At 38.1% G+C, this 60,948-nt stretch overlaps 2 protein-coding genes across 9 annotated transcripts; one reads left to right on the forward strand and one right to left on the reverse strand.

The window, feature by feature from the left end:
* Nucleotides 1-15,299: 15,299 nt before the first annotated feature.
* On the reverse strand, nt 15,300-37,592 carry METTL4 (methyltransferase like 4). Of its 6 annotated transcripts, XM_027675803.1 has the most exons (10): nt 37,318-37,550; nt 36,419-36,857; nt 35,613-35,675; nt 34,141-34,501; nt 31,992-32,061; nt 29,886-30,060; nt 29,565-29,671; nt 28,864-28,952; nt 22,501-22,694; nt 15,300-15,311 (listed from the first exon to the last, which is right to left on the reverse strand). In XM_027675803.1, the coding sequence occupies exons 1-9, from the start codon at nt 37,323-37,325 to the stop codon at nt 22,549-22,551; spliced, it is 1,458 nt and encodes a 485-aa protein (XP_027531604.1). In that variant the 5' UTR covers nt 37,326-37,550; the 3' UTR covers nt 15,300-15,311; nt 22,501-22,548. The 6 variants fall into 6 exon arrangements, with proteins under 6 accessions (XP_027531604.1, XP_027531613.1, XP_027531600.1 ...); XM_027675812.1 differs by lacking the exon at nt 15,300-15,311 and having other exon boundaries at nt 22,422-22,691; nt 37,318-37,551; XM_027675799.1 differs by lacking the exon at nt 15,300-15,311 and having other exon boundaries at nt 22,422-22,694.
* A 10-nt stretch (nt 37,593-37,602) lies between these two features.
* Nucleotides 37,603-55,654, forward strand: NDC80 (NDC80, kinetochore complex component). Of its 3 annotated transcripts, none has more exons than XM_027675759.1 (18): nt 37,603-37,708; nt 39,712-39,969; nt 40,434-40,520; nt 41,265-41,388; nt 41,510-41,682; nt 42,862-42,964; nt 43,799-43,888; nt 45,103-45,196; nt 46,335-46,441; nt 47,264-47,408; nt 47,679-47,884; nt 48,922-49,074; nt 49,350-49,439; nt 50,339-50,431; nt 51,810-51,940; nt 52,425-52,527; nt 52,882-53,623; nt 53,824-55,654. In XM_027675759.1, exons 2-17 carry the CDS (start codon nt 39,869-39,871, stop codon nt 53,002-53,004), a joined length of 1,923 nt encoding a protein of 640 aa, XP_027531560.1. In that variant the 5' UTR covers nt 37,603-37,708; nt 39,712-39,868; the 3' UTR covers nt 53,005-53,623; nt 53,824-55,654. The 3 variants fall into 3 exon arrangements, with proteins under 3 accessions (XP_027531560.1, XP_027531580.1, XP_027531571.1); XM_027675779.1 differs by having other exon boundaries at nt 37,622-37,708; nt 39,859-39,969; XM_027675770.1 differs by lacking the exon at nt 37,603-37,708 and adding an exon at nt 37,786-37,849.
* Nucleotides 55,655-60,948: the final 5,294 nt, after the last annotated feature.

Below are 60,948 nucleotides of genomic sequence, written 5' to 3' on the forward strand. Positions count from 1 at the left end.
AGGGTGAATGGTGCACTTTACTAGCTGAGCAGTTTTGGAAGAGATTCCAAGAACTCCTTCATATACTTGAGAGTGCTGCTGGCACCAAAATTGTCTTGTTTTATTGTGATGTTGCTTTCACCTAGGTGGGTAAACCTTCAGCTTCCAGCTTTGGGGCAAATATCATCTCACTTGTGAGGTTCTTTGTCTTCCAAACAAAGCTTTGAATTGTTTCCTAAAGAATTTCAGCCTGATGGATATTGGCAGTGGAAGGTGTGTTAAATAATTCATGAAGAGAAGGATGGACACAAGAAGTGTCAGCTTTCCTTTTTATATCCTTTTCCCCTGCAGCCTTTGAAACATATTTTATGCAGTTTCTTTATAATTCATACAAATACATAAAGGCTAACCCTTCACATTGGGCTCTCATGAATATACTGTGCAAATTCATATGCAAAGCAGATGTAACCCTCAGGCCATTGGTACATGAACAGCTGCAGAAGAGGTACCACTGCATCAGGCAGCATTTTGTTGTTTCTGGCCATCCCCTGAATTTAAGTAGGAATGAAATAAAATGGAACAGACAAAGGCAGTATATTTTACACTCCTCTACACCAAAAGTACAAGCACAGATCAACATACTCTTTCTAACCTTTTGGGATTTTCAACTATCTCCAGGGTAAATAAATAGGCTGTTACTTTTGTTCCTTCTCTTAGAAAATATCCTCAGTTCTGTCAATGATGTGAAAGTACTGGTGTAGTAAATACTTTTATATCAAAAAACTGATTCCATATGTACAACAAACATCCTTTATTTCAAACACACATATATTTGTATTGCTTGCTCAGAGCTGGACTATGACTAAAACAAATGGATTATCTCCTTCAGGAAAATCTTCTTTCTAATCATACATCTTGGCATTTATATATTTTGGTAAATACCTTAGCTTACTAGGAACCTGCTATAACACTATTGTCAATATGGAACTGAGGAGAAGCATCTTAAAATGTTTGCTCCAGCATGATCCAAAGTTGACTGAAACTTCTGGAAAGACTTTCACAATCTTTCCTGAACTTAGTCCTTTAATTCCTTCCAGAATCACAGTTTACCATGTATTGATACTCCCACCTAAATAAAGTTGAGATATTTGTGCATCAAAGAACCATTAGTCTGAGAAAAGCAAGAATAAAAAATACTTTCAAAGAGTTTCCACTACAATTTTAATATTAATATTTTACCACTAGGCTAAAACATCAGAGAAAACAGCATATTATAACCCTGAATGGTGACCTAAGACATGCATTAAAATCTTAATTAAAGTGCATTCTGCATAACAGCAAGTCTTGGCAGTGCAAGTCATCTACCAAACCCTATGAAATACATTTGAGATTTGAAAAGAGCAGATACAATTTTTTAAAGTTTATATATATATATGTATAATTTATCTCAAGAGATAAGAAGGAAATTTAATAGTATTCAAATTGCCCAACATTTTAAGTTTGCCTGAAATTACACACACATCATATAATCTAGTCCTTATAAACATTATTATTTATCCCACCCAAAGCTATCAGGCTATCTAGAGGGAGGCCCCAGTAAACTGCTACTGTTACAGAAGTAGACAAGCCACAGCTTTTTCCAGAAGGGCTTAACACTTGTAGCTCTGATCCAACAAATGCTCTCCACCATAATCTCTTTGGCATTAATAATTCATTATACTTAATGAGACTTCTAACATGCAGAAAATTAGACAAGTCGTTATGTCTTCAAAGGCTCATTTCCCGCCAGGCAAAAGTAAGAAAGCAGCAGACACACGGTAGAGGAATGATCGTTCTGGCCTAGACAAACAGCTCACTAATTCTTCTTTCAAAGGTATGAATTAATCATCTCCAGTTCCCTCTTATGAAGCCATTGCTACTTAGTTTTTATATATAACTGTGTGTCTTAAATCTCTATTATCAAGTGTTGCACACCTGTCAACTAGCATTAATGTGATTGCAGGCTCTGTTAAGGTCTGTTTGTCTGATAGGCTTTTTAAAAGCTTAAAGGAGTTAATTTCCTTTCAGGTTGTTTCTCAGCACTGAGCCTAACTTCAAAACAGTAAAATCACTCTTTTCTCTCTTAAAACATCCTTCATTGGTTTCTTTGTCAGCAGAAATTCTATTTCCTTTATACAAATATTTTTGTTTATCGTCACCATGACAGCCAGTTCCAGCAGCAGTAAAAATATGGTCCTTTTCCTCTTCCACTGCTTCTTCCCTTCCTTTGGATCTCATGTGCACCAGACTGGAGCTAGATTTAAAGGGTCTTTACCAAAAGAGACTACCCCAGACAACTTTCCTGGGTAAGGCTGACTGATTCAGATTAAAACCTCAGATTCAGACACACTTGGAAAATTCTCTTGCTTGAGCCAACTCATCTCAGTCACACATAGGCAGAAGAGGAAGTTGTCCTTGCCATATAAGAAGAGCTATTGCACCCTTGTGAAGAAATTTTAAGAACGGGAAAATATTCTACCAGAGTCAACACCTGTTCCTAAACCTTGAGACTATGTGGATACAATTAGGAACATAAATTTTCTTCTGGGTCCAAAAGCAGATGCTGCTAAAAGCTGGCAAAGCAGGAAGTATAGGTGCTGCAGAGTGCTCTCTTGACTTCAGATCTCTCTTCCTCTGTTAAAACAGCAAACTGGAGTCATTCAAAATACTGACAAAGCTGAGATGCAAAAGCTTCCAGAACATGTCTGAAAGCAGCAAATTACTCTTCCAGGAGAGATGTCAAAAAAATGTCAGCAAAGGACACTGCGGGTGCTAACTTGGTTTTGTACATATTATTCCCATATTCATCTGCATAGATGCTAAATCAGGCTGTGCATCATTGTATTGTCTGTGTTTGGTTACACTTTCATTTTTGAGTGAAGCATACTCAATAAACCAGATAAAAGGAAGTAATGAGAAAAATGGGAAGATGCTAAACCAGGGTTGAGGTCAGCAAAGAACAGATGCCAATGTAAGAAGGTAGGCCAGATTTAGAAATAATAGGATATGGATTTACATTGGAGAAACTGAGTATGGTATACCGGATTAAATAATGCAGATGGATGTAACACTCTAGTGTGTGGATCTTCAATTTTCAGTCCTTTCTTATCTCTGAAAGACATTAATTTCCAGGGTCTGATCTAGTTTCCACGTTTCCATTCAAATATGAAAGATCCAGGTCTCACTTCCTTAGGCTGTGGGACCAGTCAATATGAAAGGAGAAAAGCAGGAGATGAAAACAGTCTTCACCTACTGTAGAGGCTAAATATTTGCTCAGAACTGGACCCTCTTTCCTTTGGAGGAAGAGACTGCAACCAAGATACAAGATTCATCTTATTTGTTTAGCCTCTTACACTGCTCCAAGACAGTACAAGTGCGAGTATAATTAGGAAAGACCTGTTGAGTCACCAACTTTTGTGACCAGCATGGAATCAGTGATAGATTTCTCTTTCCTTTTCCTTTGAAAGTAAGGGAGGGGATTAAGCACCTGGGATTATTTTCTTGTGCTCTCATTTTTTTAACTACTGCCTTTGCAAGGTACCAAAAAGAATACGAGTGCCAATGCTTCTTGAGGTTTCTTCTGCATTTACCTTTTCTCATTAGAATTTATCCTAATAATCACACATTACTCCAGAGCAGCAAAAACGTGTCCTTGCTTCTGTCAGAAATATTGCACTTAGTATGCAAAGTTGTTTTTAATCTTCAGATTGGTCTGCATACATATAGATGGCGCCTTACAGCATTGTTTTTGCAGCCTTAATGGGGAAAATGAAAGCGCTGGGGCAAAGTAATTGGATTTCAGCTGAGAAGCAGCATTTGAATGAAATCAATAAAGATTCTGTCATCTAATATTTTAAGTTTGGTACAATGTGTATACTACAGGTCAGTGTAAATTCATTAAAAAGATCAATGCGATGAAATTTGTCTTGGGTGCCTTGAAATATCCTAGGGTGACTTGAAAGGAAGTTGCCAAGGAAACAAGAGATGCAACTCAGAGAAACATTTAGGTGTTTTAAGTTAATGTCTGAATTCTATTGAGTTTCTAAGATAGCATAATATAGGAAGTTGTCATGGAGACAAAATTAAACAAATGGTTAATGAATAACCAAGCTGGGCAATTACTGCAGGTGGCTGTGTCAAACAGTTTGGACTAGAACACCCCTAAAAATGAGAACTCTCCACACGTTCTTAATTGTTGTTTTTTACACCAGATAAAAAAAGGAAATGGTGCTTAGGCACCAAAATGGCAGATGCATTAGCAAAACCGCTAACAGATAGACATCTTTATAGCTGGGTTGATTTTGGATAATATAAATCATAACTCCTTAACTAGCATCTAGAAGCTCTGCTATAAATAGTTAACTTGCTTTGAATTTCAGATATACTTCTCCTGTATTATTGTTCATATCAAATGAAGCATTTTAATTAGCAATACTTTTAAAACTCGATTTGTGTCTTGATTGGTGTCTTCTCTCTGCCAAAGGCTTTTGTTTGTGGTGATGTTTTGGTTTTGCTTTTTTACCCTGGGTTTAGTCCCATGTCCACTTTTCTTCAATAATAAATCCTCGCCAAAGTTAAATACCTGTAGCAGTACATAACAGTAATTTTCCAGGATCATGCAAGCATCAGTGTTTTCCTTCCTTTATTATTCTTTTTCAGCTCCTCAATTTCCTCTTTCATTATGTTGGAGGCATTTCTTAGCATGTGTTACATTTCTTACAGTGCTTTAGGATCTCAGCACTAATGGCAAAACTCATAACTTTCTATCAAATTCAAAGGAGAAATCTAAGAACATATACAGTGCTATGCAATCCATATTCTTTTTTAATGCATTGAGGAAACCATGGCATTGGCATTCTCAGGGAAATTAGCTGATACAGGCACCATAACTGAGCATGCAGAAGGCATTTAATTCTGTTATATACAGACATATATATACATACACATATATATATACACACACACATACATACACATTTAATACACATAAATACACACCTATATACACAGACATATATATATATATACACACGTATATATACAGACATATATATAGACATATATATACACATTTCATTCTGTTATATACAGACTACATCTAATGTATAGATAAGATAGATGATGTAACACTTCTGCATGAAAATTCCTTTCACAAAGCTACTCAAAATTCACAATAATTTTACTTCCGCAATGAAATCCTGGGTTTAGCCCTCAAATACTAGTTCCTGGGAAGTATTTCCTATCTAATACTCATACTAAGAACATCATGCTATTTAATTTGCTAAAAGCTTCTGGCCATTATGTTCTAGAATCAGTCTGTCACTTGTTAAAAATAACAGCTTTTTGAGATGTTTCACAAACAGTTTTGTCTGCCTTAAATAGCAAGGAATTCAGATGCCAAATACTGGATGACAAAATTTGTAGCTACCTCACCATTTTAAGTTACAGCTATAGTTATAAAATTTATATATTTATAAATTTATATACATTATGTCATTTCTCCCAGCTACACACACACAAATTGTACATTTTGAAGTTCATCTGTGCTTGCACAGGAATGAAGCTACAGAAAGCTTGTGTCATTTTTTTGGCCACTAAAAGTGCTTTGCACTTTAATGGGGTTTAGCTTTTTCATGAACATACAAAAATCTTTCCTTTGACCCTTTCATGCCCTCCTCACCATGTACCCCAAGGGTGACATAGGTTGGTGGAGTATTCATTCACTCTGTGGTCCTATTTGCCCTCTGCCTGCTGCCCCAGGTTGCTCCTCATTCAGTGCACCAGTACTGATGGTGGACAGGAAAAAAATAGGAAATCCAAACCAAAAATACAAAATTTCTAGCCCAGCAAGACCTCTCCGATTTGTTGTGGGGTAGGTTGTGGGAGTTTTTTGACCTAAAGAGAGGGAATATAAGATAGAGTGTTACTGTCATATTTGTCTTCACATCAGCTTCACAGGGTCCAGATGGATGATTGGATAGAAGAAAAAGGAGAATCCAACTCTCACAATCTCATTAAAAGTTTTGAAATTTCAGCACTTCTCCAGAACTCTGAATAATGATTTCCAGGAGAATCTCAGCTTTTGTGTAAGCTTCTAGACTTTGTGGTCATATAGAAAAGGTGCTTAAAAGGTTTAGAAAGAGAGGACAAAGAGATTAAGACCTGTATAGGATTTTTGTATGCTTTTTTAACATCTACATATTTTTGAGAGGCTTAAGTTATAATACAGGAATGATTGGGACTAGTCAAGAATCAGGACTCTAAATCTGAATCATATTTAACATGAATGCATGCCCTTGGAAACAACACACAATTTTTCTGTTAATCCTCCTAGCAGAAAAACTAAATAGAACTAGGATTTCACCAAGCACCAGATGCTGTCCCTGAGCTATGAAGGGTACAGTAAGATAAAGAGAAGAAAAATAATTCATTGTCATTCACAACTTTGTATTTAAGACTACCTTGCCCTTAAATGCATTTTGCAACCTGTATGATTTTGCAATTGTACAGCTTTGTGCTAAAGATAATAAAATAACCTTGAGTTGTGCTTCATAGCAACACAATCAATTAACTACTTACATATGGACAAACACTTGAATATATTGTATTGCTTCTGGATGCCATGCTATATTTCTCTCATAGACTGCATTCAATTAACTCAAGGCTGTTGCTAGTTCCTGAGCACGCTGCAGAACAGAGTCCTTCACAGAAAGGGCATTTGCCTCTTGTGCGTCAAGATATGAAAACTTTAAACTTGAACGAATCCTCTGAAAGTTTAATTTCAACACTATTTGTGCTAGAAAGTATCTTTTTAAGGTCTGTTGTAGTTTAAGGCACCTGAGGAAGTAAATCAGACTCCAGCTTATTGCTCACTGTCCAAGGATGGTGTAGTCAGCTGGATAAAGGCAAAAACGTGTCTTTGTTTTCCAGGTTTGCTATGCAGTTAAATGTCAGATGTTCTCCGGATTTTTTTTTATAGCATTTATTAGAAGTTATTAACTTTCTGAGATCGTGAGTAAAGGGGCATGGCAAACCTTTAAGTTAGTTTTTCTTTGTCTTCTCTACTATTTGTATGAGCCAGCAAGAAAAAACAAAGTGTTCTGTTTTAACAGCAGTATTTGCCCAATAACTGATTTTGCTTGATGTTCTGCAAACAGCAGCTGAAGAGATACTGAAGCTATGGGAATTCTGAGATACACAGTTATGTTGTGTATCCCCAAATTATTAATTGTCTGTCCTTCCTAAATGCTCATATGGGTTAGCATTTATGCAAGAATCAGTGGTATCACTGGGTTTTCTTGCATACTTTGTAATGACCAGTGCTACTAGATTCACTCAGGGGTGACAAATTGTGCTTTACCTAACTAATACAATGATCATTTAAGACTTTGACTATTTACAAAAGGCTATTTGCATCCCTCAAAAAATATTCATGCTGAAATATGTACAGAAATGTAATGCTTGTACCTGTGAAATTTGCAGCAGCTCTATGAAGAAAAAGGCAAAACTCCTCAAATGATTCTTTATGAATGATCTTTTCAACTGTAAATGTGAAAATGGGACCTTAAAAAATTCAACAGTCCTTTTTTGATTAACATAACTTTCAAAATAAACAGGTTTGTGCACTTTTTATTCTTGAAAAACGCAGCTGAACCAAGAAGAGAGGCCAGAGCTGTCTTCCCAGGAGAAGTCTGTTAAATAATTAATATAAACCCCAATAACTTTCAGACACTTCAAACCAGGCACAAAATATAGAAAACTCACAGTAGTTAGTCAGTACATCAGAACCAGGGATTCAAGCCATTTTTATTCACTTGTGCAACTCAGGGCAGTTTGTTTCTCACTGAAGTGCTGTTTACACAAAGCATCCATAGCTGAGAAACACTTTAAATATCTTGTGTATGGAAATTCCCATTAGGAAACACAGATTGTGATATGGCAATTTAACAAAAATAAATTAAATCTAGACATGACCCTCTCAAAGAGAGAGTAAAGGAAGGTCTTCCAGTGCTTTGGGGAAAATCCTTCCACTGCTTACATCCTCTTTCAGAGGTTTTCAAGTCTCTTCTAATCTGCAGACCTCCCCACATCTTCACAGTATGGACTCACGGATAAATTTAAGCCTATGGCCAAAAGAACTAGCAGGGATCTGTGGGGTAAAGTTGCAGTCCCACAATTGAAGTTTGAAAGGTTTGAGGTATTGCAAAAGTTAGGCCGTGTTCCACGGGAGCAGTGGAGCTAATTAGACAGTTTCCATGGACACAGCCTTGAGTTGCAAAGAGTACAAGGCCAAAGCTGTTTGGTAATGTGCAGGTGTTAAATTCCTGGGTATTTTTGTGAGAATATGTTTATGTTGTGTGTGTGGGAAAGTAGAGGTTAGCGATCTCAATAAAGGCTGCTTGCTGCGCTGAGCAGGCAGACATGTCTCTGTTTCATCACCCTACTGTGTCTCATCACCTTATTGTGTGTCGTGCATCTTTCTTTCCCCCACGGACCAAGACCTGACGACAGGTACCCTACGACAGGGATTGAGCAAGAAAAGACTCATAAAATGGTGAAGGTTGGTCACTTGTTTAGCACCAAGACAACAGTTGTGCACTGCAGGTTGTGAGGGTGCACACCCCTGAGCCAAGTCTGGCAAAGTTGGCATAGTCTGGTCTTGGTAAGCTCTGGAAGGAGCACAGAGGCAAGGCTGTTAAATGCTGGTTGTCACTTGCTGGGTGCTGCAACATCTGGGGTGGACATCTCCAGCAGTGGCACCAGTTTCTCCTCCAGCTGAGAAACCAGGCCAACTGGTCTCAAACCCATCTGGTGCAGGGTCTGCTAACCCCAACTGTGGCATCCTTCATTCCAGGTGGAGAAATCCTGACGTGAGCCATTCCCTGGGTCAGATTGGGCACAGCAGGCTGTATTGCTGAGTCAGATCACCTTTCAGCAGAGACACTGGCTTTAGACTATGCCCTTCGCTGGGCCAGCAGTTATCTGTTCAGAGCTAAGATAAGCCAAGGTGAAAAGTTTAAGTGCGCTGTTGACAGAGAGATTTGTACTAAAATGTGAAGCCTATGGTGAAGGCATGCTCTTAGTCTAGATATTCCATCACAAGACTGGCAGATACAACATGCATCAATGTGCATTTACTGTCCTAAATCACACTGTTGGTAGTGTCAGGAAAGAAAAATAAATAAAGCAGAGACGTAAAGACAAAGTATGATGAGTGAAAATACATATGTGCATCCATAAGCACATGTGCCCACCCCACACATACACTGCATGGTGTAATTGCATTGCCTGTGATAACACCTTCAGGGACATAGTTCAATTTTATCCATGAAATATAGAACCAGTTTTTTGAGTATGTAAAACATTTCAACTGGTCGGTCACCAGTTGATAGTTTGGGGCTGAAGGAAACACTTTCATTCATTTCACTAAGGGTAATCATGGCGTGCAAAGCCGCTGATTAAAATGATAACCTGAAAGAGGGTCAGAAGTGAGAGAAAACCTCTCCGCTCCCTCCTGCTTCTACTTACTTCCCACTCCTCGGCGCTGGATTCCTTAACCTTTGCCACAACTTGCTGATAAATAGTCTGGGCTAAAATTAGATATATAGCAAAGGGTAGGTGTTACCATCTGCTGCATGTTGTTAATTCTTGATGGCCTGATAACATCTATTTTTGATGTTCTTTATTAGCTTTCTGGGGAGGAGACTAGAGGGATAGGGCTCTAGTGCCACCATCAGTGGTTTTCAGTATTTGCTGCTTTTCTTCAGTTTACAACAACCTTTGCCACAACAGAGGGGTTTTAGAAGAACGTGCTAGGTAAGACAGGAGACTATGGGTACACGCACAATAAATGAACTGTCAGTGACTTCTGGATTTGTTCAGTCCATTCATCAGCCAGCATGTCTTCTTTCATGCAACTGTGGACTCTTTTCTCCTCTGTGATCTTTTTGTTGTTGTTGCAAGCAATAGTCAGAGCAGAATTGAGCAATATTAAATTGTCCATCCACCTTGATTCTCTGGCAAGACCAAACCTCTCCCAAATACTAAGGATGTTTAAAAACCTATGCACACTGCAAACATAAGCTTAGACGGGCAATGAGTGACTGATGTCTATGTTACCTGTTCAGTAAAATAAGGTTCCCAAGCAAAATAAGTATTATTCTGTTCTATTAATTGGCTGGGAAAGTACCACCTGAACCTACTAAGCATTTTTACTGCTTAGAGCTAAAGAAATACAATACTCTCATTTCAGCTGGATTCTCAAGATTACTATATTTTGTGACACTCAAAATCATGTGAGAGTATAAATAAATCTCAAGCAAATGTAAGTGTGGCATGACCTGAGATCAATTGCTGTGAATACCACAATGTACCGCAGCATTGTCTAATAGAACATTGTTAAATTACATTATTTTAGACATTATCCTTCATTGCAATGCTTCTCCTTTTTCTCATCTGGTTCTGAACCCTCCATTTTTATTCTCCACCTACAACCTTGCTCCCAAAGGTGGAGTAAACAAGGCAGAAAAGCATACATGACTCTCAGCCTCTTATCTTCATCACAGGTCAAATTCTCAAGAAATATTTTAAAGGTTAGTGGTGGAGGTTATCTTTTTTAACACAAGCTTGGCATGCATTACAAGTTTTCACCAGGAATCCTAACCTTTATACAGACCCCTTTTTTTTAATTCAGACTTCATGTAGACTTCTTACTTTTATCGTGAAGATCCTCATAAAAGCTCCTTCATTGCATGCTACCAGTCATCTCTTCCTAGAGTCCATGCTGGTCATACTCAACAATTCTCTTTCTTCTCCTAGGTGCCAGAGATTCGGCCTGACACTAGCCACAACAATTAAGTGCTTCCTCCTCTAATGAACCAGATGATGCAGCAGTCCAGCTCTCACTCCCGTTGAGCTGCTGTCCTGGCTGCGTGCCTCTGCTACCCTGGCCCATCTGCCCAAAGTGCTTCCTGAGAAGGCTTAGTTGTGTTCTTCCATATGCATGAAACAGACAACCAACCAAGCACTGCTATCAGGACTGGCAACTATATTTGTTTTCAGCATCTCTGCGGTAAGTCAGTGAGACAGATGCACTGTTGAGGGCTAGAAAAGTCACATTGCCTTTTTATGAATAGCTGAGATATTCAAAACTGCAAAACAGCTTCCCAGAGGAGGTGAATGCATCCCAACCCGAGACGACTCAGGCCCTCCTGGAAGGCCCACTGTCTAGAAACCTTAGGAGGTAAGAAATATCAACAGCAACTGTAAATGTCAAAGAAGAGAGTTACTACTCAAAAGTGATACATTAAAGATCCCTATCCAGGGGAAAACTGTATCTGATATTAAGCCCAGACACAGAGCTCTCCTAAGTAGAGATGGAATACTTGTAACTGGAGTAGATACATGCTTTCGTTGCTTTTAGAAAGCCTCCTGAATTATTTGCCTTTTTCAATCTAAAGAGATTTATATCTCAACATAAGCAAGCTATACTAAGACAAGTAGAAAAAAGGGAATGTCTGCAGGTGAAAGTGTTACCATAAAAGAGAAAGCATAGCTCCAACACACCATGTGACCTGGAAGCAAGAATTGCTACTTAGCTCAATATTTCTAAAACCGTGGTCTGTGATGTTTCTAAGGGTCAATAAAAGATATAAAAGATGTTAAAAAAGTTAAGATTCCAGGAGAAGCTGTAGTTCATTTCTACGGAGGTGGGTTACGAATGTGGATTATAACATGAGGCTGCAATGCTCACAAGACGGGGAACTGCAAATACCCTTAACTTCTAACAGCAGCTCAGTTCCTTCAAGGCAAAGGATTGATTAAAAACATATACAGCTGGCAATTATGGTTTGGTTTGATGCCCCTGTAAGACATGGAAGGAGCTGTGTCTGATGCAGTGAGTAAAAATGCTGGGATTACATTGAAAGAAATTAGTCAAAAAATAGTCACAGATGGTTTAGAAAATACTACGCCTGCCTTTCAGGGAGCTATCTGTTGTTTTCTACAGTCTGAATAAGCTGGGAAATTCACAGAATGATCATCAGTGATGAGAAAAGTGGACACCAGAAACTGTCAGGCAAAGGGCTAAGGCTTTGCTCATGTAATCTAGCACAATTTCATCAACTTCCATGAAACTTTCCAAGTTCATACCACCTGAGGACTGTCACAGGTACCTCCTGCTATGAAGAAAGGTGAGAAAGACTAAAGGTATTGCAAAAACAAAATCATCATCTACAGAACCCACTCAGAGAAAGATAACTAAATACTTGTATCTCTAAATCTCACCCACATACTCCCCTCTCTTACAAACACACAGATGCATAGAGTATGCAGAAGGATAAGGACTGTTTGCTAATCTCTGGCTATTGTAAAGGAAGATAAGTAATCCTCTGTAATCAAATCTGTACGAAGCTTTCATTTTTTCATAATAAAACATTCATGTTACAGATGCCCTGACAGATTTTACCATCTTGCCATTTTATTGATTCTTAAATAGGAAAGCTATCATACTTGTGACTGCTTCTCATGAGGAGACTAATTAGATTATTTCATCATCTGGTTCATCAAAGCAGGAAATACTTAAGTGTCACAGCTGGTCTCAGACTAAATATCTAGTACCAAGATTTTAAATGAAAACTATTACATCTTCACTGGGTAAGTATTTCATAAATGGCTAGACAGTAAAACAATGATGATAACAGATATCATCTCACATCTCTGGGCTGCAAAGGGAGTCTTAACTTTACCACTGCATTTGGATTTATTTTCTCTTGCTTTTGCTACTACTGTCATCAAACAGGCTTTGCATAATGAACAGATCTGGAAAACTGAGAGAGCTATTTAGATTTCTGGCAAAGATTTATGACTGAGAATTAAAAACTCTGAGGCAACATCATTTTAAGTGAATCCCCTGTTACTGATGCAACCTTTCAAAGCAGAGTACTCAACACTATGGAGAGATCAACTACAAGGATCCCCCTTGGAAAGGACCCATCCTACTGTACAATCACTATTCACTGCCCATCATTCCTTTCTGAATTTGTAAGAGATCTTCTTTTGCACACACCACTGTGTACAATAAGCAAATCCTCCTGTAAAGAAACATGTGTGACAAAGCCACATATTCAATTTTATTGTGCTTCACCTTCTCATATGTGTACACAGAGGACAAGAATAAACAAGCTCTCATATGAAAGAAGAGCTTGTTCACCATAGTGATTTGGGGTGAAATTGTCACCTGTCACCAGCAGACAGTTAGCAAAAAAACTAGGCTTTGAAGGTCTATTTAAGACCTCTAAAAGAGCAGCTTGATAATGGGTAAATCATTTCCTTTAAAGAGCCTTCTCATGAAAATCATATGTAAAAGCAGAGTCTCGGTATAATACCAAAAACTCAATAACTTTGTTATGGAATAATATAATCCCATTTCTCTTACAGACCTATAATGTCATTATGTAAATGGCTATACAAAGCCATGATTATATCAACAAAATGAAATTGTTGTGTAAGACAGTTCCCAGTCTCTGTAAATGAGGCTTTTCAGCACTGTAGAACCAGAAAGTTTCTTCCTATAATGCTAGAAGTAATGTTAACATTGTTGATTCCCGTTGCATTTTTAACTTTGAGGGTTATCACAATTAACCTTGAAGAACACAGGACCAAAAAAATAATATATACGTGGAAGTTGCATCACGCAGTGAAAATTGTAATAATATTTAGATTCCTCTTATGTTCTGCACTTCCTTGACTTTATTAGAAATTTAGAAATCCTTGTCATTTTGCCTGCCAGTTAGTTGGTCAGAAATAGCTCTTTGTAATCTAAACTCTCTTGTTTTTTTTTAATGAGTTAGGCTGTAGGTCTCATAAAATTTTAGATGGAGCTTTTGACTGGGTCACTTTGATGTGGAAAAATGTAATTTTTATGTCAGAACTATCTTTTTGAAGTTATATGAACCAATAGATGAACCACGAACTCATAAAAGGACACATACTTTCTTTCTGAACTCAGCCTAATTTTTGGAGTGCACAGAGTAATGAAAAATACAAAGGTTGCATCATTCAAACCACACATGGAACAGTTTGAGGACAGTAACAGTATCATAAAAATATTTTCAATAAGCTGTCTCCTGAATTAATAGCATATAGCTGTTACAAGACAATGTTATTAAATAAACCAGTAAAATTTAGCTACAAACTTTAGTTAATGATCTTATAAAATCATGACCCATTATGCTGATATTTTTAGCCTATTATATTATTAGCCTATTCTTTCAATTTCTAACATATATGATAATTTCTGCCTTTGTGCTGGTTTTATCTGGAATGCAGTTCGTTTTCTTCATAGTAGCTAGCATGGGGCAATCTTTTGTATTTGTGCCAAAAAAAAGGTCAGAAACAAAATTCAGATTTTTATACAATTCTGCAACTGACCTGTAACCAGCAGAGTACAATGTCTACTGTGCTAACAATGCTGGCTGGGGGAACTGCACTCACTTTTTTATGTTGAAAAATGCTTCCATCTTCAAAAAGGCAAAGAGATGGATCTTTACAGATTATAAAGTCTCACAAGTCTTTATGAACTTGTCCACAGTTGTGATTTAGAGAACTATGAGCACTGCAGTGGCACCAACTGTGATGTGTACAATTCTCATTATTCCACTGCATTTTGGGCACTGGTTTCCACTGTTATTTCTGTTTTTTGTTTCTGTTATTTCCTCTTTACAGTCCCTCATTTTCTTACACATTAAATGTTAAAGAAATTCTGTATAAGGAAGGGAAGAGAATAGAAAAAAGAGGAAGTCTATCACAGGCCAAGGTAAGGAATATCCCACCAGTTCCAGATGCTTAGAGGACTGTAGGGTCCACAACGTAAGGCAAGTAGAGGCAATGTTAGAGACAAAATGAGAATGTCTGACCTTCCTCTTCTTCAGCAGAAGGTATTGTTTGGTTTTTACACAAGAAAAGGAAAACTGAATAAGGTGCCCCATACACCAACTAGCAATAATCAATACCGCTATTTTATTTTAAGACAATTTACTTACTTACAGGGGAAAAAAGAAGACAAGCCATTGTATACTGAATGTCGGTGGGAAAAGTCTTACTCAAATATTTGCCTTCATAGAATTTCATTAGTAGTATTTTAACCACGAATAATATCTCCCTAGCTGATCTAAAAGAAGTCTCCTATACTTGGAGTCAGGGCTATCATTTCCATCAGGGTCATTAAATGAGGCCTCACTTTGTTCTTTTGTTATCAAACAGGTAGCACCAGAGAACTGATAAATAAAATTCCCCTTGTGGAAAAGAGTCCTGCTACAGTACTGTTGCTCTATTTAATTTATTTACTGCTGATTCTTTTCTATCCTCATTCTTACAAATCAGACAACACAAAGATTAACAGATAAGTCATACCTTTCTCTCATTTGGCTTGCATACTTTTTATACCCGCATGGCAGCAGCCAATTTTGCTGTTGCCACAATTTCACATCCTCAATTCCAAAAGTGTGGCCACGTGGCACTTCAGATGCCTCAGGACGGCTACAGTTGCCCATTCAATGATGCTGTTGCTTACATTTACTAAGCAGCCCCTCATTCCCTCACCTCCAGCTACTTGTTTACAACCCCATGCTACACTCTGTTATGTACAGTTGTTTGTACAAACAGGTAATAAATCAATTCAAACCACACAATTTTACAGCCAAGGTTTCCCAACAGTTAAAAGAAATCTAAGGCAAATCCAGTAACACCAATGAGACTATGATGTAATGAAATTAGGTTACTGATAACATAGGTGAATGTTAGATTGAAGCAAATCAGTTGAGAAATAGATGGAAAAGGAGAAATGTAGAACTAAACAGCAACAAACAGAGCTTATGGAAAGTCAGATTTATTTTGTCGAAAGTAAATGACAAACTACTAACTGAAATATGAAATGTTCTGAAACGAGTAATGGAAATTTCAGATTTTCTCATCACAGGGAAAATGCCACATTTCTTAAGAAAACACTGGGATTTCATTGCCAAGACCCCAGTGTCAACAGTGCCTCTCAGCCCTTCTTTACATAAGATCGACAGGGAGCTATGAAGCTAAAAGCCTGAAGAGAGGAGCACTGCAGAGCTCTGCCTGCTGTTTGGCAGCCAGAGTGCTTCCAAGAGTGCCGAGATATCTGTTAGCCCCACAGGGCAAGTAATCCCAGGACTGCCCATGTGTCAGGCTCAGACCCAAAGCTGAAAGCCCAGGCACTGCAGCACACCAAGAGAGTTCAGCAAGTTGAACAAAAAATGTTTGCAAGTGAAAAGCAACTCTCTTTAGAAAACCTTCAATCTACTCAAAGAACAATCCTGATGAGGTAATAACCTCACCTCCTCTATGACTGCAGTAAAAATCCTCATAGCTAGGCCCAACAAGGTGACCCAGCCTCATCAGGGCAGCTTTGATGTCATTTTAGTGATGTCAAGGTACGTTGAAGCTGCCAAAGGACCAGTGAAACCACACACCTGTCCAACCCTCTGCGTGCTTCCTATGCTTCTGAGATGTGGCCAAGGGTCATGGGAACTCACCCTGGCAGCTACTATGCTGTTCACTTATCAGTGCCAATGTTATGCTTTCAGAGAAACACCAAGCAAAAATATATCTATCATGCAGTCCCCTGGCAAGCTTTTAAACCATGTATGTTATTGAGGCATCTCCAAACAAATAATAAGTACCTCTCCCCCATAAATTAGTAACATTAGGACACTAACAAGTAAAAATATGATATTTCTAGCAGTGCACATCTCATTATTCAAAGGACTGTATAACGCTGATTCACACCAGTTCAACAGACCAGCTTTGCATGCACATGCACATGCACATACACAATTCTCTCTACAGCATACTGGCAGACCAGTCACTCTCCCAGCGCTGTCTGATCAGAGCCTTACAAATGCTCCTCTCTCAAAGCAGACTGTAGACTTATGAGCTGCTGCCACGCCATCCCACATCTGACCACCAGGCCACAAATAGATTGTACCTGTTCTCAGATCATCACCACTTAGTTTGGAGTACCCAAGGTGCCTTCTCCAACAGTAAAGAGCACTTGTGGTTGAGCCACAGAAACAGCTTTCTGGGCAACATTTCCATTGTACTGTTCTGTATGAAGCTCCCTTCCCTCCTTAGGAACAACTTGTAAGACCCAGTTTAGGAGCACTGTCTTTCAGGAGCATCCTCTCTCAAACGTCTCTAGTTAGACTGGTCCATGCAAGTTGCTTCTGACAACCAAAATCTCCACTCACCCCTCCCAGCATGGTGATATGTGGGTCCAAGCTTTGTCAATGCAGTAAAGGAGATTTTGTCCCTAAGGAAGACATGTCCCTAACAAGACAAAGGCCATGCCCTTGTTGTATGGATAGCGGCTTAGCTACACCTACCAGATTCTCTTCCTGGTTGTTTTTTCTAACGTCACACTATTCCTGAAATAATGTCAGCATTCAGTTACCACTAATGGAAAATACCTCATCATTTTAGGGAAGGGATTTTATGATGGTTTTACTGTAACAGCAGAGCCCTTGATTCACAGCGGTCACAGAATGTACCTCTACTACTGATACTAGCCCTGACCAAAGCACTGTGGGACTCCTCCTGATCCTGGGAGTCTTCCCCACAGAGTCAGGGTGTATCCAAGGCACACAGCTAGGTCACGGAAACATTTTTTAGGTCTTGTAGTCTAGACATCGGCTCTGTGAAACAGCAGCTCCTTTCCATAGCTGTGTTCTCCGCAAAAAGCAATCCCCACACAGATGGGGACTGAAAAGCATGGGACAGCAATGTGCTGCTGCACTAGGATACTCCTAGTCATTACAACCTAAATATGTTACTGTGGCAAATATTGTAAAGTCAAGCAAGATCTAGACTGTCAGATCACTCAGAAAATGTTTAATAGCACTGTTTAATATCTTCATTACTGACACATACAGTGGGATCGAGTGCAGCCTCCACAAGTTTACAGTGACACCAAGCTGTGTGGTGTGGTTGACATGTCCAGTAGATGTGATGCCATCCACAGGGACATGGAAAAGCTTAAGAATTGGGCCCATGGGACCCTCATGAGATTCAACGAGGCTAAGCGCAAGATGCTGCACCTGGGCTGGGGCGATCTCCAGCAACAATACAGGCTGGGGATGAACAGATCAAGAGCAACCCTGCCAAGAAGGACTTGGGGGTGCTGGTGGATGAGAGGCTGGGCATGACTCAACAATGTCTTTTCGAAGCCCAGATGGACAATCACATCTTGGGCTGCACCAGCAGAAGCGTGGCCAGCAGCTCCATTCTCCTCCTCTACTCTGCTCTCATGAGACCCTGCCTGGAGTGCTGTGGCCAGCTCTGGGGTCCCCAGCACAGGAAAGACATGGACCTGTTGGAGTGAGTCCAGAAGAGGGCCACAAGATAATCAGGATGGAACATCTCTCCTGTGAGGAAAGGCTGAGAGAGCTGGGATTACTCAACTAGGAGGAGAGAAGGCTCTAGGGAGACCTTACTGCAGCCTTGCAGTACATAGAGGATGCTTATAAAAAAAGATGCGTACAGACTTTTTTAGCAGGACCTGTTGCAATAGGACAAGACGTAAAGGTTTTAAACTAAAAGAGTGTAGATTTAGACTAGATACAAGGAACAAACTTTTTACAGTAAGGGTGGTGAAACGCGGGAACAGGTTGCCAAGAGAGGTGGTAGATGTCTCATCCCTGGACACATTCAAGGTCAGGTTGGATGGGGCTCTGAGCAACCTGATCAAGTTGAAGATGTCCCTGCTCATTGCAGGCGGGTTGGACTAGATGACCTGTAAAGGTCCCTTCCAAATCAAACTATTCTCTGATTCTATGAAAATACGTCACAGGTGGGACACCACAAGACTTCTTTCAGCAACTTGACCATTCCTCATTCCTTGGCTATTCTCTAGCCTTCCATTCCCTTTCTGTTATGTCCAAACCAAATAAACATTAGCTAAATCTTAAATAGCATGTTGAGGCTAATGAACAGGATTCTCAAGGTATAGTAGCATTTACCTCCCATAATTTTACAGTTGTTTATGCAGCTTGAAAATCTATTTTCAAAGTCAACTCTTTACTGCTGCTGACACCTATCCAAGCTGAATGCTATAAAGAGGTAAGAGCTACTCACTTACTTCACTTTTTTAATAATGTTTACTCTTGCAAAAGAAATTTTGTTGTTTCCACAGGAGTTCATGCCTAGAAATCACTATTCCATGGGAGTTCATGCCTAGCAATTACTATTCCAAAAACATATCTTACTGGTATAATTCTTTTTACTTCACAGAAGTTTAAAAATACAAGTAAAGGTCATATGCTAATTTGACATTTCAAAATCACACTCAAACCTGAAGCTTCATAAAAGTAAGTTTGATTATGACACTTGATGTACTCTACATATAGGAGCAGCTTAAAATCACTTCTTTTTGCATTATGAACTGAGATTCTTTTGCAGTAAGACATAATTTTAAAAGGCTTTAAATAGTGGAGAACACCTAGCCAAAGCAACTTCTATCATTGTCCTGCTAAAATAACAACAGATGTACCAAATAACATACTTTCTGAAAATTCTTGAGCAATTGCAGTTGTAACTTCACCTGAAGTTGCCACAAAAAGAATTTACAGATGAAAAAAACTTCTATTTCATCAATGTTGTTAGTAAAATACACACTTCACCTATTTTTCTTGGAATACATGATACCAGAATAGAAAAGCAGAAAATCTCTTTTAAAATAGGGGGGAAAACCCTATTTTCAGTACAGAATACCTAGGTATATCTGTACCTAGGTACAGAATACCTAGGCTGCTACTTATCACATACACTTTAACATCTCATTACTATCCTGCATTCCCACATCCCTATCTTCTCCTTTGTTCTTTCATTTCTTACCAACTTTGTAAATTCTTCAGAGCAGGTCTTCTTTTTTATACAAGGCTTGACACAACAAAGGGCATCTTTCCACCACTAAAGTGGAATAAAGTAATAATATTATCTATGCTATAATATTACAGATATTATTATTATTATAGATAACATTTTATAAAAGAAAAAATTGGATCTTAAATTGTCCTGTCGTATTAGCTGGCTTCATTCACTTTTTCAGGATGCTGCAGATTCTGCCTCAGAGGAATCATTTCACAGACACTGAAAGATCTGATGGCTGGTTAGGAACGGCTGGGGTTTTGGACAGCTGGAAAAGTGTAAGAGGCTACTTAAATTATGAATTAAGTATAATGGGCCCATAATAATGTTTTAAAAGATGACCCCAAAACTATCAATTGCTAATACCACCATGAGATTTCCAAGTTAGCAACAGACTTTCTCCTCCTGAGAAAATGCAATGGTTGGCTGCAGATGTAAGAACACCACTTCTGCCCTTTTCACAAGGTCTTCTTCATAGGCAGAGCAGTGGAAAAGCAGCAGAGCAGCTGTCCGAGGCACAATTTTGTAACTGTTTATGACAGGACTCAGTATGACTTAAACTCCAATCTTCAACTTTTGACTTGCAGTCTGAGAAGCTCAGAGTCTGGCTGCACAAGTCCTCTACATACAAACCATACTGGGAGGCTGAATGCCCAGTTGCTGGAATTAGCCACTCAGCTTCTAGTTTAGTGGTGAACACAGGGATGCCAGGTTGAGTTGGACTCAGTGATCTCAGAGGTCTTTTCCAACCTTACTGATTCCAGAAAGCCACAATTTGCAAAGGGACTCCACAGAAAGGACAGATTAAAAATATCATCGATTTTTAAACAGCTTGAAGAAGGTAATTCCCTTAATAGGGTTCTGCTGCAAAGCTGCAAGGAGAAAGGGAGTTTCCTGATCTCTAAGATTGTTGATCTCTTTCCTTCATTTGCAATTATAAGATAATCTAGAGTCATTCCCAGCAGCAGATGTGGAACAGACAATATTGTCATTTCTTGTGCTGTTTATAGAGTACAAAGGGAAAACAATATACCTGCAACAGTTATGATTTATTCCATGTTTGAGTCTGATACACTCATTTAGTACTAGATGAGACCAGCTTGGGAGAGCAAGGGAATTCTAGCTGGGATTGCAGAATCTGAAGGTAGGGAAGATCTTGTAAAACTGAAAGCAAATAAATAACTTTCTATCCCTTACAGCTGTAGGTAAGGTTGCTTAGGTACTGACAGTTTAAAACACAGACTAAATAAAATCATGCAGCAAGAAATGTTTTCCCTGGTAACTACTTTCAGTATTACATTATTTACTTATTTCAAGTATATGTTTAACTGCTGGAGGAGGGAGGGGGAAAAAAAAGCATATTCCTTGCTTTGTTAACTCCACTGCTCCAACAGACAAAACATGAAATTGAACAGTAATATAGGAACTGGGTCTGCAAATAACATACAAGGTTTTATTTTCATTTTTATTACAAAATTAACAAAAAATAATCTCATAACATTTAAAGGTTAATTTAAAAAAGTCTTCACAGGTCATCAGACTTGCAAAAGGAAAATTAAGGTAAAGAAGGTATGCAATGCATTTTGTTCCCCACTATAAACAGTCAGGACTCAGGAGCTTGCCATCAAGAAAGCCAGCTGGTCCAGCACTTCAGCCTCTAGTGCTGCAAATGAGTCAATGACAGAGGCTTCATTACATTTTCTTTTTTATTTTTCAAATCAAATCTAAGCACAGCAAAGGACACACAAAGTGTACCATTCTTTTAACAACAACAACAAAAAAAAGAAGAGTCATCTTTATGTTAGCTGAAAAATACAGCTCACTGGCATGGCTTTTTAATGTTCCAAGAACATAAGGAAGGATAATTTTAAAAATACATATAATCTGTTAAAAGGTCAGAATTCATAAGACATTGAGACTGATCATTCTCAATGTGTTCAAAAATTAACACCATATACAGAAAGATAATTGCCAGCTGTTGTAAAAGTATAATTTTACATAGAATGTGGTGAGACAAAAATTCATGTGCCAACTAACACAAGCACTGCTCCTTTTATTTTCTCTGAGATAGACAGACAGATACAAACATGTGGGAGGATACACTGCCTTCATAACTATTTTAGCTCAAAATCCATTGTTTTGCAAAAAACCAATCTTCTTTAAGAAAACATGCATAATTCAGAACTGTTTACTCCCACTGACACTCCTTAAAGAGTCACTGTCATTCTTTAAAAATAACACAAGTGCTACAATACAGCACTTGTGACGTGTTATTAGCTCAGATTTAATAGCTGCAGTGAGAATACTTTAGGATATCTTTCTTTTCTTGAGGTTTGAAAAAAAAAAATGGGGATGAACTTGCATTCCAACATCAGTATTTAAATATTTTCAGGTCATCAAAATAAGGACCACCATGTACAAACGGAGATATTAAACAGACATCCTGTCACTTCAAGAATTTTAACTGAAATGCAATTAGTTTTATTTCTGTCACCTTTAAGGGAACCATTAGTAATAAAGACAAGTTCAAGACACCCTGGGAAGGCACAGAATTTCAGAAGATATAGATGTGTAAGGCCCAGCTCAGTTTTCCTTCTGCAAAAGAGTGAAATAATCAATGTGCTGAAACTTCAGGACCTCGTTTCCCCAGCTGGTCCAGCCAGGCTGGAGGTTGCGAGCAAACAGCTCCAAGCATTCCACATCTGGCTTGATAAACTCTGCCAGAACTGCTGTGTAAGAGAAAAAAAAAAAAGAAAACAACAGTGACAATGGTACAAATAACAACAGTGAACACATAAAACCTCCCCTGTGATGCTAGTGGATGAAAAAATGAATGTTTCATTAAAAAAGGGAGAGACAGCAAATTAATTTCAGGGGTTTCATCAAACAGCTGGACTATTTATAGTGAGAAAGTAATTTTAAATAAGTGCCCTTGAGATTCTGAACAATACTGTCAAGGCCTTCAATAGCCTTGATTTATTGGTTTTCATTTAGAGAAAAGGAATGAGGATTTATTTCAGCCTCTACATAGACGAGTTCTGAATTTTTTACTAATATCAACAAACAGCTCCTAAAGACTAACTTAGCTCCTATAACACAGGGGTAACATTTCTAAAAATAAATAAATAAATAACCCCTTTTCTTATTAAGATCACACTCTTTTCCTTTGCACCTTAAAGGGGATAAAAGCATTTTTGTGATGACTGTTAAGAGGTAAAATAAGAGGCACCAGTTAAACAAGCATAGCACTAAAGGGCTATAAAAATGCAAGCACTACTTTTTCTCCAATACCAACTTGGCAACAGAAGAGATCTTTATATAACTCTGTTCTTTTATTCAGTAACATAAATCTCATATTTCTTTTACAGTTGGGCATTTTTACTGCTTAAATCCAAATAAATAGATGCCTGTCATTAACATTAATGATGTAAATGTCACAGATTATGAATGGTATTCTTGGAGTGACAGAAAAAGACCTTGCATTTTGCTTGAAAAGTATTATCGCAAAGAGTTTATTGCTAAATGTTTTACTTGTCATACAGAGCCATTTAGTCTGTGGCTGGTTCAAACAAATCCTTAACTAGGTTTCACAAAGTTACTGCATATAAAAATATGCATGACAAAAGCAAAGGTTTAAGGAGTACAGAACACAGAGAAGGCAGAAAGACCAAAAAAATCTTAAAAACCTTATCTATACTAAAAATTATATGTTAAGTTTTTGGTTTTGTTACTGAAGACAAAAGAAGAAAAGTTATGAAAACATTTCCAAAGGATATTTTGGTGATTTTTTATTAGATCTCCCAGTGATTTCTGAATCTCTGCCACTTAAAAATACAACTCATTAATCCAACAGTATGCTGCTTGACTCAGTCTCTTCAGGTATGATCACTGCAGATCATATCAGCATACACATCCAATCAGCATACACCAAAGTATGAGAGGGAATGCTTTTTCTTGGTTTATTTGGTGCAATCCAAGTTCTGACTCTTTGTAGGAAGTTTGCCTGTCACATACTGCCTGTGTGAGACCCCAGCTGATCAGATCATGGATTGCTCCTGTTGCAGAAAAGATGAACATCTACTTTGCTTTCTATTGTTAGCCAAGCCCAGATGCATTTCCTACCTATATGATCACCTCTTTAATATATTCAAAACCTTTTCGTAAATATTCTGTAATGGATGTTTCCAGGCTCTCTTGTATTTTGGTTTGGCACAAAAATCTATTCTCCTTCTCCCAATCTTTAACAAATGTCACATGAATGTCTCAGATGGGTTATCATCAAGGCAGCTTTTAACCTAAAAAATACTGCTACGAGCAGGAATCTTATTCCAAAAACCTGCTTCTTTTAGAGACAAGTTAAAATGCTTAAACAAATCTAACATTTGCAGAGAAGTCTGGGAAGTTTAGAGGAAAATGTACATTCTGACAGAAAACTTGCTGTACTGTTTGGTGTCATGGGAGTTCATCTAATTAGACACCACTTATGAGTAGCTGTTTTTATACCATCCTGCAAACCCACCATAATAAAAGAAAAAAGTGGTAAAGTTTACTGTTCTTCTTCCAGCTCCATTTAGATAAGGATTTCTTGTGCATCATTTGCTGTCAACATGATGAGAGAGCTCAAGCACCTCTGCTAGGAGGACAAGCTGAAAGAGTTGGGGTTGTTCATCCTGGAGAAGAGAAGGCTCTGGGGAGACCTTATTGTGGCCTTTCAATGCTTAAAGGGGGCCTCTAAGAAAGATGTGGACAAACTTTTTAACAGCGCCTGCAGCAACAGGACAAGGGGTAATGGTTTTAAACTAAAATAGGATTGATTCAGACTAGATGTAAGGAAGAAATTGTTTACAATGAGGGTGCTGAAACACTGGACCAGATTACCCAGGGTGGTAGATCTTAAAATGCATAGGTTAAAAAAATATCACAGCACTAAGTTCAGCAATCAAAAGCAGTTTTAACAAGCACCAAAAACTTCCATGCCTAAAAGGACAAATTTGAAAAGCACACATTGGACATTCAACCAACTTCAGAGACTGGTTCAGCAAAAAGCAGGTAGCCAAAAACCTGATCAGTTCAGCAGAAGCGGGAGGCATGTCACAGTATTTCTATCAATTTGGTTATAGAATTTAAAAAGGAAGTCCCAGGAATCTCCCCCTCTCCTTCTGCCAGTGAGAGGATCTTTTTAAAGTTAGAGGCTTTTTTTTAAAAAAGAGAGACATATTACATATAATTCGAGATCACATTATAGTATGATTTTTCATTGCTAGGTTGTAGGCATTTACATAATCACATCAGGCAGTAACTTGCACTGCAGTGAAAATTACCATATCAAGAGGGCTCCATTTTGTTGGCTTAAAATCTCATTACATTGGTTTCCTTAAAATAAGAAAAGTCAGTGTTCAAGTTACAAATTATGGCTTTTTTGTTAGACCTTTTTAAGACTGGAAGGCTAACTTAACACACAGGCATCGGACTTGCAGCCCACAAGCAAACCCTGGAGTTTTTTTCCTCTGAAAACAGGTTAGAGGAGCTATATCAGCAGAAAGATTAAATACTAAGTTCTTCTACCACAGGAATAAATTGAAAAACAAAATCCACCACACAATTACTTCTATCCACTTACAGATACCACTGAAAAGAAACAGCTCAAATAAATGATAAACAGCCTATTCTTTATCGCTTACAGATGTCACAAACACTATGACAGCAACTCAGGCACTTATATTTGGGCATGACATGATGCTAGCACAAAGCTAGCTGGTAGACATAACACTGGACTTCCAGAAAACCCTCTTCATTCTGAAGTGCAATCCAGCAGACATCTGCCATACCTGCTTACTCTGAATCCCAAACATGTATTGAAGATGCATGCTGCTAAAAACGTTTAAGTAAGAAAAAAGAGAAATGATTTTTGAAACAAGCAACAGTTTCCCCTTATGTTTTGGACTTCCACTGCCTAAAAGGCAAGTTCTGCACTGACAAATTGGATACATAAAGTGAAAATGACCGTCAGCTTTTCACTGCCTCATCAATGAGCCATGCAAAGCACAAGGTACACAACTGAGCTCATTTTAGAATAATCCTTCGAAAGAGTTCGCAATGCAGAGGTTCTTATGGCCCAGTTTGTCTAACCCCTGAACCGAGTAACACCAGAAAAAGATCTGAAACTCAGCACAAAGATGGCTTCACACATCTGCATCTCTCCTGAGCGTCAAGTTAAACTCAGATGTTGATGCACCTATCAATTAGTCTAATAGTAAGGGCTCATAAGGCACATAAGGAAACAAAAGGCATTTATTTCTTTTTAGTTCCAAGGAAACTTTTGTAACACAGCCTAACAAGCCAGGTTTGCTACAAGAGGAGGGAGTTTCCATGACTTCCCATTGTATTGTTCTGCTGAGGATATGCAGAGTGGCTAGAACACAGCCAAGAATTATTTCCAGTGTTTTTAGACATATTCCTATATGACAATATAATTTTCTAACAATATATGTACATACTTAAAAACTGAAGGAGAAGTGGCTGTAACAAGAACAATCTATAACAAAGGAAAAGGAAAAAAGGTGATGTAAAGTTATGTAGAACTTCATCCATCTGTGTAACAGAATGTCTTTTATGCCTTGTAAGAGCAACATTGAATTGAATTAGGAAGAAAACCTGCTGTTATTTGAATCGAAACCTGGAGTAATAAAATTTGATTTTAACACATTTGCATAAAGCAGCTTAAGTACATTTACAATGACATATTAAAGCTCTAAGCATCGAACACAGCACATGCATCACCAAAAACCCCTACAGTTGCAATTTCATGGTTAAATGCACTGTAGGAGCACAAACACGTCTTTTTGACGGCTTACTTTAATTTACATCTTTCTCTTCCCCCAGGAGAGATAAACTGTTATAATCAGTCATTAAGTGGTTACATATGCACCAACATACAACCGTTATTGTTGTAATAAGAAACAAAGTGCCAGACACCATCAGTAAATACTAATATTTTTGGCTTTGTTACCACTTAAACAAAGCATAAAGAATGCATGTGACTCATCAAGTGTCCTTCTCAACCCTTGCCAAATCTCTGCTTCTGTTCAAATTTCTTCTGAAACCCTCTAGGATGTAGCTTAGCTGCTCTCTACTGGCCGCTCAAGAGTACTGTCCGGTTGTAAAAGCAACACCTTGCACAGCACTGAAGTCAAAGCATCAGCACTTAGCTTTTGCCTTATGGTCTACCTTTTCATTACATAACTGTATTCTGAATGAAGATGTCAAAAAATGTAGGATACACGTGGATTTTTATAGACCCCTTGTAAATCATTGATATTTGCTCCACAGCAAATTTATTTTTTCAGAGAGAAATATAAATGCCGCACAATATTATCAAATCCTAGCATTCAAGTAAAAACCTCAAGAAACACACAAAAAATTAGCACAAACAGTTTCTTTTAAAATCCATTCAGGATCATAATTTATAAAGGAATCCCAAATACAGTTTCTAGATTCTGCCCTACAAAACAATTGTTCCACAGACTATTCCGGCAATAGAATTTCCTGCAATACACACAAACTGTTGTTCTGCACCCTCAGATACCTCACAAGTTTCCTGTTTGCGTCTGAGTTTGCTGCTAAGTATTGGTTTGCTGAAGAGGCCCTAGGTGACAGCCTCACAAATCACCACCCTACTATTCATTAATCTTAAATCAACACATATAGTTCCTGCTCTAGTCTTAATTCTTAAAGATGTGGCTTCAGAATCAAAAAGATCCTCCTAGAATTGCCTTTCTTCTTTTCTGTTTTAGCTAACTGAAGTATGTCCCTTCCACTAGTTTTTGAACAGGTATATACATGTTAATTTAATAAATACAAGATCCCAAAAATAAATTTTACAGTGCCCCTGAACATACAACAATTTTCCAGATCAGTGTCCTAACTGAAGCTGTTCTATTCCTCGGGAACGGAAAAAAGAAAGCATGTCAGTGAAGCAAACTGTGACACCTCTCCCCTTCAACAGCATTAAACATTTCTTCTGCCTGCCTTTTCTGATGTGACTACGTAGCACCACGTGCACCTGCAATATTTGCAGATTCATCATGAGCTTCACTCCTGTGGGAGGATGAAACCATTTTTGTGAAATGTATTAAATGCACTTCTTACCATAGCCTTGCAAGGTGAAAGAAGTACAACTTCCTATTGACAAAATTAGTCAGAGTACTCCAGAACAACATGCAATACGTAGCAACATATCACACGGAAGTCTTCAAATTCTTTGGACTAAACTCCAAAAAGTTGGATTTATACCCACATTAACTGGCTGGAGTTACTGCATCAATTTCAGTAAATTAAATACAGCTTCTCAGAAATAAGTAGGGCCTGCCTATTTATTGCCTATTATTAGCAGTCTTAAAATAATTACGCTTTTGGATTTAAAGGCATAATTTTATTGCAGGCAATTCACGCAGAAATGAAAACTTTTCCTTCAAGATGACATAATAAAGGAAGAGTTTTCTGCTTTTATTAACTAAGTAGAAGACATCCTATTTTATATATTCCCAAAGTTTTCTCCCCACAAATTATTTTAGATCATTTGTCATAACTTCATACATGAAGTATCTGTAAACTGTTTGTGCACTATTTAATAGACAAATATTGAAAAAGGCAACTTTTTTTACACATTTACCCAAAATATTCACACAATAATGCTGAAAGTTCTAGTTTTCACTTTCATTTTTAGAGACCAAGACTTACATGCCCCACAACACTTTTAGAAATGTTGAGGAACCACAAGTTCTGTTGAGCAAAATTGCTTCATATATGGGAAATTAAGGCACTTCCAGGTACATCCTAGAATGAGATATCCAAGTCCACTGCACTACAGAAACATTATGCAACAAAACCAAAACGTACCAGTAAGAGGAGGTTTATGTGAATGCAGAGTGCAGGGTATGCTGACAATTAACTTATGCTCTGGAATTGGAAGTACACCTTCAGATTTCCTGTCGTATAAAGAACAAGAAAAGAAGTATGAGAATGAATGCCACCCAGTGTGGTGCTGAGGCTCTCACAGAGCTACTTCAGATGAGAGGTAACACACAGAACACTCATTCACAGTCAAACTTCAGGTAGGTGCAAGGGAAGTTAAAAGGTGCTCAGACATATAAAAGGACAGTTTATGAACTCATTGAGGCTTTAGACACAATTTGGTTAAGAACAGTCACACAAAGCCATTGAGAACAAACACAGTCCTATATCTCTTCATGAGCAGAAAAACAGCAGCATCCCCAAAATGGCATCAGCCTGTGCCAAGGACTCACGGTCCAAGAGAACATGTCAGCAAAGGAAGCCCTGTCCATGAGAATTTTGTCCAAGCCAGTTCCCCAGCACAGACAGATGTAAGGAAAAGGCAAAGATTTCCATTCTTTCATCTCACTAAGGCACACCCTTATCCCAAAGATATCCTAAAGATAGTAAGGCTATCTTTAGGTCCACAATCAGCCAAAAGATGATGTCACGAGATTTTGGGATATTATACTGTATTTTAAACAAGTGACATATACAAAGGGGATCTTAACATCCTCAAAAAGACATTTACCATTGTCCTGACATACCTTAAGGCTTCCTTTACATCTCCTTGAACTCTCCCCAGTACAAGAACTTCATAGGGCTTTTTGTGCAAAGAATCCAAAGGCAATACAAATTCTCCAGCCCTAGTAATCTGACACAAAAGAGTTAAAGATACACAGTGGAAGATTTTAATATTCATTTTTCCCCAAGACATTTTCTTTTATAAAAGAAAGGATAGTGATGATACCAGACCTTTCAAATACAGAAGTACATGGTAGTAAATAGACAAATTATAAGAATATAAGGCATCATAGTGGAAGTCCTCTCAGTCTGCAAGAAAGAAACAAAACAAATTAAGAACTTACTTTTACCCAGTGCCACTCAGCAAGTGTCTTCACTGACCAGTGAGGATAGAGTTCATCCTTAACAAAATGTAAGTGCTTCTGTCTATTAGTCACCCATGTGACTACAAGACAATTTGGAGTAGCTAGTGTTGGTACAGGAATCTGCTTGATTTGCCATGGAGACAAGTGGCTGTACCTATACACCAATACAGTGAGAAAGCAAGTTAGCATACACCAAATATAAAAACCGCAAAGCAACACAAATGGATAAAGAAATTACATGGACAGGACGTTTCAAGAATTCTCTCTTGACAACCAAAGTCATAAAAATAGTTCAAGACTGACACCCAGTGGCCAAAGCTGACAGATTTTATATAAAATCATTAGTGCGTGGACTTAAGTTTTACTGAGCAGAACCTTCAACTAAATATTTCCACTATTGCCCCAAATAAAGCATTGGCAGTTGTGACTCTGATGAAGTCTAAAAGCCCATATTTCATTCAAGAACTATCATATGTAATTCAATATTCTCATCTTTAAAACAGAACAAAGCCATTTAGTTAAAAGTAGCTTCTTAGGCAACGTAGTATTATTCACTTCTCATAATAAGCTCTCTTCTGAATGAAAATGACAAGTGAGTCTTTTGCAAGTGCAAGGGCAACACTAATTTGACTGGCAAGTTAAGAGGTCATAAAAGATAATTTCTTCAATTATTTGCAGAAGTTACTCATTTTTTTTAATTACTAGTCATGGTAGAAATTCTCTACTTTATTCAAACCATTCTGCACTTTCCTGAGCTAACTGAACGCTACATCAGTAAATACAGCACGCTTTCCAGATTCTGTCCTGTTCTACCAATCTCTCATGATGCTATTCTACATTATTAGCAAGTTGTAATTCATGGAACCTACATATTACAGCATCAAAAATATCAGGACATTTGCCTACTGGAAATCAACAGCTACCATGTGGGTACCTAGGACCCTATACAATGCAACAGTGAGAAACAATATAAACAAACATAAAATCAAAAATACCTCCTGGACTAGACTGTCTAAAGACAAAAAGATTCACTCAGATGTGAAATGCTTCAAAATGATTAGCTGTCAACAGGGTAATTAAGAGCAGTGATAGCACCTGCACCTTTTGCCTTTTTATGAGGGAGAGAGGGTCTTGCTGACTAATTTGTGTTTGTAAATAACTGCAATTTTCCTCTGAGTACCATACATTGTCAAGAAGACATTTGAATTAGTTCAATTTCTCACTGAGAAATGAGTTCAATAACTCATTTTCTATAGGTTTCTGTAAGGCTTTCAAAGGAAAGCCTACTAATCAGTCTCTGCATTTTCAAACTATGTCTTCATAAAAAGCTTCAAAAGCTACAGTAGTTATTAGTCTAGAAAGTTGTAAGGCCCTATTTCCTGTCTGACCTTCTTTCACATGGATACAACTTATAGTAATCCATAGGGGCTCCCATCCTATGAAGGTAATCCAAGAGGGCTCCACTGGCATAAGTCTGATGTTACTCGGCAGTGAAGGAAGCCCATAAAAATTTAATTTAATGACTTCATAAACTACAGTACTTCAGGATTTTACTGCTGCATTATCACTTTCTTCTACCCATTAGACTGAAGCTCAAGCTAAGGCTCAAATTAAAAAAAAACAAAAACCACAACAACGACAAAAAAAAAACAAACCCCACAACCAAGATAAACACCACCACTAACACTTCTGAATCAGCTTTCAGTTTTGGAAATACTTACACATTTATCTAGCTTTATGGCCAGTGAAGTAACCTTATTAATTACAGATTAATATCTGCATGATCTGGGACTTACAAAACAGTTGACACTAGAGTTTATTTGAAATTCTCAAAGACTAACATTCTCTCACCGGCTAGGTAATTTAAGATCTATTCTTGCAAATATTTTGTATGCCAAGTATCCAAGCCCTTTCAGTGAAATCCCCAAGACATTCCATAGACTTGAAGGTAAGCATATGCCAAAACATTTGCAAGTTTAAGCTGCAGTATCACATTATATTGGTCTTGGATTACATCAGCACATTAAAATATTAATTACCCTTTGTAAGCTACAATGACAATGTCTGATTTTACTATAAAATTACCTGTTGCTCCTTTTAACAGACTTGTTCTCCCATGGTGGATCAATCACAATTACATCATATTTTTTCTTGTCTGGCAAGTGAAATTTAAAAAAAAAAAAGCCAGTCAATCATCTTTTAAAAAGTCTATGAGTTAAAACTGATATACAGCAAAACCGCACATTTTTTCTGTTCTTTTCAAATAAGAAGTTAAAAGACTTTTGGCATGCTTTTTAGAATTCAGATAATCATACCCTTCAGAGATTTTTAGGCTGATTACCTGAGGAGAGGACTTTTATGTGATCTGTGTCAGATCCCTCTAAGAAATTTTGAACATCTTGAGGATTTTTAGAAAAAAAATTATAGAGTGCAAGTCTCAAAAACGAAAATTTCTTCAAGTTTCCTACCAGAAACTAAGTAATAAGGCACCCAGCTGAGTGAAAAGCTGAAGCCCTGAACACAAGATTCCTGTTCTGTTTGATCTTTCAGCAGGCCAACAGGGACATAGAGAGCTTCACGGAAGCCCTGTGTTTTGCGCTACTGGAGGTAAAGAGAGACAAGATAGCTAAATCCAGTGTATGAAATGTAAATAATGGACAAGAAGAAGAGAACTGAAAGAGTTTTCATGGGAGAAGCTGAGTTTACTTCAGTTGGAGGAGAGAATATATAGGGCACATCCATGAAAAAACAGGACTCTCCAATTTTATTTTTTCCAGAGAACATATTTGTCCTTTCATTGAGTCTGATGGTAAGAACAATAGATCAGTATTTGATGTTCATTAAATGTGCTTACTATATCTTTTCCCTTAGGATTGGATGTATTAACCTTACAGTGGACTGACCAGCAAGAATTATTTCTCTTTTTGCAGGTGAAAGGGAAGAAGAAAAATAGAAATTAAAATGGACAGTAGACTTCCTCCAAAAAACCAAAATCTAATAACTGGCGTTATATTAACATTCACTGTTGCTTATTTCAATAAAGAATTTGCTCAAATTTTTTGGACTGCTGTCTGACCTCCTGAAGAATCCAAACATGCTTTCTCATATGCATAGCTTTGCATAGTGAGAACGATCTTCCCTCTTTCCTACAGCTGCAAACAGCTAACCGGCTAAATTGTGGACTTCTTGGATAATAAGATCCTACCTCCTGCATGTCTTCCTATTAAAAAAATAAACAGGAACAAACAAACAAAAACCCAAAACAGGGGCCTGCTCACGGGCAACATCTTTTCTGTAAGACTGTCTGACAAAGCTTAGCTGCTACTGATATTAATAAAAATAGTAATAATAATAATAATGAAAGTCAATTTGAAAGCTGATGGAATGGTGAAGCACAGTGAAGATTGGTGTGTGCTGTCAGCTTAAAGCTTTGATTCACTTTTACAGAGAAGTTATTATAAAATCCCACCATTTCCCAGTCACTGAATTTGGCTTAAGCCAATACTCTCAGCTGTGAAATGTAGCAGCTGAGACATCAAGTCATGCTTGCTACTCCTGGTCTGGCTAAAGTGGTGCTCCCTTCCAGTTGGGTGCAGCAGCCTCTCCAACTGTTATCTTCCCTGTGGGACACTGGGCTTTGTTCCACAATCAGTTTACGCCAATCTAAAAAAGACCCTGCCACTGCATAGCGTGAGTCTGTAAGGGAACATGTGTTTTAAGGTGTGCAATCTTATCCCTCTCCCATGGTTTAATCTAGCTAAAAATCAGTTCAGCAGGACCACCACCCTAGCAGCAGCATGGACTTAGCTATGTTAAAGCCTCATCCTGTGGGACAGGGATCCAGCAGCATAGCTAGTCCCCACCTAATGCATTTACATGACTTCTAAGCTGACAGTGGCTCAGAACATGCTCACAAACTGTTGTATTTTGGTTGAAATTTTTAAAAGAGTCTCATGGAGACAAACAATACCCCCATGACACGATCTCCTAACCGCTCAAGATTCCTTTGAAAACCCTCAACTATTTGCAGAAAGTTAGAAATACCACTTTAAAAGCCTGCAGCAGCATTTCCTATCAGTGTGATACTGTATACTAAAATCTGTTCATTGAGCTCCTATTCATCTTGAGGTTAACTGCTCTTTTCAGGCAGGAGAGAAGGAGTAAATTCTAACACTGTAAATACTAACTGTATTTAAACTCTAACTGTATTTAAATTCTAACTGTAAATACTTACAGTTCAGCAGGGGCTGTAAACATGAAATATCAGACAAAAGGAAGCTGCTTTTTGGTGGCACCAAGTACTTCTGCCCCATTAACACAATTATCTTTGCATGGTTTGAGGTGTTTTCTGCAACACACGAAAGCAGGTCCTGCTCTGGACTGGAGGTTTCATCCTCTAGCACATATACAGCCCGATGGTCACCTTCATTCACAGCTGGAAACTGCTTTGCCATTTCACATAATTCAGCCAACCCACAGACAACAGGAACATTATTCTTCCTGCAACTGAGTTCTGCCGTCCTTTGGTGAAGAAAACCACTTTTGAGTCCTTCCTGGACTAAATGAAAAGTGCCTTCCCAAATCAGCTTCCTGACCTGTATAGTCATAAAGAAACAAGGGAAAAAAGAAATGATCTTTCAAGTAATCTACTTGATCAGAGAATGTAACCGAAATCAAAACATTCTTCAGTCTGCAGGCAGGGAAAATGATCCTTGCCAGTTACAGAGAACATTGGCTCAAAAGCTACAAGGGCATGATGATAAGGCTGTGTGTCATGGTCTAACACCAGCTGGCAACCAAGTACCACTCAGCTGTTCACTCACACTCCACAAACCCCACTCCGTGGTGGGCAGGAGAATAGAGTTAAAAAAACCCAAAACCTTGGGCTGAGATAAGATCAGTTTAATAACTGAAACAAAATTAATTATTATGATTATTAAAAACAGGGAGAGAGAGAAATACCACCCAAGAGAAACAACTGATGCACAGTACAATCACAAAATAATCTGAGTTGACTTGCAGAGCTATAACCTTTAACAACACAAATACAGTAAAAACCCAATACTTCCTAATCTGTGAATGGTATCAGAAGCTAACCAGGATCACAGGTTTTTCCAAACTGTGTCTTTTTACATATTCACCAAAAATGTTTCAGTGTAATTCAGTTGTAACTTCATCAGTACATTACTGACGTAAGCCTATAGACTTGAATTCCAATTCATTCATAATGCTTTAGTATGACAATATAAAATGTCAGAGGGAAAAAAAAAAAAATCTTTCTCATTTGGAGAATGAGATATTTTGGAGCACATTTGGTCAAAGAAGCTTTGAATAACTTCAGCACAGTGCCTTGATACACTAAAGATGAGCTGATCTTCAGAAAAGGTTACGGTCTATTTTAAATCAGTCACTTCCTAACCAACTAATATTCAACTCATCACAGTATAATATTTAGTTATCCACAACAGTAAAAGATACTTCGCCAATGCAGTTTCCAGCTCTTTGAAATATCTCAAATGCAATTTCACATGCTATCTACAAAGAAGATCTTCTCTGTAAGCACTTTTCACTTAAGACTGGAGAGACTGAGTTTCCCACTAGTGGAACAAGCTACAGGAACCGAATTTGTTTGCAACCATGCCCTGCACTCTGTACGTGCCTATCAGGTATCATGTACTTGCAAAATATACTTTTTTTCCAACTTACCTTTGAATGGTATTCCAAAGCATCCAGTTCACCTTGGTTGAATAAACATTTCCTTTTACGTTTCTGCAGAATGAGCAAGCAATGAAAAAAAAAAATCCATATTACTCTGGGAGGAAAGGAAAAAAAAAATCAAACATACCTGAATTACAAATTAACTCTTTTAAAAGCAGAAAAAACTTTACATCTCTTTCTTTTTCCATCACAAATACAAGTCAAATAAGCAAAAAGATCTAGGCTGCGGTAGGTATTCTCAAGGTACATACACTTAAAGCTGTGTTATGTTACTCATGCCACTGGGATCTGAAGATACCCAGTGCATGCCACAATTGGTGCTCATGCTTCCTTTGGGCCCACACTAGAAGTTTCAGCTGCCAAGTGCAGTTTACCAATAAAAGAAAATTAACTACATTTCATTGATTACATTTGTTGTTTTAGACCTACAATTCTTATTTCTTTTGTCCATAAGAAACAGTACTGAACAATATTGAAAGTTAATTCCTATTCTCCTTTCCATCATGCTAATATGCACAATCTTGACAGCAACCACAGTTGGAGCTCAAGTGCCTGACTACGACCAATGTCAGAAGATTTTGTGAGCTTTTGAGTCACAAAATGCACATTACTGACATACAAAACACAAGAATATCCTCATAAGTGCTTACAGCTTCTTCGCATCTTGAAAATACATGATGGAAAAGTTCCTGCTCTTCTGCACAACCTCAGAAGACTCAGGTATGCAAAACAATGTTAATTGTAAATTATTTATCACAGGATTACTGTAGTTTACTGTATGACAGAGAACATACCTTCCTAGCACTGGCAACAGAATCTTCAACACCACTCTTTGTTCCTTCCTGGCGTTCCTCTCTGTTACTGTTGACCTTTATTTCTGTCAGACTCATCTCAGGGCACCCCTGACGTAGCTGCTCCTCAGGACGCGCAACTATACGGGGCTTAGAAATGTCAAAGAACTCCTCTCGAAACACATATCTCATTTTTGCTGTTTTACCTTCTGTTTCTATGGCATCCTCAGGGCTATGAGTAGGACCACTGCTTGATGAGGAGGTGGCAACAAAGGTAGAAGAACCATGACAGTCTTCAGTAGATGTGACAGAAGTATTGAGAGTGACACCACCAGGGCATAAAAAGGAGTCACAGATCTCATAGCCATACTGGTTGATGAAAGAGAGATGATCCACAAGCCATCCCGCAGTCATACGATGTACCACGGACATCATAACTTCCCTTTTCAGGAGGAAAAATCAACTTCCTGAAACTGCAGCTTTTATCAACTACACACATTTCCTGGAGTAAACTCCTCCTGTGGGGATTTTTATAAGAAATTGCTTTTCAGAACTATCACTGTTTTAATAAAGTAGAACATACCTTCAGGCAGACATTTCCACATGCGCAAGGACACGCTGTAGAACCTTCTGACTTCAGTTGTTTTCCCTGTGCATCCCTATTTTAGCTTCATCCCTATAATGTTTTTTTTTAATAGTAAGCAAGTTTTACATAAGTTTTTACACTTTTATGCAGCATGCGTTTACTCTAAGACAGTTCCTTCAACAAGTCGGAAAAAAACACTGTGGCACTGTGATCATGTCTATGACTATGTGACTAGGGCATATATACATACACAGCACACATATACACATATGGACACACGGATATGTATGCTATATACACACACATATACACATACCCACACATACAGCGCTCGGGAGCAGTAACACAGGCACAGAGGCAGCGGCGGCACCAGCGCTGCTGAGGCCCGGCGCCGATGCCCGCCCCCGGGGGCACACAAAGGCAGAAAGCTGAGGTTTTTCCACAGAAGAACTCGCTGCGCCTGGAAAAAAGCCCCGGAGCTCGCCCTGGCACGGCAGCACCTCACACTCTCACCGTGGGCGCCGCCATCGTGCTGTACGGCCATGGCCCTTCCCCTGGGCCCTTCCCAAGATCCTCCCCTCGCCTCCCTTCTCCCCCTATCCCCCTGCTCCGCCGTGACGCAATTCCTTGTGACGAGCCGCTGCGTGACGTAGTGGGCGGGCGGATTTGAATTTGAGCAGAGGAGGAGGAAGGCGGCGGTGCCGGAGGTAACGGCTGGGACGGGGCTCTCCGCGGTGCGGGCTTTTCCCTCTGAGGGGAGGCGGGAGGGCGGCAGCAACAACAACGCCCCGGGGCCGGTGTCCGTGAGGCGGTGGCGAGTACCGCGCTGGCTGCCCTGGTTGTCTTCGGTACGGTTTAGACGGTCAGGGTGAGCGGGGGAGCTGGGCGCTCCCTCCCCTTTTATTCCCTGCTGGCGTGTTGGCTGCAGCAAATTCTGCTCTTAAATCTCTGCTCAAACTCTGCTCTTCTGGCATCCTGGGTTGTATTAGGAATAGTGTGGCCAGCAGGACTAGAGAAGCGGTTGTTCCTCTGTACTCGGCACCGATGAGGCCGCACCTTTAGTGCTGTGTCCAGTTCTGGGCCCCTCAATTCAGGAAGGACGTTGAGGTGCCGAAGCGAGTCCAGAGACGGGCAACGAAGCTGGTGAAGGGTATGGAGCACAGTTCTGATGAGGAGCGGCTGAGGAAGGTGGGGTTGTTTAGCCAGGAGAAAAGGCGGCTTGCGGGGTCCTTATCCCTCTCTACAACTGCCTGAAAAGAGATCATAGGCAGGTGGGGTCGGGCTCTTGTCCCAGGCAACCAGCGACAGGAGGAGAGGGCACGGCCTCAAGCTGTGCTGAGGGAGATTTAGGTTGAACACCAGGAGGAATTTCTTCACAGACTAGACACTGGAAGGGGTTGCCCAGAGAGGTGGTGGAGTCACCATCCCTAGAGGTGTTCAAAAAAAGACTGGATGTGGCACTTAGTGCTGTGGTCTAGTTGACAGGATGGTCTAGTTGATAGGCTGGACTTGGTGATCTCAAAGGTCTTTTCCAACCTCATTGAGTCTGTGATTTGGGAAACTAGTCACTTGGTGTATTTGTGAAAACAATCTGTCTGCGGTTGGGTCCCTGTTAAAGTGATTGAATAATGCAGCTTCTTCCCCAGAGACAGTGAAGTCATGGATACACTACCATATGAACTGGACCTGAGCTAAACCTCTACCATGGTTTGTGAGCAGTGGAACTAGAAGCGAAATGAAACACAGTTTATGTTGATAATGTGTTTTGGTAATGTTTGTAGTGGAGGTTTTTTTGATTAGTTATAATTCAGTCACTTAAGGCCGTCCCACAAATAAAATAGATCCTCTCTAGAGGGTGAAAGTTGGCAGTTTTTTTCCAGAGTTAGTTCTATTTACTTCAGATTCCCACTTAATGTCACTTTGGGGATGGTGGTATTAATATTCCAGTTAGATTTATATTTTGTGTGTGTAGTCTGAAGAGAGCCATAATATTATTTCAGAATAGGTTTTCCAGTTATTATGCTATGATACTGCAAGATCTTTTGCAAAATGAATAAGCAGGCTCAGAATTAGCAGTTCAGGAGTAGATGAAGGGCTGAAGAACTGGAAACAGTAGTCATGGTAGTGTAGCTGACTGAACTGAAAAATTTCTCAAGCCTTTTTGATTGTGGAACTTGTAGGTTAGAAATGCCCAGATATAAAAAAAGGCAAAATAGTAGGTTTAGAACAAGCACTGACACTTTCATCAATAAAATAATTGATTTAAAAGACTGTGGCTGCTGCTATGTATTTCTGGAGTCTAACATATGTCGTAGGGTAACTGTCGTCAGGTCTTGGTCCGTGGGGGAAGAAAGACGCACGACACACAATGAAGTCACGAGACACAGTAGGGTGATGAGACAGAGATGTCTGCCTGCTCAGCGCAGCAGGCAGCCTTTATTGAGATCGCTAACCTCTACTTTCCCACACACACAACATAAACATATTCTCACAAAGACATCCAGGAATTCAGCACCTGCACATTACCAAACAGCTTCAACCTTGTACTCTTTGCAACTCAAGGCTGTGTCCATGGAAACTATCTAATTAGCTCCACCGTTCCCATGGAACACGGCCTAACTTTTGCAATACCTCAAACTTCTCAAACTTCAATTGTCGGGCTGCAACTTCGCCCCACAAACATAATCACTTTTTTTCTTTTTTTTTAAAGAGAATTCAGTATTTCTGGAAACACTGTTTGATCCAACGTACAGTTCTACTTGCTTATTCTGATCCTTCAGAAAATCATTGTGGAGTTTAAAAAGACAAATACTCTTAGATCCTGGATTTTCTGATACTGAGGGATTGTGATTTACAGTTCAGTCACAATGAGACGAAGCTCAAAGATCGCTAGAAGCAGCGGTCGGCAATCTATGATGGCACTGAGAGTGCAGGACAACAACAAGATGGGTCTTCAAACACCTCAGATGTAAGTGTTGCTGATCATATTGCCAAGAATAGCTACATAAAACTAATTCTGAAGAGATTTACTGTAGTGTATTTGCATGTGTGAGTAGTAACTGGGGAAAAAAATGGAAACAGTGAGAAGAAAGTTCCTTGCAACCAAGGATGTTTGCACAAGTGTTGCAGTTCTGCAAAAAGACTTCCTTTAATCTTTTTGTGTACCTGTGACACATTTCAAATGGTAACATATTTTCTAACATGCTTGTTAAGTGGTGGCTTGGTGCCTCTGTATAGAAAATGTGTGCTCTATAAATCTTCTTGCAGAAGTAGTTTTGATAATGGACAAATAATGCATTAAAATTGGTTGACTTTTCTAAGATGCTGTGCGATAAAGGTGCTTAGGCTTATACGAGTGTGTTTATAGTTCTTGTATGAGCAAAAGGTGAGATGGTAGAAATAGTCACTTGAATCCTCCTCACTATTCCTCAGGATGGACAAAGGTGCCGTTGGGAAGCTGAGCATGAGCAGACCTACATCTGCAACTTCAGAAAGAAAAATAAGCATTTTTGGGAAAAGGTATTGATAACTTTCATTCTCTGCTCTGTAAATTAAAACAATAATGCTCCCACATAATTTTGTCATTTTTTTATCTTGACAGATTTTTCACTATAGGGAATAATTATCTGAGGCCAGGAGACCTTCAGGTCTGCCTTCCTCCACTCTTTAGTCACTAAGCAATAATGCTGTGGAGTAAGAATTGCTTTGGGAGCTGTTTTTTCTCTTGGGAATGATATGCACGACACCTCAATACACTTTCCTGTTCAAGGAAGAATGACATCTCCAGTACACTCTGCCTTGGTTTCTTTTCTCTAAGATACAAACCTTCTAAAATTCTATAATCTTTCTGCTTAGTTCACAATTTTCTGTGTTTGGATGTCTTGCAGGTGTCTTCTTTCATAGGACCCCATTGTTGCAGGGGTCTATTCTTTTTAAATATTTCTTAAATATTTTAGTCTTTATTTTCAGCCACCTACATCATTTTATCTTCATCTTTGGAGTATTTTTTGCTCCAAAAAATTTATTCCTTTCAAAAAAATGAGGAAAATATTCATCTAGGATTCAGTAATCCCTTTGTTATGCATGTGCATTGTGGTTTCCAAGTTGATGATGTTTTTCCAATCATCTTAAATACAGAGACCTTCAGGTATCACTTTGCATAAAAAATGCAAAGGAAACATAAAAATAGCAATTTTAGTGACTTAAACATTAAGAGAGTTTCTCTTTTATATTTATTGTTCTGTATTTACTGTTTATCCTTAGAGCTAGTGTGACTGGAGGGTCACGCAACAGTCAGTACGGTGTGTTCGGTACAGAAAAGATAAAGGATCCCAGGCCACTCCAAGATAAGGCATTCATCCAACAATGTATCAAGCAGCTTTGTGAGGTAACATATTAACTTATTCTGAATGTTTAGTCATAGAATATGCTAATAAAAATACTTACTTCCTTGGTTTCAACTTCAGGTTCTATTTAGTGACTAATATGCCATGTTTCTTTTTTTGTAGTTTCTGGTTGAGAATGGTTATGCCCATAATGTTTCCATGAAATCGCTACAGTCTCCATCAGTTAAGGACTTTTTAAAAATCTTCACTTTTATCTATGGGTTTCTCTGCCCTTCTTATGAACTGCCTGACTCAAAATTTGAAGAGGAAATTCCCAAAATTTTTAAGGAGCTTGGGTAAGATGATTATTTGTTAGTCTGTTGTGCTAAATAGATAAGATTCTGCTTGAGACCTGGGGAGAATGGATAGGCTTCTTTATTCAGATGAGACTCTGAAAGTACAATATTGTGATCATTGTGCTTCACTTTAGCTCTAGGTTTACACTCCGATTTTCAGGATCTACTATGCATTTTATGTTTGAACTTGCAGAACTATAGGCTCTTGGAAGCTTGCTTTGTAATGTAAAATTTAATTGATTATCTTTGTGTAAACCTTTGAAAGACAAACAGAGTTTTCTTTTACAGACCCTTCTGTTCATGCTGTTAGAATCCAAGAACTAAAAATTCCAAAATGCTGGATCCAGTTAATTTAGTTTAAGATGTGTTTTTTCCTGTAATCTCTCTCATTCTGCTTTCAAAGCAGGGTGGGCAAATAACGAAAATAACTGCTGAGGTGAAAAAAACACAGAGTAGCTGAGTGGTTTACTTCTGAATTTGTTCAGTGTTTGGAATCATTAATGCCCCCCAATGCTCTCCAAGAAAGAAATTCCTCTGCCTGTTGATAATGGGGAATTTTCAGTCTCATTAAAAACCACCAATGAAGTGTATTTTATTTCTGTAGATTTGAGTCCGTGATGGTGTCAAAGCACTGAAGGACTCCTTAGATGTAGGTGTAAATCTGTTTCATTCCCTTCTTAATTAAATTAATTAAAACAAAACTTGAATATTAATCTGTAAAATTTGAAACAGCTGACGTAGCTTGAAATCTTGAAACAGATTACATTCTGCTGCACCAAGAGTGTAATCCTGGATACAAAGACTTATTCTGAGAACTCACTGTAAGTTGTCTTTTTTGAGTTCAAGGAGCATCTCGATGATACTCTTAATCATATGGTTTAGTTTTAGGCAGTCCTATGAGGAGCAGGGAGTTCGACTTGATGATCATTATGGGTATCCTTCAAATCAAGACATTCTATGAATTATAAAGTGAGAAACCCATGATAATTTAATGAAATAGTGCTGTAAGAACTCAACTTATTTCCTTTGATGTACAGCGTAAACTACAATTGAGTTTGTTCTTCCTTCTGCGCCTTCATCTACATATAAAAATGTGCTGCTTTGTTTGCAAAATGTGCTGGTTTGTTTTCGTCACAGTTTGCCACAGCTACTAAAAATGTGTTTTCTTTGGCCTTGTAGGTACCCCTTTGCTCTGTCAAAAAGCTCCCTGTACACAGTGGGAGCACCACACACCTGGCCTCAGATAGTGGCAGCTTTGGTTTGGTTAATTGATTGTGTCAAGGTAACATTTGTCTTTCTTAAGCCAAATATTTCCACTTTTTGGCTTGAAATGTTAATTTTAATACAAATCTCATAAATATTTTTTACAAATCTCCTTGTTTGATACTTATGAAAAGAAAACAATAGGCATTCTTACCTGTCATCTGGGAGCTAACCCTTAGCCTTACTTTCTAGTAACTTTTAAACTGAGCTTTTCATGTTATATTTCTTTAAATGTATGTATTAGACAAATTCCTGTATAAAAAAGGGGGGGAAATGCTGGCCTATATACATACCCATTAACTTCTCACATTTTATGTATCATCACTGAAGATTCATATTACCTTCAGTGCATATCTTGTGACATCTACCATTCTCTCCTAAATTTGAAGTCTAATTTTGAATTTTCAATTGTAATTATTCAAATGTCTTGTGATTGTTATACAGAGTGGAGAGTATTGTGCTTGGGTGGGGAGTTTGTTTAGTTTTGGGGGGTTTTGGTGGTGTTGTTTTTTTTTTTTAATAGTGGTAATTCTTCTTGCTGCCAGCTCAGGTCTGAGTAAAATTTGGAATCTGTGACAGAAGTTCACCACTGCTGAATTGGGCATACATGAAAATCCCATCCTTTATGCTGAAAAGACACATTCAGCTTAGCAAGACAACTTGGCAGTGTTGAATGTCCAGTTCCTGCCTCTTCACCTGTGCGTTTAGTCAACTAAACACAGGCTCATTACAACCTGCTTTGCTGAAATCCTAATCCAGTGTTACTCTGCTTCTTATAATGGACATGAAATGAACATGAAAACTAATAGATATTTCCACACTTGCTCTTTGTATGTGCACCTGTGCCTTTCAGTTGTACACTGCCATGAGGGAAAATGCACCATCATTTGAGGAGGGACAGAGCTGGGGAGGAGAGACGGATGATGGAATTGTACATAATAAGGTATAGTAAAAATTAAATTATAACCAGAATTGTTCAGATGAATTTTGCCATATGCTATCACAACGCAATTTAAATGTGACACAACAATTGAAACTGTATTTATAGATTCTGTTCTGTTTTATATTTACAGAGTTCTCTAGGAAGTATTGTAGCCTTACATAAAAGGCTTGATCAACTAGTTTCCTAAGCAGGCATCATGGCCAAGTCTGTTGGTGAAGACTGGGTATTAAACTGAGATGCCTTATTCTCCAAGTAGCTACTCTTTCCATTCTCCTCTGTGGAGAAAGGGAATTATTATGCTGTTTGTTTATTGTTTTAATAAGGTTTCTGGTACGTTTTGTTTTAACACTTGAGTCTCTTGAGATTAACAGCAGTACAGCATAAAGACAGTGATTTAATTATAAATGTAGTGGCTTCTGCCAATATCTACTCAGTTTACTATATAAAATTTGGTTGTAAAGTTTCATTTCTAAGCCACAAAATAGGGTGGCAATGTAAGTCAGGTGCTTAAAAATGCAACAGCTTGCTTTCTTAAATCTACTCAGATTTAACTCAATGTTAACTCACAGCAGGTGTTTGGAAGGGGTTGCATAATGTGCTACAACATTTAATTAGAAAATTGCAAAAATCAAGTTAAATCATAATTTTGGACTAAGATTACAAACCTAACAGTTGACGAGTAAAAATGCTTTTAAACTAAATGTGCACTTCTACAGTGATATGTATAGATATATGTTGATACAAAATTTACAGTACTGATGTAATTGCTTCTGAAAGATCTGTAATTTAACATCTTTAGTGAATTCTCTTTGGGTAACCTTTCTTTATTTCCAGATCAATTCTCTGACATCTGCACATCTGAATTTCAATGGTCATATTTACTGAAGAGGTCTGTTAAACAGACCTACATTTTCCATAAACTAGCCTGAGAGAGTGATATGCTTCAAGATAAAAAAAATTTAAATATTATATCTACTATCCTTGTTAAATATCTCAGAAAAATATAGCAAGTATTTCCAGACCTTTCTTAATGTGAATTACAGATGCCTCCTCCTGCCTGAATATAATCTGTTGGCATTCTGTGTTTAAAGAGAGGAAAAAACTTGAATTTTACAGAAGAACAATCAAAACAGTGAAAGATTTTTTTTGTCTCTTTAAGTCCATCTTACAGCCCTTTGAATTACTGAGATGAAAGCTTTATAAATTTTTTTCAGGTTTTCATGGACTATACTGTGAAGTGCTATGAGCTTTTCATGAAAGGGAGAGATACTTTTGAAGAATTGGATGCAGAAGTGCAGTCAAAATTAAGTAAGTTTTCAAGTTTTAATTATTTGTGTTACTGGTTTCTTTCCCTTAGCATCGGTTTGCTCAGTTTACAAGTGAAAGTAATCTGAGATAAGGGAACCTGAAATTCCCAAGTACTGCTCAATTACTTCAACTTAATTCTCTTTTTTTTAATATACATTGCTGCTGATACAGAGGGGTGGGTCATGATCTGCTGTCAGCTGTACCTGTGTCACCCTGTTGTTTTTAATGGCTTTGTGACAGAAAACCAGTATACAGTTTCTTCAGATGCAAATTCTATGCAGATGACTCTTGTTTCTGTCTGACAAAGTTAACATTTAAAAAAGAATAAAAGAAAAATATTTTTGGAGGAATGCAATCTGATAAGTAAGAAAGTTCAACTTTTGAAAGCTCTGAAAACAGTCTACAAGAGTTCCAAACTCTGTTTTTAGGGTTCCCGTAAGTGATTCAGCATGCTTCATGCATGATTTCATGTTTGTCTTCAGGGATGTAGGAAATTGACTCATTCATTTCACCAGCTACAGAAATACAAACAGAATTTGAGAACCAGGAAGAAAAACATTTCTTACTTTCTGTGCCCTCCTATGAAAAGCCAGACTAAGGACCCTTTGTTGCAAGCTGGAGACATCAGCTGGAGAGGAAACAAGCTAGCAGGTTGTTGCTAGATATTAGCAGGAAAAAATAATCATGCCATTGTTTGGCAAAGACTAAGGGCCAAGTAAGGGAAAAGATGTCTCGAGACAAGGAAGCATGTGGATGAGAAAGGAGTATGCAAGTCAGACTACCTTGAAGCTGGAACAGATAAAGCTTATTTAACAACCTCTATCCTTTCAGTGTGGGTTATATGAGAGTTTGGAAACTCTTACCTCATGGGAGTAACTTTGAGCTCTTTTATGACATGAAGACTGAGAAACTCATTTGTCTTTGTTTGTTTGGGGATTTTTGTTTATTGCCTTTGTAATGAAAGGGGTTTTTTACTGGATTTGTTGGTTGGGGTTTTTTTTTGTTTTTTTGGTTTTTTTAGTGTAAAATAATTGTCCAGATAATGGGTATTTACTGTGCTGAAGTTAAAGCTCAGATTAGGTGGTGATATTCAGTTATATTAATTTATAACCCTACACCCTTTTGCCCTCTCCCCCAGAGGATTTATTTAATATAGATGAATCCCAGATAGAAGGTTTAGCAGCTGACAACAAAAGACTTCAGGAAGAGATTGCAAGACTAGAAAAAGAAAAGGAAAGTGAGCCGGTTAGTAAATTGTCTCTGTCTGTTTACATGCTGGAGTTGAATTTTATATTATTGACCATTACTGTCACTATTAAATGAAGATACTTATGATACATAACAACAAATGGAAAGTTATTTTCAGTGCTTTGAGATTTTAATTAGGTCAGATTATTACAGACTGTATACCATTATAGTACAAGGCATTTTCTGTGGAGTCTTCGGTCACTATTTGTTTGATAATGTGCAGATATTTTCAGGTAAAAAGGTCTTGTATTGACTGAAATATTAATAAGGTACTTGAATCACCTTTTCTTTCTGAATGTCAACATTATCTTTTCCAAATGTGTTGGTATGATGCCTGGGATTCAGTGGTAACAATACATTTTAGGGAAAATATTTTGCTTGAAAACATGGATTCTGCTTTTTGTACAACATGAGTTTAAAAATGGGTTAGTAGCTGTGCAGCTGGCAAACGGAGACTCTTGCCTACTGTGCAAAATGTGCTGTTTGTATTTCCAGCTTTCCTTACCCTAGTTTTACCTGGGTTTTTTGTATTATTATACTTAAGTTGTGAATTATGTGGAGTAAGAACTGTCTCAATGCAGTACCTGATGCAAATCAGAGACTTAAAAGTGAAATGCAAGAATCTCTTCAGGCTTCTTTGTTGTTATTTTAAAGATGCTTAACTTGACTCAGCTGTCACAGAGATAAAAATTTATTAAAGTCCTTTAATTTTATATTTATATCATTGTTCTGACCAGTTACTCTATTGTCTTGTCTGGAAAGTGGAGTAATTATTTTATATTAATCTAACAGTGGTTATTCTTTTCACCCAATCACTAGGATCGCAGAGTAACACTACGAAATGTGAAATCGTCTCTTCAAGCAGATGTCCAGAAATACCAGGCTTATTTGGCTAATCTGGAATCTCATATAGCCATCCTTGATCAAAAAATGGAAAGTGTTACTGACGAAGTTGAGACAGCAAGTAAGAAGGCCTTGGTCACAATTGGGATAGTGAAGCTAGAAATAGTTTTAAAATACTTGTAATTCTCAGCTTTAGGACAGAGTGAGATGATGATGCTACAAATAAACTTTCCAAAATGCATTGCTAATAAAGAGGGTTTTTTTGGGTAATATCTGTTTGTACACTAGAGTAATGAAATATAGATATTATTTACTCATAAAATACAAATGTTAGGTTTAACTACACAGAGTGGTATTTTACATCTGTTTCACAAATGTTTTGTGAATTTAGAATTGGAAGTAGAAGCAATGAAGCAGGAGAATGCCCGGCTCCAGCACATCTTTGACAACCAAAAGTACTCAGTTGCGGACATTGAGAGAATAAATCATGAGAGAAATGAGTTGCAGCAAACCATTAAAAAGCTGACTAAGGAAGTGGAAGCAGAAGAACATCAGCTGTGGAATGAAGAGCTAAAATATGCTAGGAATAAAGAGGCGGTATGTGAAAACCCCACTACACTGAGAGCTGGCTATCAGTTTTCATCATGCAAGCTGAAACTTGGGACTTGAACTATTGTTGACTTCTTTTCTAAATAATCTAACTACAGGCTAAACTGCATCATAAGAGATGTAGCTAGAATATGCACCACTGTCAGCTCTCACTGCTATAGCATTGCAAGCTTTGATGATATCAGCATGACACTGCTTTGATAACACAAGAAGTTTCAGGTTAATGTTACGATTTCGTGGGAAGGAAATAGTGCTTTGAATCAATATCTTTGCATGTGTTTAAGGCCAGGTTAATCCCTTATGTAGAAGTTTTAATATCTTTTAAGGGCCAAATTCAATTCCTACAAACAGAATGAAAAGGTGTAGTCCTGTAAGTGATGGGATTTAAAAGCTTCTGCTTTGCCACATGGAGAACTAGATAAAAAGATTTCAAATATATTTTGCATTTCACAGTGTCAAGCACTTGGTATTAACTTAAATTCCTCATGTGCAAGTATGAAGCACATAAAACTGGAAAAAATATTTAGGTTCTTTAGTGTTTGGATATAAATAGCACTCATTAATTAGAAATTAGAGCATTTAATAAGCTTTGTTTAGAGGTATGCTCAAGTTAGTTTGTTACAAGGATATGTGGCTATGTGGCATTTCCTGTCAAAACCAAAGAGAGAAGGCATGTCAACATGATGACTGAACTTTGGTTTAGTATTATTTTTAAGCATGCTTTTACTTCCCTATCAGCTAGTCCTCAAAAAGCTGAGGCAGGAAAAAATATGGCAGATGAAACCATTCAGTGTCAGCCATACACACTGAGAAACCTTGCTGAGCAAACTGAAAGAATAATAAAACAGCACTTAATCCAGCAAACTGCTGGACTGTCATTACATACTCTTGAATACTGTGGTGTAACATGGAATTGTGTCTGTACATAGCAACTCAGGAACCTGTTTAAAGTACTATATGAATACTTTCTGCAAAGCTTTTCCCTTCTGTCTCATATGATTTTTGCCCTCTTCTCCTCTGAACAGATTGAAATACAACTGGCAGAATATCATAAACTGGCTCGAAAGCTGAAATTAATTCCAGTAAGTGCTGAGAATTCCAAAGGCTTTAACTTCGAGATCCAGTTTAATCCTGAGGAAGGACCAAACTGCCTAGCCAAATACAGAGCCCAGATCAATGTAAGTAGAGCCAACACTGAAGGCTTTTGTTATCGCTCACAAAAAGATGTGTTTCTTTGGAAATGTTGGAAAGGTCTCTCAATCTCACAATGAAACTTCATTGAAAAGCTTCTGTGATGAGTTGCCACAACTACATTGTAGCATATGAAGAAAATTTGGTGTTGGAGAGTACAGCAGCCTAAATAAAAACAGGAGAAAGAAAAGATGTAATGGGGTACACCTTAGTTCAAACTAACAAGTCGCATTAGCCAGATCTTCTTGTATGCATATTACAGGCTCCCCTTATGGAGATCATAAACCAGACAGAGGAAGACATTAGGAAAGCTACTGAACGGAAAATGTCTTCGGAAGATGCTCTTGAACAGGTGTGTTGGTTAGTGAAGATAAAGACTAAGATACCAAACATAATATCTGCTGGTCCCATTTGACCCTTTTGCATGGGTGAAGTATGGTGTGGTGGGCTGTTTTTTGGTTTTGTTGGGTTCGGGTTTGTGCAGTTTGGTTGGTTGGTTGGTTCTTTGGGGTTTTTTTGTTTGGTTGGGTTTTTTGGTGTTTTTGGTCGGTTGGTTGGGGTTTTTTGGTTTTGGGGTTTTTTTTGAGAGCAAGTAAAGAGGGGAAGAAACTGTGAGAAAATTGCTTTAATTATGAGGGAACCCAAAAGTTTTTCTAAGAATTGGGGTCATTTTCCATTGGTTGAAATATTGTGTATTCCCTGCATTGAAGTTTATGCAGTTTATATACATTTGACCATAAACACTGGTAATACTTGTTTTTAATAAGTTGCCCATTGCAGTCTGTTGTGTGGCTTACCATCACTGGCAAATTGTCATCAGGAAGATTTTTAGCAATATTGGGTTCAGGGTGGATTGGAAGAAGGAGAATTTCATTCTTCCTCTCCCTCGGTTTTTATTACTGAACATGATGGTATGGAATATCCTTCTGGCCATCTGGCCTGGCTGTGTGCCTTCCCAACCTCTTGCTTGTCCCTACCATACTCAGTGAGGGGCCCTGGCAGGGATAGAAAGCTTTGGATGGTGTGCAAGCACTATTCAGAAATAGCCAAAACATTGGTGTGTTACCTACGCTGTTTTAGCCCCTTATCCAAATCAAATCGCAATCCAGGCTGCTGTGAAGAAAGTTAATGCAATCCCAACCTGGCCTAGATTAAATATTTTCAGGGCTACCAGGTGTTGTTTGTGATGGCATGGATTTATAGGTTGGAATTCTTTTGAATTGTATTTCCTTGGTTATGTTTTCATTCTAGGTGAATGCAATGGTAGCAGATGCAAAAAGCAGTGTAAAAATGCTGACAGAAGAAGCTGAAAAGCTGGATGAACTTTACCATCAGAAGCTTAAGGTAAAACTTCTTACAGAGTGATGACAATTTATCCTTAATCTTTGTATTTATATATAAGGTTTTGGTTTGCATTTTTGTTTGGACCTCTGCTCTTGCCTTCTTCCATTCCTCTTTCAGGATTTTGTCATTCTTTTCGGAAGTACTTGATTGCTACCTTAAGTGAGTCTGTTTTCACTTTCTTGTAAGAGAATCTGGCATTGTACGTTAGCAGATCCTGTAAATCATGAAGCACTACGTCCAGTAAAAAAAGTGGCAGCAATCATCTCCTGACCTCAGGATATCTCAGAGCATGTGCTTGAAGGAGATTTTAGGACTAACAAAGTCTGCTTTGTCTAATCAATTTGTATATAATGAATACATTTACAGGTTTTAGTAAACATGTTTAATTAGTTTCCTTAAAAACTAAGGAATATATTGATTGACCAAGGAATATATTGATTGATTCCTTCCCCAGCACGGGAACAGTCCTTAATCCCTTTCCTCACTTGCGATTTAACAACTAAGTGGCTGCTTCAATACCTCCCAACTTCTCTGACAGCATGGCTTTGGTGGGGCTGTGGTGCCCTAGCAAAAAATGCTCTGTGAACTAAGTGTTTAGCATATATGCACTTGTAAATCCAAACCCCTGTGCTGTAGCCATGAAACAGAGCTGTTTTACTGCCAATACCTGCTGAGGTGGCTAAAGGCAATTAATTTAGCTTACTGTTTTCAAAAACACTTGAAAGTTAGCTTTTGATCTATGCTGTTGCATATGCTTTTCTCTAAAGGTAAGCTCATAAAATACACAGCCGCAACTGGATGTTTCTAACAAGACAGTCATGTGATTTTTAAAATGCTGTCCATAAGACTTAAGTATTAAAATTATTTTGAGGAATCATGTTTCAGAATCTACCAGAACTGCATCTTGAGTTGATGGCAGAATTTTGTATGGTTTTGTGGATTTAATTGTATTAAATATAGTATCAACATTGTCATTCTTCTTGAAGAGATGATTACTTGGAATTTGTACTCAAATGTGATTTTATTTTTTTAACCTAGAAAGAGTTGCTCATGATGTGCCATTTCTAAATTATTTAGAGTATGTAAATAACACTTTTTGAGATTAACTTTGAAGGGAAGATTGCTGCAACACAGACCTTTAAATATGATTAAAGGAATAAAGAGAAGGTTAGGCTGATTCTGAGAGGAAGATGATACAGAAAATACCTGAAACTTTATGTTTGGGAGGGATGTCTCTGGGGTTTTTTATTTAATTCTGAGCTTGGAGTTACTTTTGTGAATTCTGAATTCAAGCATCAGGATGCAATCAGGTAATATAAAGGAGGAAAAAATTCTAATTATTCCCAAGCTATGCAATTTTTTCCTCTTCTTATTACAGGAATTAGAAGAAGAAGAGCAAAAATGTGCAAATGAACTGGAATTGTTAAAGAAGCATAAACAATTACTTGAGAGTGGTGTCAATGAAGGTCTCAGTGAAGCCACAAATGAATTGCATGATCTCCAACGACAGTAAGACCCATACCTTCAAAGTTTGCCTAGTTTACTTTGGTTTTTACTGATATTCTCTTGAATCCTAACATAAAATTGTTTCAGCTTTTATCCATCTCAGTCTATATTAATTTCACAAGTTAGCAACTAAAGGATGTTTCTCCTCAACGGTATTTTGCTAGAATATTTGTCTGCTCTAACAGAACTCCTGTTTTCCACGTAATTTTTTTCATATATATATATGGTTGTAATAAGGAAATTGGTTTGTTTCCTAAGTTATGTGACAACTAGATTTTATACCTTAAAGTTTGAAAATACTATTCTGACTCTAAGGTACAATGGTTAGCACAATACAGTCCATTCTTCTAAACTGAGTATTAATATACAAATCTAACTTGGTTCAATTTAATAGTAATAGAAAAAAGTGTGGCTAAACATGACAATAAATCAGATTTGATGATTATTTTGTAGTTACAGACATGACTTTCTGAGTATCTATTTTTAGATATCAAGTCGTTGTGCAAACAACAACAGAAGAGAGCAGAAAAGCTGCTGATAACTTGAGTCGTCTTTTAGAAGTGATTGGTACTCATGTAGTATCTGTAGGGGTAAGTAAATTTGTAAATTTTATATTCAGAATCAAATCTCTTAGAGACGTGCAACTGCAGTTAAACACATGGAAATCAGAACTTACTGTTTCCTACCAAGTATTACTTATTTAGCTGCTGCACTGAGTCCGTAGATTCTAGTTAAATTTGACAAAACCTTTGGTATAAATAATCAGCATTGATCATTAAATTTCAGCAGTTACATCCTGTCAGGTTTAACCTGCTTCTGGTAGACGTCTTTCAGAAAAGTTTTTAACTGAAATCACCTAACCTGTGCAATAACTGCTTAAAATGCTTTAGCAGAATCAGAGACCATGATAGACCTAATAAACTTTCTGTAACTCTTTTTTCTAGAAATACCTTGATGAACAGAATATGAAAAATGAGAGAGATTATGAAGAATTCATGTCTGAAGATCTATTGTCAGACTTGAAGAGAATTCTAGACAGTTATAAAAAGAAGGCTGAAAGTCTGTAATTACAAAAAAAAGTGAAGATGAAAATTTTGCATTTCTGAATGGTATGGGGCCTTCTAAAAGGGAGGGTACTTCTGATGTTTAGCAGTGAAACTAGTTTTAAGTTTAAGAAAGTATTTATGAACTTCCTTTGTTTTGAAGATGCGTTGAAGAATTAAAAAAAAAATTTGCATTTTCTTAAAAAAGGCTTTGCTTACACTTCCTACTTACAAAATCTTATATATGCTTACAAACATCTGTGACAGAACAAGTGTGAAACAACTGCATTTTGTTTTTTCTTTACAATCAAATCATTTTCTGGGAATATCAGTACAACAGAAGTAGAGTTAACCTGTTAAAATAACAAGGCAGAGTGGAATTAAGATGGAACCACAAGTGGCAGCACAAATGCAGAGGGTACTGACAACTTGAAATAGTGCTATTCAAAAATAATTAGTGGGTTTTGTAAATGTGCCAGATTGCTAACTGATAAGTTATGCTTTCCCTTCTAGAGTATAATTTGTGCATTTCATAGTATACATGTGCATTTAGGGCACATACATGACCATAATACTTATACAGGAGTCTTGTAAATAGTCTAGGAAAAAAAAGAGTAGTTCAAAAATAAAGTTTTCTCTCTAGGTGGGGAGTCACCCCCTGGAGCCCCGGGTGTGTGATGGCTGCCCGGGCTTGCCTGGAAGCCCCCCCCGCCACCCCGAGCTCCGGGTGCATGGTGGCTGCCTGGGCTTGCTGGGAGTCCCCCCCTGGAGCCCGGATGTGTGGTGGCTGCCCGGGCTTGCCTGGAAACCCCCCCCCCGAGCTCCGGCAGCATCTCTCTCTAGGTGCTTATGATCCCAGATGAAACTGCATTGAACTTGTTGAAGATATATGCCAGAGATAGCTCTAAGCAGGACAACACAGGAATTCTGGCTGTATGTCTTATTAGTTGTTGGTTTGGCTGATGTTACATACATCAAAATGGTCTAAAATGTGTCTGCATTCTGTTTGTTCAACCAGTAGGACAGACTATTTGATTTTTCTTCCCCAGGAAAGTAGCAATAAAATTAGAGTATGGGGACCTCCAGTCCAAAAACATTGAAAAAAATGTATCGGTGGAATGCTGTGTGGAAGTAGTATTCTATAATCTACTCTGAATATAATTTTGTGTTAAGAAAAATAAAAAAATAAACCCCAGCATTCGTGTCTTGGATAGTTTAGTTTATGATGGTATTTTCTAATAAAAATATTTAAATATTTGAGTGTTGTTTTTAGAGTTCAGAGATAAATATAATTGATTCAAATATACAATGATAAAAACAACTTTGCAGTTGTTAAAAAGTTTTTAGCAGCAGATAGATAAAGGAAGCTGCTCCTTAGTTCTATAACTGGGCACAATATTTAAAAGAAACACGGATCCCTAGGATATACGACAAAACTTAATTTGGACCATGTGAACACAGACTGCAAATAAAAACTGAATTGTCTCTAAGTCTAGGCTATTTTTGCAGAATGCATTTTAAATTCAGTTGTCCTTAACATAGCATGAGAATCTTCTGGTTCTGGTATGAGTATTTTGTTTCAGATATTATGATAATGATGGCATTAAGATCCTGATTTCCTGTTCTTTTGTGATACTCTGGAAGTTTAATTTGACAGCTCTAAAAGTGTTCTGGCAGGTGGGTAGATTTACTTCTTTCTTCTGTTGTCCTCTTTTTCCTTTTACCTTTACAAAGTCTTGGGGTTTGGGTTTTTTTCTGGTAACAGCCTAGTCCTTACTGAATCTCAGTTCCTTCTCTTTAGAAACTTTTTGCTTTTGTGATCTTACTAATACTTTTGTTATCTAAAACAATACTCCTCTAATTAAGAAAAACTGTAAACCATACCATACAGAAGGGGTTATGCTCTCACTTGGCTACCTGATATCTGTTTGTCTCTGCTTCTATAACTGACTGATCTTGTGTTTATTAGCTGTCTGCAGGTTCCTTGCCATGTGGAGTAGTCAGTTGACTGAGTAATTGAAAGCAAAATAAATGGCACTTCCAAGGACTAGTATTAACCCAGTGGTAATGGGGTAAAGAACTGAGGTCACAACAACCTTCCTTCATGTACTCGCTAATGTTCTGAAATTAAAGTAGTCTGGGCATTTAAAAAAAAATGCATGTTTGTATGGTTGGCAACATGTTTTTGTTATTGGGCTGAACTATTGGTGTGGACATCAGTTGAGCTAAATTGACTTTAGCACTGTCCCAGGTTCTGTAAAATACTATGTAATATAACATGGGAACATGGGCCAATGTTTACTAGGTAATGTTTTCAGAATTTTAAAATGGGGGGAATTTTTTAATTCTTCTTGAACATGGCTCCTCTGTGATATTGAAAGTAAGGTAGTTATTTTTTGTGTTCTGGAATGTGGCTTTTAAATGTAGACAACAAGCCTTAGAACATAACTACTGCTCTTGCTTTTGCTTTTGTTTCTGTTTTTATCAGAATGTAAAGTCTTAATCAGAATGTACGATGGCACCTGCACATTTCAGTAGTATGAGTCATTTGTAAATTTTTGCTTTTGTATGGATACAGTTGTTTCATTTATTGCAAATGTACCTTTTGTACAGTTTACTTAATGTGTCTTAAGTTTATGTATTTTTATATTCAATAAAATTCTTTAAGCCTGTTCCTATGAAGGATGGATTCTTACTGCAAGTATAGAAATAAGACATAAAAACCCAATTAATTTGACTTTTCTAGTGGAACTAGGTAGTTATCTCAGCAGCAGATACTAATTCCCTGGCTATCCTTGCTGTTAAACATGCATTGTGTAGAGGAAAAACAAAATACAGAAACATCTTATTCCTATAAGTTTCAGAGGAATAAAAATTGTCTTAACTTCTTTTGAAAAAATAGGTGGCTTTTAGAAAACTCTAAGAAGCATAGGGCCAAGCTGCTTCGACAATTATTTATGTGGTATACTTCTGACATTAAACTTCCCAACCAGCCTTTTCCTATTTTAAGCATTAAAGGACTATTTCCTTTATATGACCACTCTTTGATCTGCCTTTTTTTATTTTATTAGCTATTAAAAACCCAAACAAACAAACCCCCAAAACAAACAAAAACAAACAGAACAAAACAACCAAAAACCACTTGACACTGTAGAAGCATGATAGCAACTCTGTCTATAGCTTTGTTCGGAAACTCTCATCACTGTCAAGAATGTGGTAGTTTTGTGGGGGTTTTTTGGAGTACTTCTTGAGCACATCATATAGAATCACTCCTGTTGGAAAGGGCTTCTAAGTTCATTGAGTCCAACCATTAACCCCACACAGCTGAGTCCACCACTAACTCATGTCCCTAAGTGCCACATGGACAACTGCTTCCCTGGGCAGCCAGTTCCAATGCTTGACAACCCTTTCCGTGAAGGAATTTTTCCTAATGGCCAATCTCAGCCTTCCCTGGTGCAACCTGAGTCTGCTAAGGCTTTAAATGTGCAGTGGCTGCTCAGCTCACTTGTATGAGGCTACTTGGACCATTCTCATTGTTTCTGCCAATGTCCAGTAGTGCATGCCTATGCAAGCCTTTAGTTCTGAGCTAGATAACAATATGTTCTCTGGTGTTCTGTGATACTATTACTTTGTCTGCTTTGGCCTTTAATGGGAGTTCTCATCTCTGCTCCAACTTTTGTGGTAGAATTGGAGATTCATGTATGTATTTTTATCTTACTTTTGGAAAGAATACAAAAGAAGACAAGGCCTATAGGTGAATATATTCCCTTTTCACTAATAAGAGGGGGAACTCCCTCAGTTGGAAGCTCTACAGTAAAAAGGAAAGACTGTGGTCTGTCATGCCAAGTGACTATGCAAAGCAATGGAGATTTTGTAAATGAGGGTACTACTTGCGTATGCCTTCTCTACAGATTATTTGGTATGCAGGTATTTTGAGCACTGCAAAGTATCTGAAGAGACTATGTATTAACTTTCCACTCTTCTCTTGAGAGCGCTGTTTTGCTTTAATACTGGAAATCTTAGTGTGTCCTTTAGAGTCAGTTAACCTTCCTCTTTTGGCAGTATTTTAGAACAGGGAATTGACCTGGTTTTTCAATACTTGCTCTCCACATTTTTTTGGCTATGAAAGGTTCCCGGCATGATAAAATTGTGTATTGTCTTTTTCCTTGCAAAGTTCTCCACCATATAGGACTATTGTGTCTTCATTAGGATTTTACTTTTTGGGTGGTATTCATTCCTTTTTAAGGAATGGAAGAAGCACAGAAGACTCACACAGCCCTCAGAGGATGAGGGACTATCAATGCCTTAGCCAATGTCATATCTAAGGGAAGTGCAGTGACATCTTCAGTCCCATATCAGGTGATTGGCAGAGACTGATCAGTCAGCCTGAGGAAACCTTAATTTTACAGGCTTTTCTGGTAGAACTGGATCTGTTTACAGGATTTTTCTAGACATAACAGATGCCACATCTGTTATGCACTACTGCCCTCTGGAGAGTGGACCTTTTGTGCACACTGGTTGTGGGAAGATGGCTGGGGGTAAAAATTAGAGGAAACTGAGAAGTTCTATTCACATCCCAAAAGAAGTTTTAACAGTACAGAAATTATAGGGTAAAATGCAGCTGCTGCACCTTGGATGGAATGCAGTCCATGTGCTCCACTGCACTTTCCCACACAACAGCAAGCATCTGCTAAGGGAGATGGAATGTAGAGTGGAGCGGAGCGGAGACACTGCAGCCAGGCTCTGTGGAAATCCTTGCAGGGAGGGGGACTCCATGGTACTTTGCAGCTGATAACCTGCATACCACCTGTCAATCAAGGGAGATAGGAAAAGATGTCCTGCTGCCGAGCCAGCAACTGTGGCAAAATCTCTCCTCGGATGAACTTGGTTCATTAAAGCCTAATTGTAATATTAATGCACACCTCCATCCCAAAGTTACTCACCTCCAAGGTGCAGCCACCCCCCACTAGGCATGCCCCCTGTATTTTTTTTACTGTATCTTTAAAAGCAGAGAGAATTTTACACCAATCAGCAACAAAGGTATTTATGACTAAAGTCACTCAAGCTCCACCTAAACATAAACAAATAGTATAGAAGTTGAGAATGGGGGAAAACTTAGGGAAGAATCCATCACAACTGCTGGGATCAGTTGATGGGCTGAACCTGTCTTCTCCCCCATAGGGACACCTGTTGGGTAAGAACTGTACAAGCACTGAATACTTTTACTGGGATTAGAGCTTGAGATTACTGCCTTAAATATGTTTTTGCAGTCAGATATTATCACTGGCAATCTTCGATCTGTCACAATTTTGTATTGCTAAAGAGTGTTATTCTGTAACCTGTTAGTGGTGGTCCTTCCCAGGGGCTAGCAGTTGCTGGCAGCAGGTAACACACTTGAATAGTGGGAAGACCCACTGAGGGGTCTCTGTTATGCTGTTGGTGTGTGTCCCTGAATAAGCCAGTCAAATCGCCCTTTGATCCAGCAGGACTGTTCTGTGAAGGGTCCCCATAACAGGACACAGACTGATTGGGCACAAGGGTCTCGGCTTTCCTGGGGCAGTGACAGACAAACACTAAGGGTGGAGTAAAACTCCCCACACTAAGGATCAAGGATATCATAAGGGTCTACCAGTCCCAGTATTTGCCTGAGGTAGACAGGATTACATGTCCATCTACGGGATGATTGCCTGCATTGTCCCTCTACTCCAGAAGTTCTTATCAATAGCTCCGTGTGGTCTCTACAGGGTTTCCCTTGCACCTCATGCATGAGACCACAGTTTTAATTGGTAATGTCTTATATGATCAGCATTTTAGTCTCAAGAACCCTTTGCACAGGGCTAAGATTTAGAAGACATATTGTATGTTATTCCAATTTCACCTCTACAGTCACATTTATCAGTCTGGCAAGACTCCAAAGCAGAAGGAAAGACGGGTCATGATGGAATGTGTCTATATATTTTGAAACAAGCAAGATGAATGTAATTTTGTCTCACTTTTCCTACCAGTATTCAGAATAGTGAATTCCCTTGTATTGGTAGAACCCACTTGGCCCTTTTAAGAACACTGAACACCAGCACAGTCATGTGCTACTATTGGTGTGCCCAGCTGAAAAGAAAGGCTATTCTGCCTGGAAAAGAGCATCTGGAGTTACTAATTCTAATTATCTTAATTAGCAATGGGCCTTACATTACATTTGAAGTGCAGAGAGGACAGAAAACAATGGGCTCTGCTTGACTAGTACTGAATCGTGACTTACTGTCCTCTCACCCTCCCAAGGTTCAGGCCATCAGTTGTAAAGGTCGTAAGGAAAGCTGCAGAGTTGAGTTATGTAAGATAAGAAAGGGAAAACTACAATCAGAGGTTGCACTGTTCAGACAAGTGTAGGTTTTTAAGAGGAAAATCACTAACTTGAAAGATAGAGAATTGTAAGCGTATAAACAAGAAATCAGGGAATGGCAATTCAGCATTAATTATCTTTTCCAGCGACCAGTTGAGTGAATCTTCATAATCTATTCCTTAGGTGTTTTATCAGGAGTGCTGAGAACACAAATGTTTAGCCTAGAAGCTCCTTAAATTCCACCTGTCTTTTGTGTATGCTACAAGAAAAACTCTGATACATGCTTGCAGAATCTCTGCATGGCAAAACACACTCACAGCAAAAATGGATTGGTTACAGTCTCACCATCCCAAAATCTGGAGTATGGGGCAGTGCCATGCAGAGACATTTAAATAACTAAGCCCTCAACTGGTCTTGCCTGGCCTTGCTTGGAGCCCATGGTGCCACTGCTACTGGAGCTGGTGATAAAAGCACTCCTTGATGGTTCAGGAGAAAGGGGCCGGGGAAAGGGAAGGGTTGGAAAACAATGCCAAAAGCCAAGGAAACAGGAACAGTAAAGGGAGGAAGCAGCCTTCCAGAGAAAAAGAAATAGTAATGATGCTCAGCTACAAAAAGCTTGGAAGATACTCAAGTAAGACTACACAGCAGCAATAGCAACTTGAATGGAAAAGCATGGTGTCCTACCCAGGTTGTTGGACCTTTTCTGTGACAATGTATTTATGAAGTTTTCCTATTTCTAACACATCTTACAGGAGAGAATGATGTATTTCCAGTCTTTTAAGAGTGTGGTTGGAGAGACTTCTTCGGACATGATCTTAAAAATCTTTGCAATAAGAACATCAACAGTGTTCTGTTAGAATATTAACGCTTGAAGACATTAATCTCATGCTCCAACAGCCTTTCTGCAAATCAAAAACTGTGTTTTCTCCAAATGTGCATTTGTCAGATATGTTTTTATGTATTTCTTCAAGAATCATTCGTGTTCCTTTGTCTCACAGAGGAAGGAAGTTTTTAAGATTTGGTACATCTTCTTTTCCCAGAAGAGACTTGAGACTGGGACTCACAAGGTGCAGTGGATTGCTATCAATCATATTTGGCTATAATATCTGGATATTTTATTCTAAGGCCAAAATATATGATTTGTATTCTCCTGAAAATAATCTTAATTTTTCTAGTCCTTATTTCCTTTCTATTCATATGAAGAACAAATGGTTTTAAATCTTACTAAATTATTAATTCTCATTACATGAAAACATATTCCATCATTCAGCAAAATGCTCTATGAAAAGTGGGTCTTCCTATCAGTTCTGCACATTTTTAATATAACTCCATATCCTTCCTTCTTTCTTCATGAGATAGACGAGAAGTTCCTGATTATTTTTCCTATTTTTATACTTTTAACTATAATATTTTTTTGTTTGGAAATCCCAGTCATCTCAGGCACACTTTCCACAATTTGTTATACCCTATCATCAGAGTCCTCAGAGCCATTGTTTCCATTGGATTTTAAATGAGCATGTCACATTGTATTTTTTTAATGAAGTACACAATGAACAGTGGGAGTTTACATGAGTTTTACTCACAAAGCCGAGGTGACAGAGTTAATTTGGACTACAGGATGTTGAACTAAT

Source organism: Neopelma chrysocephalum, unplaced genomic scaffold (assembly GCF_003984885.1).
Source record: "Neopelma chrysocephalum unplaced genomic scaffold, ASM398488v2 Primary Assembly neopelma1_22, whole genome shotgun sequence".
Classification (NCBI taxonomy): Eukaryota; Metazoa; Chordata; class Aves; order Passeriformes; family Pipridae; genus Neopelma; species Neopelma chrysocephalum.

What these genes read in the sequence shown, in the direction of transcription:
- METTL4 (XM_027675791.1), bottom strand. An exon ending in CTGAGTGGCACTGGGTAAAA is followed by an intron (nt 29,672 to 29,885) that starts GTAAGTTCTTAA and finishes CTTTTGTGTCAG; the next exon opens with ATTACTAGGGCTGGAGAATT. An exon ending in GATGTAAAGGAAGCCTTAAG is followed by an intron (nt 28,953 to 29,564) that starts GTATGTCAGGAC and finishes TTTATACGACAG; the next exon opens with GAAATCTGAAGGTGTACTTC.
- NDC80 (XM_027675759.1), top strand. Translation starts at nt 39,869, where the DNA reads ATGAGACGAAGCTCAAAGATCGCTAGAAGCAGCGGTCGGCAATCTATG. An exon ending in TGACGAAGTTGAGACAGCAA is followed by an intron (nt 47,409 to 47,678) that starts GTAAGAAGGCCT and finishes TTGTGAATTTAG; the next exon opens with AATTGGAAGTAGAAGCAATG. An exon ending in CGGAAGATGCTCTTGAACAG is followed by an intron (nt 49,440 to 50,338) that starts GTGTGTTGGTTA and finishes TTTTCATTCTAG; the next exon opens with GTGAATGCAATGGTAGCAGA.